Here is a 72089-nt window from a genome sequence, read left to right on the forward strand (position 1 = left end):
GAGAGACATTTCCTGCAGCCTGTGTAGACTCCAGTGCTGTGTTTTGTCCACTTTGTGGAGCCAGAAAGAATGAAAAATTGATAATAATCTGTTCTTCTGACAGCTCCTGACCCCTCAATGCTCATCTCCAACATGTCAGGTGGGAAAAGTCCACCCAGCCTATAGCCACCACGCCCACCTTCAAGAAGAGTTTCCTAAACTTCATGGGTAAGATTCACCTGCAACTCCGGTTAAAAATGTAGCTTCCCAGGTGCTGCCCCCAGAGATCATGATTCAGAAGGTCGGGGTAAAAGCTGAGAATGATTTTTTACCATGTTCTGCCATAGGATTCTTGTCATCATGGAAGTTTGGGAAACACCACTGTAAAGTCTCTTACCTGATAAAGGTATAACATAGACGCCTAGGAGGGATTTCCCTGGCCATCTGCAGTATCATCACAGAAAAAAGGTGGTTTGAAGGCCAAGAATAGTGGTTCTTGATATTGTACATACCAGCATCTCCTGGAGGGCTTGTGACAATATAGATTGCTGATTCTACTCCCAGAGTTTCTGACTCAGAAGGTCTTGATTGGGGTCTGAGAATTTGTATTTCTAACAAGTTCTCAGGTGATGCTGAAGCTGCTGGTCCTGGACCACATTTTGAGAATGACTGACCTAGAAGGAACACAATGTCCGCAGGTGTTCATGTTGGATGTCAGGCCATGGTAATTATCACTCACCTATTCTCCCAGAGGAAACCCCTCCCCCAATCGATGAACTATTAGAAAAGGACAGGAGATCCTCAATCCAGAATTACATAACCTGAGGCACCAGAGGCCAAGATTCCCCATCCCGCACAATATATCAGACAATAAAATCTAGAATCCCGATTGTGGTCATCAAGTAGACTCAGAGATGCAACCCAAATCCTAACCTTCCTGAAACTGAATAAAGTAGGAGGTTGGAGGGATATGGATGCCTGTACAGAGGCAATGTTTCTACAGTACAGCCTTGGGAGACCCATGGCAGAGTCAAAGCAAGGAAACTGATACAAAAACACCTGGGCCTTGGGACACATCCCTAGTGCGTCAGGGAGAAGACAGCTGAGAGGAAGGGGAGGGCATGCTGGGGTGGGGACTGGACACAGCTGAAAGAACCAGGCCGAAGCTCCCAGAATGACTCTGCCATACACTGGTGGGATGCCACCATGTGTAGAGCTGGACCATGGAACCCAGTGCATACAATCTACCTTTGGAGGGCTTTGTAAATGCCAGACAATGCAATGTTCTAAGAACTTTTCATGAAACAAACTCCCTTAAGACACACTAATCCCAGTGAACAGGTACTATTAACATGGCCCTTTACTGATTAAGAAAATAGGGCACAGAAAAGCCAAGGATATTGGTGGAAGTCACAAGATGAGCGCTCACTGGAGCCACATATCCAATCCAGGCCATGTGACTTCAGTGACTCTAGGCTCAACCTCAATGTGCTGCTACTTCTCCTTAACAGAAGATGTATTTTGTGATTATCTGCCACCTTTACGTTTATATTTTAGCCACTTTGGGTGGGGGTTAGAGGAGGGGGATATAAAATAAAAAAGATACTTTCCCTTCTTTGAGAAAGATTACCCTCTGGTAGGATGGACAGACATACTTACAGCTAGCAAGGCAGCTACATCCAGTTAAAGGCTGTGGGGATGCAGAAGACAGTATTGAGGGAGTAAATGGTAAATCTTGAAGACTTGGTGATAGAGGAGGCCTTTAATCTAGGCCTTAAATGTATTATAAGCCGGAAAAAAAAAAAGTCCTTGCAAGGTGGGTACTTAAGAGAGAATATCTTGGAGAAAGAAGCACGTGATTCTGAGGCCCTGACCTCATTTTTCAGATTCTCCTTTGCTTTTCATCCCTTTCTGGTTCCCACTATCACCATCCCGCTGGCCTTAGAGGATAGCAATCTTCAAATATTCTGGACCAGACAGAAAAGACCTTTCTATTAACTCCCCACTGTACAGCTGAGGCCAGGCTGGAATTAAAAATAATGGAAATCAATAAGCCTTTTACTAAATGCTCAGGAGCAGAAACAAGGAAATAAACAGTCTTAATAATATCACAACTTTGTCTAAGAGGGCTTCTCCTTCCACACTGGATCCCTGAGGAAAGGGCATCATGCCTGATGCCTTCTCTTCTTAGACCCTAGTCTCCCTTGAGATAGTGGATATCTATTTTCATCCCCACCTGTTATCTGGACTCCTCAAAGTCTAGACAGGAGATGGAGAATAGTCTTCCCTGGATCTGGTGCCTGTCCTTTCAGGTCTGGCCTTGTATGTTCTAACTCACCTCTCCTCTGAGTAATTAGAAGTGATTGACCTTCTCCTCTGGACTTTCATTTCTTTATGGGCTTTTAAAGAACACCATGGCTACCTTGTCTGAAATCAAGTCTGGACACTGCCATGAATCAACTGCATAAATTTGATCCAGGCATTTGACCTTTCTGAGGTTCTGTTTTTCTGTTGGAAAAATTAAGGGTTGGACTGAGTGGTTAGCTCTGTTCCATTTCTGATCTCTCTATTATTCTAAGGTTGTCCATGGACATGACTCAAGTTGCTCGTAGCATATGTTTTTCCTCAGCAGTAATACATTAAGGGAAATTGTCTGAACCTGAAATGTCAAGTCTATGAGGAGGCCCTGTGTCCCTAAGCTCAAAGACTGCTTTGCTTTTAAAGAACAAGGTTGGGTGAGTAGAACCTGGGCTCTTGGATTCTCTATCTCTATATCCATAGTATTTAAAGTACATTAGGTCTAAAGAAATCCAGGAGCCCTTTCTATCTCTGGTAAGCTCAATTGCATGTAAAAACAGCATGGCTGATATAAACACTAAGGCCCATTCATCAGCTTCTCTCTCAGGCTGCAGCATCCAGTCTCTGAGATAACAAGTTGGATTCAAGCACTTTCCCAGGAACTACAAGCCACGGCTGGGTCATACCAATGGGCCATCAGCATGTATATACAAATGACTCTTAGCCAGCCATTGGTACTCACAAGTTCCTTTTTATATGTGAAGATATACACAGAATTTTTAATATGATGATGATAATGATCAGGTTTATGCTCAAAGAGGAAAAGAACCCCAGTGGAAATAACAAAATGGCTTGAGGTGACCCCACTGACATCAGCAATATCTAAGATTGTATTGAAGGTCATACTACTGCCTGGAGGATTTTCACCATTAAGTGGTCTAGAACATTAGATGCTTCTCCTTTGGTGGGAGGAGGTCTGCGAGAACCAGACCAGGAAGACATAGATATAACAGAACCAAGATGGAGATTCCTCTCAATAAAAGTACAGGAGGCATCAAAACTAGGAACCCTGCTTCAGTGGAGAATCAAAGTTAAGAGACCAGAGAGCAGGAAGAAAACATTCAGACTCAGGTACAGTACCAAGGAATCCAAAGGTAGTAAAAGAGAAGAGTAGACCATTGAATGAGATGAAAGAGCAGAAGGTTCTTTGGACAAATACTAGAAAAAAATCTCTATTATCTGAGGTTGGATATTAAGGTGGCCTTTTAACATCCTGGTGGTATGGTACATGGGGCTCATCAAAGATTCTGTAAGTCAATCAACCTACCAAAAAAATGACAATGGGTGTGTGTTTTCTGGGCTTCGTGATATCCTTGGCTTCCAGCTGAATTTGGTTTCTATCACCTAAGTTCACGGTATATTAGTTACGTATCCCTGAGTAACAATTTACAAGAAACGTAGCACCTTAAAACAACACACATTTATTATATCACAGTTTCTGTGGATCAAGAGTCCAGGCTTTATTTTGTTAGGTTCTCCATTTCAGAGTCTCATTTGAAAGCTGCAATGGAGGTGCTGGCCAGGGCTGCAGTCTCACTTCAAGTTTTGACTGGGGAAAGATCCTCTTCCAGGGCCACATGACTGTTGGCAGCATCCATTTCTTACAAGCTGTAGGACAGAAGACCTCAGTTTCTAACTAACTGTCAGTTAGAAACTGCTATTCTCAGTTCCTTACTATGTGGCTTCCTCCACAGGGCAGCTCACAACATTCATGGCTTCTTCACAGCCAGTGGGGAGAGTCTCCTAGAAAGATAATATTACAATCTCATGTAATATAACAGTGTACATGCAGTCACTTACATCCCATCACCTTTGCCAAATTCTAGTGGTTTGAAGCAAATTAGAGGATGCACTTGCACTCAAGCAGAGGGAATTATGCAAAGGTGTGGCTACTAGGAGGTGGGGATCACGGGAGCCACTTTGAGTCTGTCACACATAAGTAGAGCTGCTTGTTGGTGCTGGCTCTCAATATTCTTCCATTCTCCTTGAGAAATTCAGCGAAGACACCATAGGCTTGGCAATGAACTGCCTCACATAGTTAAGTACAGACTGCTGGACCAGACAATGGGGCTCTCTAATCATTCCACAGTTGATGGGACAAGGTTGTTTCTCCTCTCTCTTGGCTAATAGCTGAGTTTCCATTCCCAGAAATCAAAACTTTCCTTTTCCCAAGTAGACAGAAACCACAAACTAAATGAAATGAGGTAAAGAATTTAACAAGGAAAAGTATTTGGGTCCCCTAAACCTACCTCACAAGTTGGGGCAGAACTTGGTCATAAAGACTCGTGAATAAGGCTTAAGGGATTTGATTGACTCAATATGAGTCAGCAGTGTGATGTGGCTGCCAAGAATAGCAAAGGCTGTGTTACATGCAGTGTAATTAGTCCAGATGGAGGATTACCCGAGAGGAGATGACCTTTTCTCACTTTGTGCTACTCTGACCACACACAGAGGCTGGTGCTGATTCCAGATCTCACGTTCTAGAGGGCACATGGGGACATCCCTGAACCTGGAAAGGAGAGCCCCCAGGAGGTTGAGGAGTTGGAAAGCATGGAAGATAACAAAACAAAAGGAACAATCTCCCGAACGGAGAATAGCACTGTTTTCAAACACTAGAGGTCTGTCTTATGGACGAGGTATCAGGTGGTTTTATGTGAGCCCAGGGGAGAGAACTGATACACTTAGTGGAAGTCCTAGAGAATCAGAGTTCTGCTCACGGTGAGAAACATTTTCCAAAAGGCATAGCTGCCATAGAAGAGGGTAGATGCTTATTGCTGGAGATCTTCATCAAGTCGTTCAGTTATTCAACAAACTTTTATTGGTTCCTACTGATGGATAAGCACCAAACTATGCAGATACCCAACAAAGAAGATGCATTCCCTGTCTTCAAGGAACGTACCTTGAATAAGACAAGTCAATAAACAGTTTCAATGACAGGAAGTAACCAATAACCTCCAAGCCTCAGACATTCAGTTCTTGCTCATGTCCCATGTAGGAGGCCACAGCTCGGCTCCTGGGGTTCCATCTGCCTGCTCATTCTAGAACCAGAATGAAGGAACTTGGGATAGGGGAAGAACAAGAGTGTTGGTGGAAACTTGTGACGCCTTTGAAAGTTTCCCCTCAGAGGAGACTAATCTGCTCACATCCCATTGGCTGAAGCATGTCACATGCTCAATGCCAATGTCCATGGACAAAATAGTACAGTCTTGCCACAGGGGGCCCTGTAAGACACAGCAACAGGCAAGTATGTATAACCCTATACAGGAAGGTGGGAGCAAATATCAGGAATAACCACACAGTTTACTATAGTACCCTCACAGTCATTCTATGGAAGTTGAGAGAACAAGATTTTGTGGGAGACGTAACCCTTTGAAGGGACTTCAAGGATGGAGAAGACTGTTTTCTTGACAGTCTTGGGCCAATCACTCTCCCTTTCCAAAAATCACTCTATATTCACACATGTACTTACTATATAGGATAATACATTTTAGTGTGAATGTTTATAACTTAGTTAACTCTGGTCTAAGTGGGATGGTTTTCTTGCCTAGGGAGAGAAGTGAAAAAATAAACACTTTCCACTCGGGAAAGAAACCTCCAGAAATTTAAATGAGGTAAATGAAATTTAACAGCTGAGAGAAATTACAACTACGAAGAACTAGGTTAATCCAGGAATGAAAGGGAGTGAATCAAGAAAAAAATATAAGAAGCTGAATTTAATTAAGGGACCTAGAAGGAAGATATTAGTAGCTGTTCTCCGTGAGGAATAATAAATGAAAGATTGTCATTTTTGGTTGTAAAGGCCTAAATTATGGTCCCCTGCACACTTCCCTCCTCAAAAAATAATTTATTTAAACTATCTGTGAAAATTTCACAAATGGAAGGAGCCAAGGCAGGCTGATTATAGTCTGTTGATTTGTTTGTTTATAAGAAATTCTATTGCCATGGCCCCTGGGAGCAATAGAGTGGAAAAGAAAAAAATATCCCTTTTTTCCTAAGTGTGGCTTGTGAACAAAGGGAAGAGGCCGGGATGGGCACTTAGCCCAAAATACTTCATTGCTCACATTGCATGTCCTTTAATTTTTAATACATTTAATTCCTGTGTTCGGGGAGTTTTTCTTTTTTTTTTTTACCCTCCTGGTGCAAAATCATTTTGTTAAAACTTTTGGAATCAACATGCCAAATGCCAACTGCACCATACAGTGGCTGTGAGATAAATGCTTCTTCAGTAATTTTCAATTAAAAAGCTACCTTGTTCTCTTCAGAGGAAAAAACAGTGCTTCTTCAGTAATTTTCAATTAAAAAGCTACCTTGTTCTCTTCAGAGGAAAAACACAATTTTAATATTTTTAAAATAGTGTGGTGATGATAATAAAATCACAACCAGCATTTTCCTCTAAAGCTACCACTGGGGCCCTGGGTGGGCCCAATTAGGGGTAACTATGGTGAGTTTCAATCTTTCTGGATGTGTAAAGTTGCTGTTGGCAAGACAATGTCTGGTGAATGGAAGTTAGAAGCTTCTTTGGAGTTCTGTGTCCACAACTTGCTAGCCATGGGAACCTGGCTGATAACAATAGGAAACACTTAGGGGGGCACTTACTGTGTGCCACATACGGTTCTAAGTGTTTACATGCATTAACTCGTATAATCCTTGTGACAGCATCATGTGAAGCAGGTATTATTATTATTACCATTTTGTAGACAAGGAAACAGAGGCATAGTAACTTGCCCCAAACATATAAAGATCTTCTACAAATCAATAACAAAAAGACAAAAACACAACAGAAAAATGGGCAAAAGACATAAATAGGCACTTCATAAAAGAGGGACAAATTAAGGGTATGGTATTAACAGATATAAACTATTATATATAAAATAGATAAGCAACAGGATTATGTTGTACAGCACCGGGAATCACACCCATTTTCATATAATAACCTGTAATCAAGTATAAGTTGCAAAAATCTGAATCCGAATCACTATGCTGTACACCTGAAACTAATATAATACTGAAAATCAACTATACTTTAATTTTTTTAAAAAAGTGAAAGTTGATATTCAATGTTATCACCACCACCCCCAAAGAAAACCAAACAAACAAACAGTAGTTATGTCAGGGAATGGAGGTGTTAACCTTACTGTGATAATCATTTTGCAATATATACATATATGAAATTATCATGTTGTACACCTTAAACTTATTTATGCTATATGTGAATAATATCTCAGTAAAACTGGGGGGGGAAAGAGGATATCCAAATAGCCACTAAACATAGAAAAAAAGCTGCTCAACTTCATTGGCAATCACAAAAGTCCAAATTAAAGCCAAAATGGCACAGCATTACATACTCAGTAGAGTTCCTGACAGTAAACAGACTGGTGCTACCAAGTGCTGGAGAAGAAGCAGAGCCATGGAAACTCACACACTATGGGTGGGGACTGAGTCAGCACACATTCTCTGGAAAACAGTTTGGTATTAACCACTCAGTTGGACTTTTGCAAGTCCTGTGATGTAGCAATCCCACTCCCAAGTGTAGAACAACATAAATGTTTGCACTTGTGCACCAAAAACACATGCACCAGGATATTCACAGATGTGTGATTTGGGAAAGTCCTAAACTGGAAACAACCTGAATGCCATCCACAGTAGGACTAAGAACATTCCGCTACTCACACGATATAATACGATTCAGCAGTAACGATGAACTTCATCTCCAAGCAATGGTGTAGATGAATTGCATAAATGATGTTGAAAGAAAGGACTGAGACACAGAAGAATACTGGATGATGGTATGTAAATAACATTCCAGTTTGCAAATTTAATCTCTAATTAAAAAGTCAGGAGAGTGGGTGCTTTGGGGAAGGAGGGAGGGTGGTGCAAAGAGGAAGAGGCATGCGAGCCTTGCGGAGGTAAACAAGACCTATCCCTACGTCTTGAACCCAGTTCTTCATTCCTGGTTCATGAATTGGGTGAAAGTGAGTTTGTTTGACTACTTACCCTTCTTCAGACTTCCATGTATCATCAGACAATATTTGTTCATTTTCTATATGACGTGAATGTTGAAGTATTACACACTAATTTGATTTTTTTAAAGCAAAGACCTGGCCCCTGTTCGTGCCTGTTCCTAAGAAATTAGAAATCCAAATATACAATAAATGTTATGCTAAATAAAGTTAAAACTAAACAACTTTAAATGCTACAGGCTTAGAAATACCCTAGTAGGACAAACTGGCAATTTCAATTTCATTTTTCATTTCAGCTATTATCTACCCAGTCTTAATCCAGGAATTGCCTTTGGGTAGTGGTGCTATTGTTTTGTTTTGTTTTTTCCTCTAATTTTCTGTGATTTTCCAAATTAGCTATAATGAACAAGTATTACTTTATAATCAAACAAATGCAAAAGTAAACTTTAAAATTTAGCTGAACCCTTAATACTGAGATGCGGAAGTTTAAAAGTAGCATGTAGTCCTTATTCATGTATCACTTGGGGCCTGTAAATGCTTCTTTCTCCTCTGACGTTTTCAGTAAATTCAGTGGAGAATTTTGCCATTTGAAACTCTTCTATAGAAACCAAGCCCATGATTCCTGGATGTGGCCCAGATCCCACCTCTTTGTGAGGCTTTCCATTCTCTGACTAGTCATTTGGAAGCAGGACCCTTGATGGTCAAGCAGGACCCTTGATGGTCAAGTTAAAATGATCTTTTTCTTTGAGTACATCAAACATTTTGAGGATTAGTTCACATGCATAGAACACAGTAGTATCGATCTCTTGAATGATTTACTAATTAAGTACCTCAAAATTTGATTCAATGGTTTTGGCTTTCTTTATTCTTATTATAACATGTAATTACAAAGGTACTGTGAAAAATTACAGGAAAAAAAATGTTATAATACATCACTTAAGGGCGCCATTTCAAAGATTGTAAGAAATAACATACTGTATTTCACTGACTTTAAGGTTTTTTTTTACATTTTAATATTTGTGAAATTGGGATTATCCCACAGTTGATGGCATCTTGCCATTGTGGTCAGCCAAGCAGTGTCATGAGGCTGATGTCGCTGCCTGCTTGTTGGTGGACTTGCTTGCTGCTGCAGTCAGTTTTGAAACTTGTCATGATCCCTGCCTCCTGAACTTCATATTTCCAGTAGCCTCATCCCCTACAGTATAGGCTAGACCTAGCTACTTATTTATAACAAATGGCTCGTGACAAATGTGACAGGATGTCTCTTCTGAGGTTAGGTTATAAAAAGATTCTGCCTTCCATCTGGGGTGTGCTTTTTGCTAACTCAGATGAAGCCCACTGCCCTATGGGGAGGCCATACAGCAGGGAACTGAGGGAAACCTCAGAATGGCCAGCAAGGAACCAGGTCCTCAGTTCAATGACCTGTGGGGAACTAAATCCTGCCAACAGCCAAGTGAGTGAGCTTAGAAGCAGATCCTCCAACTCTGAGCCTAGGCATGACTGCAGCTCAGACAGACACCTTGATTAGAACCTGAGCTACTCTGAGCCAGAGGACCCAGCTTAGCCATCCTGACCCACAGAAACCAATAGAAAAATGTGTGTTGTGTTAAGGCACTAGCATTAGGGTTAATTTGTTACACAGCAATATATAGCTGATACACCCAACTGCCATCACTTCATGTTATTATTATTTGAAGTACATGTGGTGAGTATAATTGTTTTAAAATGTCTTTTAGAAATACACTAAGAATTTTCATTGGAATGAAGTAAGTCAGAAAGAAAAAAACAAATATTGTATATTAACGTATATATGTAGAATCTGAAAAAAAATGGTATATACGATCTGATTTACAAAGCAGAAATAGAGACACAGACATAGAGAACAAATGCATGGATACCAAGGGGGAAGGGGGGGTGGAATGAATTGGGAGATTGGGATTGACATATATACACTATTGATACCATGTATAAAATAGATAACTAACGAGAACCTACTGTATAGCTCAGGGAAGTCTACTCAATGCTCTGTGATGACCTAAATGGGAAGGAAATCCAAACAAGGGGGGATATATGTATATGTATAGCTAATTCACCTTGCTGTACAGTAGAAACTATGCAACATTGTAAAGCAACTGTACTCCAATAAATTTTTTTTAAAAGATAGTATATATGCAAAGAGAACAGAAACAGGGCACTGTGGTATAAATGTGACTTCACAAAGTCAATGTCCGTATTTGTAGTAATGACCAGGAATTCTCTATTCTCTTGCAAACCAACAACAAAGTGTTTATGGAACTGTGTTCATTTTTTAGGGCTGCCGTAACTCAGCACCACACACTGGATGGCTTAAACAACAGAAACTTATTTCCTCGCAGTTCTAGAAGGTAGAAGTCCAAGATCAAGGTGTTGGAAGAGTTGGTTCCTCCTAAGGGTCTCTCTCCTTGGCTTGTAGATGACCATCTTCTCCCTGTGACCTTGTATGGTTGTCCCTCTGTGCATTTCTGTGGCCTAGTCTCCTCTTCATATAAATATACTAGTCAGATTAGGGTTCACTCTAATGACCTCATTTTCTCTTAATTCCCTCTGTAGAGACCTGATCTCCAAATACAGTCAACTTCTAAAGTCCTGGCAGTTAGGACATCAACATATGGATTTGAGAGTCAGGGTACACAACTCAACTCATAACATAAGATCATATGTTCACAGGTTCTGGGTGTTAGGATGTGGACATCTTAGGAGGCCATTATTCTGCATATATCAAGGGTGGATGATGAAAGAGAGTTTCCTTTATGCTTCAACATGCCACATGTGTGAGTGGAGTACAGCTAGCAAACTTAGAAAGATGTTCTCTGCAAAAGAAACACCTCCCATTCTCGCTTATTCAGAAGATAATGGCCCAGTTTGATTTCCCATGGGGTTGGGGTCTCTTCCTTTTGCTCTGTTCCACCCCTTCTGTGTCACTTGCCTTTCAAGTGAATGAAAGTCCACTCAGGAAGCAACATCAGCTCTGGTTAATGGCACTACTTGAAATCAGTGACAAAAGGAATATTCCTTGTATTCAGTAAAACCAAAATATATGTGCCACACAGTCAGTGGCTGTTAGCTGCATCATCTTACCTAAATCTCAAAATATTGTCTTCTAAGTACCATTGTGTTTATCTTATAGAAGAAAAACTGAGGTTCAGAGGGAAAATGTGAATAGACTTGAAAGGCAGAGAATCATACTTAGCTTTGTCTGACTCCCAAGCTTTTCTCTTTGAGAACTCTCCTTCCCTTCACTGCTATGATTTTCAAGCAGCAATGACCTCTGGAGCAGACGTTGTCAGTTCACAAGAACTGTTCCCTTAAAGGGTCTGTAATCCAGAGGCATTTAGGGTGCTTAAGAAAGTAGATGGGTTTTGTTGTACTTTTTTTAAGAAAGGCGGGACCATCTGATTTAATTCCCTTTTATAATAATGTGCTTGCATTCAGTGTGTACTGTATGCTTTACATGCAATATGAAGAGAAGGGGGCCATTTTTATTTTCACCATTTTAGAGAAGAAGAAACCGAGGCTAAATAACTTGGGTGAAGTCACAGAGCTCATTCTGCAGAGCTGGGATCTGAACCCCAGCAATCTGGTTCTGGAACCTGCCCTCCTGGGGTTTGCAATATCTCCTGAATGTTTACTTTGGAGGAGTTCACTTCATGTTCTCTTTCTAAGTATGAGTAGGGCCTAAAAGGCATAGACTATGAGCCCAATAGACATACAATAACCCCAGGAAATGACCTTGGCCATGGTAACAATTAGAGAACAGGGCAGTACATAATGAGTGCTAACTGTGGGCAAGGGATAAGTGAATTAGGACCAGGAAAGAAAGAGGGTTAATCAGTTGGGAGATTTTAAATCTACCTCCATAAGTGGCACCCCTCTTCCGTGCCTCTGCAATAAACACCAAGACAGATGAAAGCTAAATAAGTTCTTCACTACTGAGGGAAGTTATGCTGGAGAACGTACCACATGAGAGCCAAAAGGGCTGCTAGCTGAACCCCAGAACTGGGTACACTTACGTAGGGAGGAAGAGACAGCCCCAGGCCAGAAAAGACCTCTCTCCAACAGGGGAGGACCCCAGAGAAGCAGCAGAGGAGTCGAGCAGGTTGGATGCTTTCTGCAGGCATCCTGCTCCCATGAGGAAGAAGGGCAGAGCTGATGAAGCATCTGAAGTTATTCTTCTTTGCAATCTGCTCACAAATCAGTCCATCCATTTCCCTAGACAGGTAGTGTCCCCACCAACCAGAACAGCTTCCAGGAAGAAATAAATTCAGAAAGGCAGGCTGTCTCCAAATAAAGAGCAAGAGCTGGCAAGCGCATTTAATCCTCCAAAGGATGTACTGACACCTTCCTGATTTTCAGCTCTAAGACGACAGCAGGTGCTGTCTCCACTTCACCCTGTATCTCCAGGGCCCACCCCTGTGCCTGGCAGAGAGTAAGAGCTAGAAAACTACCTGATGCTGGAATAAATGAACTAGTGACCATAAGACACTAGAGCTGAGATCTGAAGCACCACATGAAATCAAGGGCCCCAATGTGAGATAAAGTTTGCAGCAAATACATCTCCATAACAGCTACTATATTAAAGGGCTGATTGTATGTGGGGTGAGAAAAACAATTACACTGAGAACTGAGCTTTTAAGTCTAGAGTGAGTTTACTGAATGCAATTACAGTATGAATATTGGATGTAAATACCTTATGGATAATTCCTAGAATGTAAGTACATTTTCTAGGCATGAAGAGAACCCTAGATCTCTTCTTCTACATTTGGAGACAGGACATAAAATCCACTGGACTCTTCTTTCTGCTTTTTTAAAGTGCATACATGCAGGTAAGAGAGGAAAGAAAAAGAAAAAAAGAGAGAGAGAGGAAAGAGAGAATTACATCATGAGACAGGAAAAAAACATAGAAGGACTTGATGTTCACCTGGCCCTAAATCCAGCATTGCTAGTTGTATGCCCTTTAAGAACGTACTTAACTTCTATATGTCCATGTGCAAAATGGGAATAAAAGGAGAATGTATTCGAATCTCCTAGCATAACGCATATCAATAAATGTCATGATTTTTATTTACCTCTACATACCTCCTCCTTATTTCCCATGTTGTCTAATATATTTTCCTAACTTTGTACAAGTTAACCATTTTTTTTAACATGGAATTCAAGCATGGTTTGATCAGGGCTCTGTCTTAATTCTTCTCTGATCCACTTGTTTTTACATCTTCTGTGTACCAGAGGTCAGATTTTGTTTCCCTGCTGAGGTCTCTCATGGTCACAGGACAGCTACAAAAAGGAATTGAGGTATCATACTTGCAGGTTAGTCATTTTTACATTTTATAATAAATATTGTTACTAATATATTGAGATGTCAGCTTGATCATTTTAAATACAAAATGTTTGTTTTTCATTTAGAGCTAAGTTGTCTGAGCTTCAAAGTGTTCTTTGAAATACATATTGCTACCATAAAGGAGAAAAAATATATAAATATAGCTAGCTCTTCTGAGTGTCACTGCAAACTCTTTATAAGAAAAGTATAGCAAAAGTCAGAAAGAGAACTTGAGCATCTTTCAAGACTCTTCTCATAGCTCTGGCTCTATTTTAAATATAGAATCAAAACAAGGCTTAGAAGTGAGAAGGCAGCCCTGCCGGTTTTCACGGACAATAGGCCACATTCTGGAGGACTTCAGCGGGGACTCGGAGAGGAGAGAGCTGCTAGAAATATCATGTGCTGCTTGAAGCTGAGAGTTCAGGGTAGGAATGTAAGGGTGTGAGAATCACAGCCCAAATGTTCCTTTGACCTTCCTAGTATACAGAGAACAGGAGCACATGAGAATCGTCAGACTGAATTGTAATTTTTCTGTTCTGCTCATCTGTGAGCCCCTTCGGGTAAGGGATTACATTTTATTCTTCTCTATAAATCTCAGCCTAGGTACGTACCACGGGGCTGCTATATAGGATGTACCCAGTAAATGTTTCCACTGAACTGATAGGGCTGAAGAGAGAGGAAAAGGTCCTTTTTTTTTTTTCCTGGAGAGTTTGAACCTCGCAGGATCCTTGAATAAGACCTAAAAGAGAGAATCAGCAAGACCTGCTCATCAAAGCATCAGTCAGCTTTGGTCCGAGCAAACCTGAAATCAAAGAGAGTGCCAAAATTTCCCATCGCCCTGAAGGCTTTCCAGCACTCAGCAGGGTCTAATAATTTGAACAAGGGGACCACTTTGGACCTGCAATATTGCAATTTTTGCAGCACTGATGTGTGTAATTTGGGGCAAAGTTTGACACAGGATCAGAAATAAAAGCAGTATGCTGTCTAGAGCTGTTTACCCAACACAACAAATGGACTATAAGGTATGAGTATGAAATTGGGTTTATCATACATTCTTCACCAGAATCAATTAAGCATTCATCCCTTGCAATATCACCATCTACACATGGCCAAGCTCTCCATTAGAAGTCATGAGAGCCCAGGGTACTTTCAGTGCTTCTCAAAAAAGTTTTAATTTCTTTTAAAATCAGAAGAAATAACAAGCTTTATATCTCAGAAAATATTTAAATAAATAAGAATAATATACTCTTCTTTACACCAATGTAGTCATGCAATATAATTTTAATTTTTAATTAATTAAGTAATTCATTTTGGTGAAGGATAGGTCCTATAAAGGCAAAAGTTAGAACTAAACCCTGTAACCACATGTGCCAAGAATACATCTGGTATCGGGAAGGGGATGAAAGTTCTGTTTTCAGAAAAACATCCAATAATCTATTAATCACAGAGGCGTGAAACGTTTTCAAGGACATATAGATAAAGTTGGGAGTTGGTCGGGCTGTTGGGGGAGGCATGGGATGGGTGTGCTGATTGGAAGGAACCACAATCCTACATGTTTTCTGGATATGACCCTCATTTTCTCTCTCACAAGCCGTCTGCTCCAGCTAATTAGCAAGTCAAAAGATATAGAAACAATTCTAGACCTCAGCACAATCAAATTAGAGGAGTTATTTGAGGATACCATTTCCACACAGTGTAATCATACTCTCTTTGTTTTGGTCAAATGAGTGAAAATTATCTTTCAAACCCAACTCCCTCTCCTCTACCCAACCAGCTCTGTGGATGGTGGCATTTCATATCTGCTTTTATCAGTTTTACATGTGATCTTTCCTATGAAGACAGGAACGCACAATCTACAATTAAACAATACCCATCAAACTTTCTATACAGCAAGGACCTTTTAAAAAATACATTAGGGGCTTCCCTGGTGGCACAGTGGTTTACAGTCCGCCTGCCGACGCAGGGGACACGGGTTCGTGCCCCCGTCCGGGAAGACCCCACATGCCGCGGAGCGGCTGGGCCCGTGAGCCATGGCCGCTGAGCCTGCGCGTCCGGAGCCTGTGCTCCGCAACGGGAGAGGCCACAGCAGTGAGAGGCCCGTGTACCGCAAAAAAAACCCCCCAAAACATTGACTTTTAAGATGATTCAGCACTGAGAGCCATTAGAGCTCTATCTAAATCAAGACTTGAAAAGTTTATTAAAATTGGATTTTTAACCTGATCCCAATTTCCTCTGCTTATAAAGAATCCCACTGGACTCCTTAATATTCATGCTATTAACCTGAAAGAGTCAAATGGCCATTAAGGGAGGAAAGGCTGAGGCTGCGCAGGGTAGCCTTACAGATAAAATCAGGTTGAGCCCAGGCAGGTAGAGTGACCGTGAGTCCTGGAGGTGCTCCAAGGAAGCAAGCTCTCTCTTTCTCTCTCTCTCCAACTCCCCTTCTCCTGACCTCTCTCTTCCATCACATATTTGGGGGAAAGTAAACAAACGAAAATACCAAAAACAAACATAAGCAAACTATTCAAGTACAGAGAGCATGGGCTAGGAGTCTAAGTTTTACTGGAAGGGTAGCTGCCTTGGATAAATCACTTCCTCCTCTGGTGCCCTCATTACTCCCACTCACTCATGTCATGACTTTAAACTTCTGTGCCTTTTTTTTTTTTTTTGTAAAATGTGGACATCATGGTTTCCAAGAAGATCGATGAAAGAACAAATGGTGAGGTTCATATCATTCACTTTGTACAGAACCTGGCACAAAAGCCTTGGATGAGTCTCAGCTGGGGGTATTCCTGATTCTTGATCCAACACACAGGCCAGTTACTTCCACTTCCATTTCTTTCCTGCAGCCTTTATCTTCTGCAGGACACAGTATGAAACTTAACTGATGCCAGTGAGTCCTGGTAAAAATGGGTTCTGTCAGTCTTGTTTCTCCTTGAGATAAGATTTTCTGCTCCCTTAGGGCAGTGGCGATGTCTTACTTTTCCATCTCTTCCTGAGTACCTGGCATAGTAGTAAACACATACCTACTGGGTGCTCTATAAAGACTTTGGTACCTTAGAATATGAGCAGCTGAGAGATCACCTACTAACACCCTCTCATTTTCTAGTTGATGACACTGAGTAAGAAGGTCTTAGGCCACCCATCTGAGAGTGACACCCACTTTTCTAGTTGACTGTTACTGTGTCTCCTATGTCCATCCATTCTTACACTGATAGCTTTGAAATGGAAAAACGGAACCACATCTGACCTAAACCCTGACTCCTTCAGGGAAGTTCAGTTTACAATCTGTTTTGAGAGTATACTATGTTTCAGACACCATGCAAGGTTCTGGAAGAGATAACTAAATTGTACTCCCCATGTTCAAAGCACTTCTAATCTAGTGGGGAAGACAGATCTCTAAGCAGATATTTTCAGTACAGTGTTTGTGTTGTTATAGCAGAGCTGAGTTCTGGTGATACATAAACACTTGGATAGAAAACCTAACTCAGGCCCAGAAGAGGTCAGGGAAGGTTGTTCAGGAGAAATGACAAATGTTTTGGCAAAGACAACAATGCTGAATAACAAAATAACCAATTAACTCTTTCTTAGTTATCTAAGCACAAGAATACTCACCATCGATCAGCGAATGTTGGCTAAAATCAAAAATTGAAAGAAGCTAAAATTCCAGTCCTTAAGCTCTTGCCAGTTGCCAGATCTGCCTTGAGTCACTTGGTACAAGTGAAGCTTGTAACAGAGACTCAAGGCTGGGGCCTGAGGTTCTAGTTCCTTTTTTGGACTTGTAGTGGGGAACTAAGCAGATCAGTTCACCCGACTTTGGCTCCCAGGGTGCAAATGGAATCACTGCCAGCCTCCCTTCACATCTTACAAATGAGTTGTGAAATTCGGACTATGGGCACAAAATCACTTTGAACTCTTAAGGAAAAGTAATCATGCCAACTTAGTACATCAAAGCCGCTCCCTATTTCGAAGAACTCATGGTCTGTGCAGGGCTTAGCCTCTGGTAGGAGCTTAAGGACACCAGTAATTGGCAAGGGTATATCTTAAACTACCACTTGACCCACACAGCCTCATATGTGATTTTACACGGCTTCATAGAATAGAGGGAAAAAGCACTTCTTTTAAAGCTAATGTAAATTTGAACGTTAAGGCTTTTCAAAGTGGGGCTTTCAACTGACTGCTTTTTCCAGTTTTACTGAGAAATAATTGACATACATCATTGTATAAGTTTGACATACATCACTGTGTAAGTTGAAGGCACACAGCCTGATGGTTTGATTTACATATATTGTGAAATGATTACGACAATAGGTTCAGCTAACATCCATTTTCTCATATACACACGATAAAAAGTAAGGAAAGAAGAAACAAATGAAAGAAAAAATTCACTTTGTGATAAGAACTCTTAGGATTTACTCTATTCGCAACTTTCCTATGTGCCATACAGCAGTGTTAATTAACTATGGTCATTATGTTGTACATTATACCTCTGGTACTTATTTATCTTATAACTGGAAGTTTGTACTTTTTGACCACCTTCCTCCAATCTCAGCCCCTAACCACAAGTCTGATTAAAGTGACTTTTTAAAACATATACATATATTTTTTTCTTTTTTCTTTTCCTCTTTTTTTTTTTTCAACCTAAAATAGGCATGTCAAAATTAGTCTGGCTCAAAGAAGTAACCAGGGTCATTAAAACCCCTAAAAGCTTATTTTCCAAAATAAGACTTGGCCTTGGCCTCCCAGATGCTACTAGCTTTATTAGACAGCAAGATAATGTTGGTCATTATCTTGTTTTCTATTGTAAAAGGGCACTGGGTAACAGTACGTGAGAAAGGGGTCAATTTCCTACAGCATTAATTACTTAGATGGGAGAGTATTTTTAATCTAAGCAAAGTTAATGAAAGATTTTTTTAAACTTAAAGGACAAATTCGAATTCTTCCAAGTATTTATCTTCCAATATTTAAGATATGGAAGAGCTGCTGAAATTTCATATAAAATAAATTACTTTGACGCTCACCTGGCATTTTTCTTTTTTTCTTTCCTTCTTTTTTCTCTTTTTCTTTTTCTTTCTTTTTTTTTTTTACGTGTTTGCTGATCTGCCTTTGAGGGTGACTTACTTTGGCTCGGCTAGGCAGGAAGCCCAGCTTCCCCAAGGAGATTCCAACTCCAGGCCCCTGGAAACCTTAAATCTGAAATTGAACTGAAGGCCGGTCTAGTTCTCACACAAAACTTCCCAGCCACAGGAACGCGGGGTAGGGGGCAGGGAGACCTGCTTAATTTCAGAGCTGACATTTGCAATCCTGGTGCACTAGCAAAGGCAGAGCTGAACGCTCTGCGCTCCCCTGGTGAACCGGCATCGGCTCGCGGACGCGAAACCGAAGCTGGAGGGCGTGTTCATGGCGACACGGAGCGCTTGGGAGCCGGCTGCTCGCGCTGATCCCGGCCCGGGGTGCCCAGCCACTGGCGTCCCGGTTGGGCTGCGGTGTGTGAGGATGGCTCACCCTACTTCCTGGGCGGCGCGGGGAGCACCGACGCCTAAAGAGGGCACCTGCCGGGAAGGAAACCGGCCGTGCTGACGCACGTGGGAGGAGTGCAGGTATCGGGGACCTTGCAAGGCTGGAAAGTGGAGGAAGAGATGGGCTCGGGGTTCGGACCTACCTTTCCCTAGCAAGAGTGACGGAGTAGACAGGACTTCCCAGGTTTGCAGCGACGGCAGAGTCACCCAACCCACAACAGACCCCTTCCTCCCGGTAGCGCTGGTCCCCTCCCCAACCCCCCAGCCTCCCGGGACTAAAACCCGAGGAACTGCCGTGTCAGGTGGGCGGGACTGACTCTTTCAATACCTATCGGCGGGAGTCCTCAGCCCAGCCCCGCCGCCGCGAGCGCTAAGTAGCTAGCCGGTCACCGAGCGTACCCGACTCGGGGCAGCACCGGCGCGGGCCGGGCAGCAGTGGGCGCTCGCGATCCTCCTCTGCCCAACGCGCTCTCCCTCAGCGCCCGCCTCCTCCGTCCCCTCCTCCCTCTCCTGCCCCTCCTCCTGCCCCTCCCCTCCTCGGGTCTGATAACCTAGCCTCGCGCCTGCAAAGTCCCCGGCTCGCGGGCAGCCACGAACCTCCGCCACTGCCTGGTCTCAGTGGGTGCCTGTGCCCGTGCCTCACCCGCCTGCCCAGGTCGTCTCGAGGCTCGCTCCGCCGGCCGCCGGTGCTCCACGGCGCTGCCCATGGCCAAGCCCGAGAGCCGACTTCGGGCGCCAGACCTGCTGGAAGGTGGCGCGGCTCAGGTGAGTGACGAGCGCGCGAGGCGAGGGCCGTCAGTCTGGGGAGTGGCAAGACGAGGGGCCGTCGAGGTGCCCTGACCTGGCAGCCCGGACTTAGGGCAAGAGCAGAGCCCAAGGTGAGTTGAGGCTGGAGCAAGTGGAGTGTACATTGGGGGAAAAAGGAAGGAGAGGCCAGAGGTTTTCCCATCCTCCTAACCTCCTGACTTGGTCCCTCAGCTGTGCAAGTCTTCAAGGACTGGTTTTTACAGGCAGGTATCCGGGTTTCTGATTTGGTGAATTGGATTCTTTTTTTTCCCTTACCCCCTAGCAGAGTCAGGAGGTTCGCTCCTGCCCGAGGCTTCTCTCTAGGACCGACCGTGAGGGATAGCAGGAGCTCAAAGCGCAGCGGAGCCCGGGTACCACTCTGGCTGAGAACTCGGGGCGCGGATACAGTCAGCAAAAAGTCAGTCTGTTGAGGGAGCATCCAGGGTGGGGAAACCTTGGTCTGGTTTGCTTTTGGAGCGGAGCAGAGATGGGGCATTTCCCGAGGGGCGGGGATGCTCGGGAGGAGAGAGATCGAGGCGACAGACAGTAAGTACCCTTTTCCCCTAATGCCAATTATGCACGGTTCTGATTTTTCGTGTTACTTTCTACTCTTTTTTTTTTTTTCCCTGCATCTGTTTCTATTTCGAGCACCTTGGGTGGTGACGGCAGATGAAGGTGAGGGGAGGAGGGGCGCCAACCTGCGGTGGGAACGCGTAGAACCCGGCTCAGAACCAGGGGCACACTCACGGAGCCTGGTGTCTCCAGGTGCGCCGTCCGAGCCAGGCGGCCGACTGCGCGCTGCTCACCCTTCTGGCCCCTGCCTGTGCCGGGAGCCGGAGGGCCGCTTCCTGAGCTGGCAAAAAAAATGGGATGGAGAAGCGAGCGGGGGCAAGAGCTGGGATGCATGGTGCGGGGTGTGAGGTGTGCTCTGCTCCGCGGACGTTTGCCGGCTCTGTGAGTCTTCCGTCTCATGCCCTCCGCCGGGCGGGAGTCCACGCTTCCTCGCACTCCCGGGCCCCTCTCTCGGGAGGGGATTTTATCCCTCTTCCTCCGCCCTCCACTTTGCAGGACCAGTTGTATCCGTTCCTTGTCTTGCGCGAGTCTCGCTCCTCCCCACAGCGTTGTCCGCCGGCTATTTTTATCCACTACTTGTACAGAGATGCTTTTGAGGGGATTCTAGGGAGGCGACTCCAAATCTACTGCCTTCTCGCTGCGCTCCCCGAAGCGGTCCCCTGCTAGCAGGGAGCAGCCAAGGGATGAGGATGGAGTGCGCCCACTTCTCCTTCTGCAGCCTGAGCTCTCGAAGCCCCGGCACCACCGGCTCGGCTGCTCCGCCCGCCGCTTGCTGCGGGAGCCGATCCCCGGAGAGTTCCTTAGGGCCTGGGCGCAGGTGCTTGACCGACTTTCGTGGCCACAGCCCTTTTACACGCAGGATCCTTTGGGTCCTACACAGGCGTTCTCGCCTTGCCTCAAAATCTTACCTTATTTTGTTGAAATGTAATTACCAACTTCCACTCAAGTGTTAATTTCAGGAATTTCATGTTTAAAAAAAAGGAAGGGGAGATAACCCAACTTCTGCCTCTCTGCATTTCTAAATGGGTTTCTAAAACGCAACGCCCCTCCTTTGGCGTTCGGAATTACTGTTGCCTTTTGCTTTCTCAGTAACGATTGGGTGCGATTCGAATAAGCGTGACCCAGTGAAATCTCAGGAGATGGACGCTTCTGCTACAAATCCCCGCGTTACTCTTTGTGTTTCCAGTGCTTAGATTTTTTTCTTTTTTCCCTCCCATAGGATTGCACAAATAATATTGAAATGGACCATTGTGTTACATAAGGTTTCTCCAGCGCTAGGCAGGGAAAGATCAGCTTCCCAAGGAGCTTTTCAGGGCTTCAGTGGGTCCTTTCTAACTCTTTCAGCCGAGTTTGACTGGGATCAGCAACTTCGTGACTAAGCACTCTTAAGTCGAAGCAGTTAATTACGGAGGTAACATCCAGTGAAGATCCCTTATGGAGGCATCTTGAGCGGTGTTTCCCGGCTAGAGATCCAGGCTGAAGCTGCGGGCTGTTCAGGGCACCGTAGCTTTAAGATGGGAAATTCTTTGCTTGGGAAACTGGTGAGAAAGTGCTACCTTGAACTTGCAAAGGGCATCAGGAAAAACCCATGGTTCTCAGCTGTGTTGTGCTTTGTGTGAAATTTCAAGTCCTCCACTTTGTAGATTTTCAGGAACCCTTGGACTCCACAATATAATTGGGGATGCACTTTTGTTGTGAAAAGAAGAAATCCTCTTACTGGAAAAGTCTGGAGTGCTCCTTGAAGGGAAACACAAAGTGGAAGCTTTTCTTATCTTGAACTAAAATTTGATGGCGAATAGAAAGGGGCTAGGGAGGTGGACTGGCTGATGTAAAATTGCTTGATGGGTAAACAGTGCCTTTCCCAGAACAGGGCATCTACCCAGGGTGACCCATACCCACAGGGAGTACAGAGTCATTTTCTCTCTATTGAGGACAGTTTGGAGAGAGGGACAGTAAAAGGTAGTGATGTCCTGATGGAACTGAGCCTGTATTCAGGGTCACAGCTGAGAATCCAGGTTCCAGGGCATGCTTCTAAGCCAGGGTCCTTGTGTGAGAGAGAGTCTTGGAGGAGTAAAGGCCTGTGTAAAGGAATAGAGGCAACTTTGGGGAGTAGCAACTTTCTAACTGCTCTGTGGGAAATGCAGTAACTTTCCAGCTGGTGTTGGAAAAGATCTGGGTTTTTCCCCATCACTTTGATGTAAGTATCTTCCTTCAACCTCACTAATGACCCAGTGCTTCTTAGCAAGGCCAACATTTTCCAGTGGGGAATGGCAAGAGTGCTAGCTGAATTTGGAGCCAGCTTCTTGCCCTAGGACCCTAAGCAAATTATTTTTTAATCTCTGAGCCTCAGATTTTACCTCTGCAAAATAGAGACTGAAAGATTAAAAGTGAGAAATGTATGTGAAGAGCATTTGGGCAGTTCTCAAACACGGGTGAAAAATGTACAAGGTTACTTAATATGCTTTTCCTGCCAATTTCATTTGGTCTATTTTAATGCTAAATTTTATTATAGTTTGTGAATGTCTGTGTGAATTACATATGCTAAACTTTAAATGAGGGAGAGGATTCCATATAATGGACCAGTATCTTCTTGTGATTATGCCACCTGAAATTCACCAGCATCAGGGCTCCTGGCTTTTGAGAACTATTAGTTTCTTGTTTGTAGAACCAGAGTTAAATTTCTGAGTGTTTTTTGGTTTTTTTAGCTTAATGCATTTCATATGTCTTCAGGAAATATATGTTTCAGGAAGGGCCCTTATATTGATTAACCAAAAAAGGAGGAACTTGCAGATGAGTGTATCAGTTTCAGGAGATGACCTGGGTTTCCCTTGTCTACCTCTGTCATCAACATAAAGTGTCTCTCTATTGCATTTTGGTGTTCAAAAGTTGTCCTCAGGACCTAGCTAAGTGGCTAATACATGCTCGATAAGTTTTTTGTTGTTGTTTTTTTTTGCGGTATGTAGGCCTCTCACTGTTGTGGCCTCCCCCGTTGTGGAGCAGAGGCTCCGGATGCGGAGCAGAGGCTCCGGATGCACGGGCTCAGCGGCCATGGCTCACGGGCCCAGACACTCTGCGGCATGGGGGATCTTCCCAGACCGGGGCATGAACCCGTGTCCCCTGCATCGGCAGGCGGACTCTTGACCACTGCGCCACCAGGGAAGCCCTGGATAAGTATTTTTGAAGTGAGTGAATGAACGATTGAACTGAATCTTCACAAACAACCCCATGCTGTACACAGGCAGATGGCATCATTTCTGTTTTAAAGATTTGGAATCTGCTGATTAGAAAAGTTAATTAATTTTCTGAGGGTACAGAGGATTCCAGATTGGAGTTCAGGTCTGTCCTCATTCCATTCCTCTGTACTGCCTGTGTTGCCCTCCCTCTCCCATCACCACTTAAAATCTCCTCCTAATCCATAGTGGACTTCTGCATTTTGGAAGGTTCCCAGCAACCAAACACCCTTCTTATTCAGGGGGTACCACCCTCCCCTCATGGAGGGACTTTTCCATGGTGGGGTGGGGCTCTTCCTCTGTGTCCACATCTCCGGGCCTTGAACTGGGGCTCAGCTGGATGATTCCACCTGAGACTTGGAATCTCGAGGGACTAACTAAGGGACAAAAGGACAATTGAGCATTTATTTATGACCGTGGGTCATGAATCAAGTGGTGTCAGCAGCAGCCTCAATGTCACAGGATGTCCCAGGGATGCCATTCCTATGTCATTATCCTGATGGTCCCTGGTGCCAGGTTGCCTCCATTCCTTTTCATTTCCAAGCCTGGCTTTTCAGCTTCTCATTAATTCCTAGAGGTAACTCATAGTCTTCAAGTAAATTCTTTCTCTGTTTGATTTAGCCAGAATTGTAACCAGCTGATGCACAGCCGTTCACAGTTTGTCTTCAGGCCTGCCTCTGGCATGAAGCATTCTCAGCTTCCTCTACCCACAGGGAATTAAGCTCATAGCTTTTTCAGGCCGTTAGAATAATATTTACTGGGCCATAGTTTGTCGGTTGTTATGTGATACCACCAGAGTTCTAGAAAAATGAATATATTATTCTTCCAAGAAATAGCGTAAACATAACGGAAATAGATCCCAGGGGACATCTTTTCTTTTCTTTCTTTCTTTTTTTTTTTTTCATGTTACATGCTTTTTGGTAACTTTCCAGCAGGGGTCGCTCACTCAAATGCCTTCAGCAGCCAGGCAAGGAATAGCCTGAGCAAAACAGGCCTGGGAACAGTCAGGGTAAGGGGGGTGGGGGGGCTGCAGCTCTGACCCAACACACAAGTTGGGACCTCAGGCCCTGTCTTGCCACATCTGTTTTTTTTTTCTTTTTTCCAAGATAGGCTGCAAGTTCACAATTTTATGTAGAATCTACTGACTTTTAAGTACCAGCCGCTAATTCAAAGCAATTCTACAGGTAGGCCTCCTCATCTATATCCCACAGGCCTCCAATTTACGGCCTCTGGGTTCTGGGAATAGAAAAGAAATTGGTTGGAATATGAGGCTAAGTAAAATCAGTTCTTGGGAGTATTGAGGCAAGGATATGTTGGGAGTGTAGTGTAGACAGTGCTCCAGTGAGTTAAATTTCATGTCTACAGAATTTGTGTTTGCGGTATTCCTTTTCCTTGTCCTGTAAGCAGTTACACCAATTGCATTTATCCCTTTAACATATGTTTATTGAGTTCCAGTCATGTACCAAGAGTTGTTCTTCTCATTGGTGACACAGTAGGGAATAAAACAGAGGGAAAGCCTTGCCCTTCTACTTGTCTTCTAGTGGAAGAGACAGGTAAAAGCAAGATGGGTAAGGACAATCTATCCTAGATTAGATCGAGATGTGCTAAGAATAAAAATAAATCAGAGGAAGTGTCAGGGTGCTGGGGTAAAACCTGCGGCAGGCGGGGCAGGAATCTCCAAGTTCAGTCTCTGACTCAGCATAACCAAAGTCAGCTTTCACTGTTGGAAATAAAAGATTTTGGGGTGTGGGAATTTGGACCCTGGATTATATTCTGGGAGTGGCTATTGTGGGTAAACCCCTAATAACAGACTGTTATCTTAATTTTAATGAAATCAACTATTGAGCCCATTCATTGAATGTCTAGCAGGTGCCAGGCACTGGATTAGGTGCTAGAATCCACTAACAGACAAAACCAATCAAGGGACAGTCCTCAAGGAAATTGTAGACCAGCATGGAAGACATGAATAAATGATAGCAAAAGAGTAGATGGCGAAAGTGAGCAAGGAGGGTGGAAAGGGTGTCATAACTATTGAGTTTTGACATTCGGAATGCTGGCATTCAGCATCTTTTTAATGGAACATCTGATATGTGTCAGGAACAGTTTAGGTCTGTGCTTCTCAACCTATTTGAATCCTGGACCCCATCATCAGTGAAAATTTTTTTAAAGCTTTTTTTACTTGGCCATGACATTTTGTGTGATTACCAAATTTCATTTTGTGTCAAGAAAACAAAGTATTTAAAAAATCTGTTCTAAGTGTGAAATGTACTTATGATTTTTGAAACTCTAGTACACCCTCTCCCCAGTCGGCCCAGCCATTGATAGTGACTGTTGTTGCCAGGGAAGTTGTGCAGAAAATTAAAGAAATAGTTCTTGTTCTTGAAGAACTGACAGTTTAGTATGGTAGTCAGATAAATTAGCAATTTTTTTTTTTTTGCATATGAGCTGAGAAATGCATCCTGTTTGAGCCTTTGCCTGTGTCATCAGGTAAGCCTGTCCTTGAGAACACCTTCTTTACAATCACCCTATTTATTTCTTTCATTGCAGTACTCGCTCCCACAGCATGGTTTTGTAGCCATAATGTTTATCTGGAGTCCTCTCATTACTTCATTGGTTCACTTGCTCACTATCTCTCACGCCCCCATCAGAATATGCACCCTGTGTGAGCAGGCATCTGGAGGTACAGGCTTGTTTCTCCCACCAGCTTCCAGAACAGTGTGTCTGGTTCCAAGTAGTTGCTCAGAAAAGAAACAAGAGGCAACCTTTCTGCCTGGGGGAATTAGGAAAGGCTTCATGGGGGAAAGAGAAAGGCTTGCAGAGAAAAGCCAAAGAACGATGATGATACAAGATAATCAAAATATGGCCCCAAGCCCTAGGTGCGATCTCATTTGTCGGTTTTAGGGATTCCTAGTGTGGTCAGCCCAGGTGAAGAGCTGACATGCTAAATACAAACCCTTCCCTGATTAGATCCTGGCAGCTCCAAAGCACTCTGGCATGAAAAGAATGAAAATGATTTAAAAAGACTGAAAAAAATGGAAAAAGAGAGAAAAGAGTGAAAATGATAATTCTTTACTTCCATCTAGTACGTTAATACCCACTGTCTCCTTTTTCTTCTGTACCCAGTACTTCAAGGCAGACAGGGAGCTCTTAGCATCTTCATTTTGTATTTAAGGAAACCAAGGTCCAGGAGTGAAGCGACTTTTCTTAGATCCTCAGAACGAAGGCGGCAGACCCTGGATCCAGGGCTGTGCTTCTCCGCCTGCAGTGAGCAGATCGCTCAAGGTGGAGACTGGTTAAATCCCTGGAGGACTGAGTTTTCTATAAGCGAAGAAATATATTTAGATTTCAAACATTCACGTCTCCTTTGATTCGTTAAGAACTTCCATTTCAGCACTTTCTGAGATGTGTTTTGTGTCTTGTTGAATTTCCCCTAGAATTCTGCAGATTAGGTACACCCTGCAATAGGGTTGCTTTATGTAAATGTCTTCACTCTTTAGTTTAGGAGAGTAAATCAGAGTCCTGCATCAGCAGTTAAAATACAGTGGGAGAAAGGTGATTGCAGATGCAGCTGAAATGAAAAGGCATGCTCTTTTAGCTGTGCTCAGAAAACTACATACTCAAGTGGCATGGAGTGAAAGCAGGCTGGCACTGTCTCTGGAAAACTCACTTGCACTTGATGTAAATTACGTCTTCAACCAGATTTTTCCCAGTGTCCCGGACAGGAAGGACAGAAAAGGTGTCAATTACAGATTTCTGGGATTAGATTTCGGAGTTATTCTTGAGGTGGAAACAGCATGGCTTTTGAAGTCATGTCTGTTGGCATTTCTGATTCCCCTCCTTACTGATTGTATCACCCTGAGAAAAAGACAGTTTTTCTGGGTCTCAGATTTTTCAACATTCTAATGAGGATTAAAAGAGATTGCCCATATCAAATGCCTAGTGTAATGCTCAAGAAAACTTATATTCATCTTGTGCAGAGTTGCCCGATTTAACAAATAAAAATACAGGACACCCAGTTAAATTTTAATTTCAGATAAATAGCATATACTGTTTTAGTATAGGTATATCCCAGATACTCAATATTAAGACATGATTGATTGTTTTTTCTGAAATTTAAATTTAACCGGAAGTCCTATATTTTATTAAGCATCTCTATTCTTGCAGTGACAGTTCTGGATAATGCCTTTGGTGAAAGTTCCAGAGCTGTAGACAGTTACAGAGGGGGGAATACAGTAATTTGGAGGTGAAATGACTTAGCCAGAGTTCCAAGGAGAGCAGGAAGGGCTGTTTTCTATGATGAAGGGCTGTTTTCTCTGATGAGCTTAGCAACAGATTAAACCAAGGCAAGCTTACTTGTTTGCTAAAAGAAGCAGAAGAATTGTGGACAAGTCAGATCTCTGAGTGCATTTAATAAGTTAGTCAGATATCTCCCATGCGTGCACCAGATTATTCCCAATACCCTTTGGGAAGAAGGTATTTTAATCCCGTGAGGCTACCAGGGGAGCATTCAGTCCGCTAACGCAGCACATGATTCAACAATATTGCTCCGAGCTCATTTACCGCACAGGGCTGGAGCTGGAACTACGAGGCACACACAAGGGTTCCACTGAGTACACTGAAGGAATACTTTGTGCTTTGAAAACTCACACCTGCAATGTCTCCCTCGTCTGATGAATCCAAAGCTCATAAAATAGTGAGAGGGCCTTTCAGACCCGCTCCTCCCAAGTAGATGAACTCAGGTTATGAATTGAGTCTGAGATCTCCCCAGGACTGCTAGAATATGTTGTTCTGAGGATGGCCATGAAAATGTGTTTCCATTTCAAGTAATAACCTGCTGGGGAATTCAATAAGCAAGACTTTGGCTGCCGGTAGACTTTTCCCAAGCAGAATTTAATGCTTTCTTCTATAGTGAGATACTGCTCATGCCAAAATAATCAGTTTCTGTTGCAGCTTATATTACTAACTCCTCATTTAACCTGAGCTGCTTACTAGCATTATGTTTATATGGAATATGGACCAGAAAGAAGGCAAAGCGGCATGGTGGTGAGGATGCAGCCTTAATCAGCCAGAGAGATCTGGTTAGATCTACTTTGCTACTTCTCAGCCATGAAGTAGGAGGTGTTACTTCCCCTCCCTAAGCCTCAGTCTCCACATCTTCAAATTGGGCACAATTAAAATTATAGCAGAGGATTGCTTAGTGCGCATTAAACCAAATAAGTAGTGTCAAACATTTACATGGTGCCTGGCTCATAGTCATCTTTTTAAAAAATGTTATTAATAAGACGACAAAAGAAAGCAGTGTAGACCTTGAGATTGCAAACTCAATGTCATGTCACAGAGACCATGGACTGAATCTCATGCATCATACTCATGGGAAACTCTCTGAGTCTTTTGCCCTTTGTTTCTTTAGTCTTTATTTATATAATCCGTACAGATCTTATTATTTCATTTTCTGGGCCAATAGCTTAGAAGCAGTAATGTAGAAAAGGTTTTACTGTTAGGGGAAGAAACAAAGTACAGAGAGTGAAAGGGAGGGAGGAAGAACCTGGGGAAGAGGGAGGGAAGAGAAGAGAAGGGAGAGAAGCAGGGCAGAAAAGGAATGTAAGAAGACAGAGGATTTGAAGCCCAGGGAAGTGCAGTGACATCTTGTAACAATAAGTCCCTGGTTAAATCCCATCCCGATGCAGTCATTTAAGTAAATGCCACTCCCTCTCCCTCTCCCAAGGCTTCTCAGGACCCCAGCTTAATACTTATGACCTTGAGGGAAGGACTGCAAGAACTGTAATAGTGAAACTGGAAAGAGTGTGGAACGTGATGGAAATAGAGAAACTGGAACCTTTCCCCTGCTCTGTAACAGCATAAAGTCCTAGATGACAACTGAACACAAGGGAACCCAGTGACATTGTGTGGAGGACACAGCCACCGTGCCCATCTTGGTCCTCCTCTTGCTGCGAGAGGTGGGTCTGTTATTTTGGGTTTAGTTTTACATTTCCCTTCATTAAACAGGGACTCTTATTAGAGAGAGTTTCAGTGTGGCATCTCTCCTGCCCCTATTTCTCCCTGTGAAATGGTTCCCTCCCTTCTGATCTTTAAGCACTTTCCACACCACACATCAGAGGAACTGACCTTTTCTGGGGGGACAGGTCGGTCCTCCTCAGTTGTTCAGCAAGCTGGGAGCATCCTCAGGGCCAGAGCACTTTGGAGGTCACGAAAAAGAACTGCCCCTGCTCCAAAACGTAGTGTATTATCTGAGGTGTTTGACATTGGGAAAAATGTTTTTGTTTTTCCCAACCTTGGTTGCCTTGTTAAATGGAATTACACTTCATGGACCTTTTGCTGCTAGAATCACATTTAATAACATATGTGAAACATTGATTTGAGAGTCTGGACCAAGGAAGTGTGTATAATGCCGCACTTAGTAGTGATCATTAGCTTTCCTTGCTGGTAAGCCTGATTTTGTGTGAAAAGCAGATCAAGAATGTTATTAAGACTCTAGCTGTGTATTGCCTTCCAGGTCACCTCCCACTTCCGCTGATCTCTGTCTAGGTGGTGAGAAGCCCATGGTGGCCCCAGCAGCCTCCCTCATCCCTTTGCTCTAACATAGGAAGGGAGCAAGTTTGGGGAACTCTTTTAATTGGGGAAGGAAACCTTTCTCAAAAGCCTGCAGAAGATTCCCCGGTAGGTCCCATTAGCCAAAAATTTGCCCACAGGCTAGAATTACAGAAGGAGAAACTAAGGCACAGACATTTGAAACTGTGGAAGAGGCCAATTAATCGAATATGGTCATCCCGAATTGATCCCTCTTGCCTTTGAGCAACTGTTACATTTATATTTGTATCTTGCAATGGGCAATGGACCCTGCTCTGCTTCATAACATCTTTTATTTCTGTCTTCAGCTGAAATACAAATCTTGTATTCTCCTGGTTATGCTTTTCTTTCCCTCCCCAGCTCCATAACTTTTACAACCATTTGCATCTGCAGTATTTCTCTATGTTATTTCTCCAGCCCTGACCCGAACAATCTTTGCAAAACACAACTATAATCAGGTCCCTGCCCTGTCCCTTGATGAATAATGTCCCATGGATCCCCGTGATTTACAGTATTAGTGTTTGAGTGCAGGACACTTAAACATAGATGAGATCTCGGCTCAGCCATGTTGCTACATCACAATATCCCTCTGGGCAAGGTCATCGTCTCTCTAAACCTCACATATTCTGTGATTTTTAATTATGGATTTTTTCATACACTTATTTAATGCTTAATCTGTTCCAGTAGATTAAATCATAGGAGGATGGAGGCTACAACCCTGGAACAATTCTGAACCAATGCCTGGTAGGCAGTTGGCACCCAGGAAATAACTGTTGACTAAAAAAACCTAAGAACCCAATATATTCTGTTTTTAATTCTGATTTGTCAGGATTAAATGTGGTGGTGCATAGGGAACATTTAATGCCCAGAGTGGGTGCTCAAAACCTAGTTTTTCTTTTGCTGTTTTGTTTTTTTTTTTAAATATAATTATAAGTAATGATGCAATTCAAATCCTGCAGCATGGCATTCACATTCTAATCTTTCAAGCCTCGTCCCTCACCGTCCTCTGTTCTGACACACACCTTGTGTTCTGACCACAGGACTGCCCATTGTTTCCCCAGATAAATCAGGAATGTGGACATTCCACCCTTTGCCCATGCTGTTCCCTCTGACAGCCTCCCCCCCTTTTTTAAAAATTAATTAATTTATTTATTTATTTTTGGCTGTGTTGGGTCTTCGTTGCTGCGCACGTTGCTGCTGCTTTCTGGGCTTTCTCTAGTTGTGGCGAGCGGGGGCTACTCTTGGTTGCGGTGCACGGGCTTCTCTTTGCGGTGGCTTCTCTTGTTGTGGAGCATGATCTCTAGGCACGTGGGCTTTAGTAGTTGTGGCACATGTGCTCAGTAGTTGTGGCTTGCGGGCTCTAGAGCGCAGGCTCAGTAGTAGTGGCACATGGGCTTAGTTGCTCCGTGGCATGTGGGATCTTCCCGGACCGGGGCTCGAACCCATGTCCCCTGCATTGGCAGGCGGATTCTTAACCACCGTGCCAGCAGGGAAGCCCTTCCCCCTGTTTGATTAGCTCCAGACTGTCCTTCCCTTAGGTCTGTCCTGGATGCTCTCCAACCACCACACCCCCCCAGCTCCATCCATAATAAATAACGTGCATGTGGCAGTTGCATGTGGCAGCTCTGCGGCTCTCTCTCTTCCAGGCACAGAGTAGGGTTGCATTTTTCCTATTGAAGATTAGATGGCCTTGTGACTTGCTGTGGGCAGTGAAAGCAAGAGGAAGTGAAGTGTCACTTCCTGGAGCTTGAAGGGCCAGCTGAGGTTCTGTGCATTTTCTCCCCACTCTGGCGTGATGGCCTGCACTGTCTTTCTAGGTCTCTGAGAGCCTCAAGGCAGAGTCCTGCCACCGACCTGAGTGGGACAAGCTGCCGAGGGAGGAGGCACTGAGATGTGGGGTCGATTCTCAGTTCTCCTGGCTCCTTCTGGCGCCGTGACGTTGCTGTGATTGCTGTGGGCTTCACCGCATCCCTCAGGAAACAGCTGCCCCCAGAGAGCAGGATAAACCACTGCTCTTAGAGCTTTGCACCCGCTCCCACCTGCTCCCTGATCTCAGTGCAGGATTGCTCAACAGAATCTACCACTGGGAAGTGAAAGTACCGTTATCGTAAACAGAAACATCAGTCTTTGAGAGAAGCCTGATGTTTTAGTTCAGATTTTTTGAGCTCACGTGGGCAGCTGTCCTTAGTGACCCACCAAGGAATGAAAGTGACCCCAGAAAATGTCCTCTGGGTAAAGTCAGTGCCACCGGCTCTCTGTCCTTTCCCGAGCCCTCTCACTGCAGGCAGCCCTGTGTGCATAAGCCTTCCCCTAGCCTGGGAGGCCCCTGTCCCAGGGAAGGCTCTACACTGTTTACTCTTGAAAGTGGAGCCGGCCTTGGCCTTGCTCTGATCCCAGCCACGCTTCCTCCATCACACAAATTCCAGCAGATGCAGCAGAAGGGCTCGGGGTTGGCATGGAGCCATTAGCGAGGATTCTGATTACACAAGCCACCGGGCCCTGCTGATTTAAACAATCGCGTGTGTTCAGAATTGCCTTCACCTGCCGCCTTTTCTTACTTAAATAGTTCTTTACGGTCCTCTGCAAAGATGGTTCAAAGGGTAATTATCTCATAATTGTTGTCCTTTAAAAACATTAGATTGAGCCACTTGGTGCTTTTCATTCTGCTGTTTTCTTTGCCATCTATCTCTCTCTGCATAGCTCTCAATACTCAAAATTTTCCACTTTTTCTGAAGAATGCTTTTCCTTGTCAATTTTTGGAATGTTGCAATTCCTTTCTTACGACAATTATTTAGCAGCCTAGTTGTTATAAAAATCTGAATTTTAATTGCTATTATTGTCCTTTTATTTTTCTCTTCAAGCTAATTCATCATACGACTGTTGATTGAACTAATTTTATTGAACTCCTATGTATTGAGGGTCTAACCCTGTGTCAGGTGGACTGAGATATTTTTCTGCAATATCTCATTTAATTCTTACAGCCACTCAACATGGTAGGAAGCATACCCTATCTTTGGATGGGAAATAGTAAGACCCAGGGAGGCATGTAGTTTTTCCGTGATCAAATAACTAAGCCAGGATTTAAACTCCGGCAGATATCAACTCACTTGCTTTGATCTTCCCACACCGTTCTATTTATTTCTCTATTTTTCTGTTTATATACTTTACCCTGGATGTCAGTTAAAAGCGTTGAGCTTGGTTTTTGTCCTCATCAGACCTCTGAATGTTTCTTAGGTATTTTTTCATGAAGCATGTCACAAACTTCCTCTTCCTGGCCTCCTTTAAGTTGCTAAAATTGTGTCTACCACAGAGCTTCTTCCATCTCATTGAGCTGTAAGTATATATTTCCACATCCATCTTTCCCCTTCCACAGTGGTCTCCTGGAGGCTGAGGGGGGACCTGTCTCCTTCCTGTATCCCTGGCCAATGCCGGGAAGGGACCTGCCCTCAGGAGACCTGGTGTCTGTGTCCTGAGCAAATCACATAGACTCCTGGGTGGTGTCTGAGGGAAGAAGGAGAGTAATATATGCAAGAAGAAATCTTCTTGAAATCTAATTTAGTGACTCACACTAAATGTCTTTCTTCCTATGACTCTAAACATTTGAAGGAGACTTGTGGAAAGCCAAACTATGAATTTCAGCACAATCTTCAAAACCTCATTTAATTTGAACCCTTGTGCTTTGGCCAAGCCCCTCCTTTTCCCTGGCCTGTTGGACACCAATGCTAGTTTGAGTTTGGTCCTAATCTGGGGTACAAAGCCAGGCCTGCACGTTCCTACCAGCTGATGGGGGAATGAAGGTAGTTGTGAAAGTGGGAAAGCAAAATGTGGCTCAATGATCAAGGGGGACACAGTCATATTTTTTCTTTGAGAACTTTGGAAACTCATTGTCATGGAAGCATCACATGGGCAGGAGCTCAAGACACGTGTTAGCTTCATTAGTGCATTGATGGCCTTGAGAGGGTGTGAAAGTTGCAGGAAGTCTTGAAAACTTAGTTCATCATTGGAGCTATCTCTCTCTCTCTCTCTCTCTCTCTCTCTCTCTCTCTCTCACACACACACACACACACAATTTTATATAGCAAATTCCTTTCAGAAGGAACTGGAATGGAGAATCCCGTGGATGAGCCCTACTGAAGTTCCATCAAATCTAATCAACACCAAAAAACAAAGAGCAATGTAGAAAATCACATGTAGACTCCCTCTTCCAATGCCTTTGCTTTTTCCTTCTTGTTCACTAAGAATTGGAGAAATACAGTTATTGGGACATGATAACTCATTCCCACGCCATTTTCCATCTTTGATTTTGAAACACAAAACAAGCTATTTCTAAATGTAACTCTGTTACAATTCTTCTCGTCTCTTGACACATTAATAAGACCAAAACAATTTGATGTGTGATGTATGTCTACCCATTATTCTGTTGTCTATGAATCTTTCTGCTAATAAGCAGCATATCTGTAGCCATCTCTCAGCCCTAACCTTAGTGCAGTCATCACATATTTTGCCCCGTCTCCCTCCATTTGCCTCCCAGTACACCCTACACCCCTGCGTGTACCTGAGTCATTTGAGGGAAGGAACAGGATGCAAGCTGTATCTCCAATTCCCCAGTGCCTGATACACAGCTAGTCTATTTAGGGCTTGTCTGAATTGTGGCTACGCTGAGCAGGCTGATAATTGGGTTTTTGCACGTCCTACTATTCTTCAAAGGTTGCATCTTCATTTATTTAGGGAGAGACTGAGTGTTATGTGTGGTCAGAAAAAAGAAAATGGACGCCTGTGGCAGCCCTCAGCCCTTTTCTGTTGTCTTAGGCAATTTTGCTCACTCCCAAACTTACATCCCTCTCTTACACAAGCAAAAGCCCTAGAGTCCACTGCTTCTAGCCAGCCTAGAAGGTCCTGAAGCTGACCCTTTGGAGTTGGGTGTGGGGAAGGCTTATCTCAGCACACACAACCCCTCAGCCCCTACCCCAGCCTGAAGGGCTTGGTTTAAATGTATATCTTCTTATCACTGAGAAGCCTTTTATATAATGCTATTTTTCTGCATCTTGTTTTGTTCTAGTGGTGACTAAGCATCCTTTGGAGATGGTTCTCTAATCTAGCTGATCCACCTCTTAATCAGGTGCTACGTTCAATTAATATTTGTTGAATGAATGCTGGATACGATCTGAATAGAACCAGAGCAGCAGGTAGTTTGGGAGACCCTACCCAAGGGGACAGTCTTTCCTGCTAGAAGCTGTATTATTTTCCCTTATATCAAAGGACTTTGGCAGTGTAGAAATTCAAGACATGTTGCTACCTTTAACCCATGAAATGTTAGACTGATGCCAAGTGACAAAGCTTTATGATTTATTTTTAACAGTAATTGTTTTGTTTGGAATTTTGGATAATAGTATCTTGCTTTGATAGTCAAGAATGTTTCTTAATTCTCTAAAGCCTTTGCGTTGTAGATAGATATAAGAGGGCGGATGTTCTTAGCATTTGTGGTCCGATTGCTTCCTTTTGTAAAAGAGGCTTAGAGTATTTCTTTGTCTTGGCCAAGGTCACACAGAAGTCAGGACAGAACTTGGGACTAGACCCCAGCTCCTGACCCCAGCTAGCACCATGCTCACTCTTGTGCACTGGTCCTTTCAAGCAAAGGTGACTTTGTGGAGATGCATTTTATGTGCCTGAAATGATCGGTGTTAGCAATATTGACTACCTGAATAAGACCTTTATCAGCCACTACAGTGGAAAACAGAGTCCTGCCAGGGCTGATGATGACATTTGATGAGGGTTTTCTATATGCCAGGCCCTCTTCTTAGCACTCATGTAGTAAATATCTCCTTTAAGCCTCATGACAATCCTACAAAATTAATACTGTAACCATCCCTACATTTCAGGTAAAAAACAAACGAAGCACACAGAGAACACATAACTTGCTCTTGGTCACACAGAGGGAGTAAGGGATGGAGATGGGATTCAAACCCACACTCTTAACCACCAGCCTGCCCCCTCTGAGCTCTTGTAATTCATCTTAGGATTCCTGAATGTCTCCCTCAGATGCCAGATCGTTTCAAATACGTTATTTAAGTAATAGTAAATTGAAAATATTTTAAAAGAAGAAACCATAAATCACTCTGCAGCAACATTCAGAAAGAATAAATGACCAGGCTGATGATGATTGAACTTATTGTAGAGTGTTATATTTAATCTGAAGATACTGAAATTATAACAAGAGATAACAAGAGATCACAGGGAAGCTTGTGTCAAGTGCAAGATCTTTTCGATAGATTAAATGGCATTTAAAGATTTCAAGATGACTGAGATAATAAGGTAGGTGTTTCCTGTTTAAAGTAAATTCATTATAGATAAGTTCAAGCTCAAATCAGAGGCACATGAGACACTAATTCATTTTTTAAAACCTGAAGCTTAAGAATAAAGGAATATTTAACTTGAATAGTGGTTTTAAAAAATTTTTAAGTAAGGGATGAACAGAAATCACAACCCTATGTGTATGTGGGAGGGATGGAGGAAAAAGCCATGCACCACCATTGCTGTATTCAGTGCTGTTACAGGAACAGCAGCAATTTAATTCAAAAAATGAAAGAAAAACTACAGACAATGTAAAATCAAAACCAGCCATGGTACCATGCTTTAATTCTGTCCATGCCTGTTTCCCCCTCAGCGACTTGCAGGCAGGGATGTCAGTCGTCACTGCAACCCCAGTGTGTTTCAAGGTCAGTACTAAGCTGTCACTTAAATGTCTGCCTTTAAATGATCATGTTTAAACCAAGAACATGCATATCCAAAGCAAAGACAAAATCAAGCTCTTGGACCAAAAGTGAGCAGTAGTTTCCAAGATTTTCCATTAACTTGCCCCATCTTGGAGTCTGTGAGTGGCATTGCTGGGATTCAAGCTCAGCACCTTTTGCTTTGTTCCATTGCCATGGCTCTTTTCCCTCCACTGTGTTTCCGAATCTCAAGTCGTGGCCCCTGCCGGCTCCTGCAGCCTCATATCTGTCACCCTCCCCCATAGACTGTACCTCCACAGCCAACCCCAGCACAGGCCAAGTCCCCGCAACCTGCCCTGCCCTGCCCTGATTCTGCTACAAACTCCATTTGGAATGATTGTCCCTGGGGGACTGCCTGCTGAGCAGACCCCAAGCCTCCTCCCGGGTTATACCCGGCCATTGATCACCTTTTGGTAGAATGGCACCAGGCCCTCCCTGGTCTTCTACCTGTGTGGCCTCTCTCCCCTGGGCTCTGATGCAACTGTACCTGATCCCTGCCCACACTGAACACGGTAATAGGTCTCCTTCCACCTGTATCTTCTACTTTACAGGGTGCTCTGAGGACGGTGACTGGGTTATTTCTGTGTCCCCGGGAACTCAGTACAATCTTAGCAACATCATAGGTGCCTTGTAAAAGTTTGGGGGGAGGGGCACCTGTGAGCAAAGTATAGACCTGAGGCATCAGTCTTTGCAGACTTGCTTTCTAATCTTTTCTTTTTTTCATCTTCACCTGTCTTGGCAACTGATAGCCATTTGTTACATTCATAACTAATAATAATCATGAGTTTTCACATAAATATCCATAGTTCAATCTTGAAAACTCCAAAGATCAGCCCACACGGGTCTCTTGTCTCCAACCACATCTGCCAGAGTTGGCAGCAGCTGGCTCCCTAGACAGACCACGTACACACGTGGCTGCCTGCTGCAGTCCCCACTGGCCAGCAGCCTTCCTAGGTGGATGTCACTTGCCTGATCCAGGAGACTGCTGTGTGCTACCCCTGGGAAAACTTACACGGTGGAAGCAGTCCCGAGCAGACTCTTTTTCTTTACTATTTCTTCTAAGGGCTATGTATGAGTCTGCTCAGGTAGCTGGAACAAAATGCCATAAACCGGGTGGCTTAAACAACAACAAAAATGTATTTTTCCCAGCTGTCCAGTCTGGGCAGTCCAAGACCAAGATGCCAACAGATTCAGCTCCTGGTGAGAGCTCTGTCCTGGATGCAGATGGTTGCTGTCTCCTAGTGTGCTCAAGTGGCAGACAGAGTACCAATCTCTCTTCCTCTTTTCATAAGGACACTCATCCCACTGTGGGTCTTATCCTCAGGACTCCATCTAAATTTAATTACCTCCCAAAGGCCCCATCTCCAAATATCCACCACACTGGGGATAAGGGCTTCAACCTCTGAATTTTGGGGGGAAACAAAATTCTCTCTGTACAGTCTGGCTCAAGAAATGAGACAAATCCGCCCTCTACCTTTGCCCACCCAGGGGAAGAATTTACTTTGGCTTGTATATATGTATTTTCAGCTGCAAAAGGATTCTAATGTTCCCTGTCCCAACATAAAAGAAACACAGATTCCCATGTGTTTGGGCCCTGGTGGCATGGGAATCAGAACACCTTGCTTTCTGATTCATTTCAGCCCCTACACACTTGACCTTGGGATTCCCGTTCTGTGCCCACCTGTTTCCTCATCAACAGGGATACGGACAGGACAAGATGACAGCACAGGGTTCTTTGGCCTCTGATGCTCTGTGTGTCTTTCCTTGCCATTTCTGGGGAAATGTATGGTTTTCATAGGTGCTGGCCATCTGTGGGGTGATGATGACCGTCCACCTCAGCCAGGGAGGCTCCCACAGTCAGATGGTACCTGTTGGGAGGTTGGGTCACAGCTGGAGCAGGGATCGAGCCATGCATATCCAAGTGCACTGAGGCAGCCCAGCTCCTGTCTCCTGTCTGCTAGCACGGCCCTCTTTTCCACTCAGCCGCACTGAGTAATAAGAGAGGCCCTGTCCGCCCTCCTGTCACAGAACTCTGCCTGTGCCAGTGTGTTTCTGCTTCTAATGAAGGATTTATTTAGGTCACTGCTGCCTTCTGTGCACAGCACCGCAGATTAAACATGTTGAGGAGAAGTAGCCCCTCCTCAGCCCTCCTGGGGGCCTCCCCACTGCACACATATGGCTGCCCATCACTCAGGCAGGGGGGACCCTCTGTGTGCCCCCTCCCCAGATAGAGAGCCTGGATTGCTTCTGTGTGTCACTGTCCTTTCTTCTGCAAGCCTCTGTCTGGTTGAGTCACTGCAGTACTTTGGATCATGAACAAATGCGTTTGACTAATTATCATCCTTGATTCCCATTTATACCACACAGCCTTCTTTTTTAGGGACAGAAATAGCTACCACGATTGAAGGGCTTGCCTTGGGCCAGGCAATATGGCAACTTCGTAAGCACCACACAGACTGTTCTATTTAATCCTCAAAATCGGTATATATTGGGCCAAGGCATTCAATCTAAGGCTCTGAGATTTCAATCCTGTCTTGTGGATTTTAAGTTATACAGCTGAGGTTTGAGCCTGGGTTTTTGGCTCTAATCCTCTGAATTCCAACATCTCCCCTCTGCCCGCCTCCACAGATAACACCACCTCTGTGACGGGACTGATCCCTCTCTATTTTGTCTACTGCAGGTGGTTCCAAACCTGGATTTAAAAACAAACTGCCCCAACAATCATAAGAAACAAAAACCAAAGGCACATTAGCCTTCACAGCCCAAGGCCAAGGGCATCAGGATCTGAATGTGAATGAACACAGTTGTTCCAAGCTCACTGAGTTCTTGCCATTCCGAGGGCTATGGGTGGGCAGACCGGTTCTCCTGGGAGCTTATTGAAACACAGACTCCCAGGCCTCTCCCCAGAACTCTTGGATCAGAATCTGCATTTTGAACTACCTCTCTAGCGGATCGGTGTGCACGTATAAGTTTTCAAAGCACTGTTGCTGGTGATTGTCATGGGGCAGACAGAGCTCCTGGGGGGATGCTTTAGTCACCTCCCACTTGCAACTCCTTTCTAGATGCTTCAACCCTAATCTCTCACTAATTTGGAAAACAACTTTGCATGGGTTGACTGCAGACTACCTATGGGACAGTTTTCCTTTATCATCCTCATAGTATCATGGAATTCTCAGAAGCTCGGCAAAACACTGTGACTGAAATCTTCTGGCCCTAAAGCCTTGCCCCACCATGCTGCCCTCCCTGGTTGGCCCAGGTCCCTCCTTCCTTCAATCCTGAAGAATTACATTCATTATGCAGGCAACCTTATGTATATATGGAACCTCCCAGCCGTGCCATGGAAGCAACAGAGCATAGAAAGTCTGGAAGAGGGAGTGTTGGAAGAGTCCTGATCTTTTTCAAGGGGAAAACAGGGCCAATTACTCCTCCTTTTCCCAGATAGCCAATGTGACCCAGAGAAACTTATTAACATTATGTGGACTGACCTGGGGTCTTTTCTACCCTGGACTCTTTCCACCCCATCCTACCTCACAGCAATTACCATAAGTAAACCCAAACAGAAGTGAATGTCAACACTGGATGACAAGTGTCATGTGTAGGCAATTTCAAGAAAATAAATATTAATGCAAGTCTTGAGATCTCACTGTCCTTCTGTAGACTGACAGGCATGAGCTAAATCTGTTTCCTCTTTCTTGGTTTCCAAGATGATCTGCCAAGGATAGAAATCTGACAGCTCTGCCATGCACTCTTAAGTTAGCAGTGCAAAGGTAAAAGAGAAGACATTTTTTTCTCCTAAAGATGAACAAAAAATCGTATACTGTTGATTGCTCAGAAGTTTGGTTGGATATGGAAATGACAGTTCTGATCAAACTGTCTTGGCTCAGGCATCAGTGCATTCCAGAAAATTAAATCACTCAATACTCGGGGACGCTTGGAGAGAAACAACTCTTGTAGAGCAGCACAAGAGCTCTTATCCTTCCTGCTATGTTATCCTCATTCTTTGGAGTAAGCTCTCCCCTCTGCCGGGAATGCACTTGCCGCTGCCCACAGAAGGCATCTCCATTCAAAGGCAAAGCAGCACAATGGGCTTTACAGATGGCCTGCGGAATTTTAGTCATCACACTTCCTGGTTCTGTGACCTTGAGAAGGTCATTTAACCTTAATAGCATGTTTCCATGTCTGCCTTGGGGAGAGAGACAGGCCATTAACATTCGTTGAATGCCCACCGAGTGCCAGGCACTGCACTATCTCTTTGGCGTGGGTAATCTTACTGAGGCACGATGGCATCCCTATGAAGTAGATTTTAGCCCATTTTGCAGAACGGCACATTGAGCCCCGGGGAGGTGAGAAACTTAGCTGAGGTCAGTTAGGTATAAGAATTCTAGCCTGGTTCTGTCCAATTACAAAAGCCTCTTTGCTTTTCTACTACTGCACACTGCCTTTTCATTGCTTAAAAAATATATAAAATAAAAGGAGACTAACCACCTCTTACTATCGTTACAAGTATTAGAGGAGATAATTTATACACGAGTGCCTACTGCCTGATACACAGAGGGCACCCAGGGAGGAATCTATTTCTTTTCAACGCTTTTGTCAGATCCCTTAGACGACTTGGGTCCCCATGTTTTGATCGTCCCTGTTATCCAAGGAGGTTCTCACCTGTGCCAGCTGGGTCACTGTCTTTTGTTGAGAGGCTGGGAAGTTTTTCCTGCAGACACAGGGACCGCAGGCGTCACTGTTCCCGATGCACTGAATTTCCCTCCTGTTAAATATTCTAGTTATTTCATTTTATCCACGAATATACTCCAGTGGTGGGACTGAGAGCAAATATATTGTATTAGTTACATTTGAAATCTGGGTCATGATGTGAATTATGTAGTAAGAAGACTTAAGGAGAAAATTAAAATATTTTTGAAGGGTGATTTCACTGCTTCCCCTCCTTTTGTAATGAAAATATGTTTTAGACTCTCAGTGATCTTGTCCAATCGCCATGAGAAATTTTGAGTCCCCCTCTTAACATCTGGTTTCTGCTTAACCCTCTAGGGAGGGAAAACTCACTACTTTTTGACACAGACATTTTCATAAAGGGACAGACTGTTAAGTTTCTCTTTCTGCTGAATTAAAAGCCTTTCTCAGTGCCTTCAATCATTTGCCTGACTTTCCACAACATTCAATGTATTCATTCAGCAAATAGCATCTCTAGTACCCACTGTGTACTAGCAATCATGCCAGCCCCAGAGGATGCAGCAAAGAGAGACAGGACATCGATAAGGAAGCTCTGAATTAACATTGTTGGGTGGAGAGGCAGGCAGTAAACAAGCAAACAATTTTGGATAGTATATGAGGAATATAAAACAAGATGATGTCAAAGAAAGTGATTAAAGGAGAGTGGGGGCGCTAACATTGCGGGAAAGCCAACATTTGAAATAAAATCTGAATGACAAGAGAGAGCCAGCCTAGCAAAGCCTGGGGCTAGCATCCTGGAAAGAGGGAGCATTAAATGCCAAGGCTCAGAGCTGGTGTGAGCTTGGTGTGTTCAAATGAACAGAAAAATCAGGGCTTGGCTTAAAGGAGGCGGGAGGGGCAGGCAGGTCCCATCCTAGGTTCCTCCCTGACCTGAAGAGGAGTGTTGAGTTAATTTTCTTTTTTTACTTTTCTTTTTTTTTTTTTTTTTTTTTGCGGTACTCGCGCCTCTCACTGTTGTGGCCTCTCCCGTTGCGGAGCACAGGCTCCGGACCCGCAGGCTCAGCGGCCATGGCTCACGGGCCCAGCCGCTCCGCGGCATGTGGGATCTTCCCGGGCCGGGGCACGAACCCGCATCCCCTGCATCGGCAGGCGAACTCTCAACCACTGCGCCACCAGGGGAGCCCTCGATTTAATTTTTAATGCAAGGAAATCTCCATCTGGAAAATCCTGTGTCCTCTCCCATGTGTTCCCAATGCCTGGTGTGTGGTCAGCATCTTCATGGTGGGGCCCAAGGACACCTAGTGCTGCTGATGGGAAAGACTCTTGTCTTTGGAATTCTTGAAACTCCGGGCTTGGTTTATCACTGCAGGATGAAGCAAACAGCCTCCCGGATAAAAGGGAGTGAACAGGGAGTGGGCTGGATCTCTTTTGGGGACCTTTTAACTCATCTACAAAGGGAAGGATGGGGTTCATTTTATGCTCGTTCTAGCAAGACTGGGCCATTCCAAGGAATCCTGTTCTTCATCAAAGAATCAGTGGCTGGCATGATGGTTCAACAAGACCAAAGACAAACCAAGGAGCCCAGTAACTACTTATACACTAACTCTGGGTGTTGCCACCTAGTGTGAGGGATGGTGAGGTTCCTGGCTTTGCCTGCTCAGACTGAGTTTGAGTCCTAGTACTGCCTCTAACTTTCCAGACAAACCACTCTGTTTCTCTGAGCCTCACTTTCTTATAATGATATCAGTTCTATCGAGAATGCAGTGAGCATCACAGGGGTCCTGTGTGCAAAGTTGCCAGCCTAGTGTCCGCTTAGTAGCGAGGGCTGCAGATGGCAGCTGCCACCATTGCTTTCGGGAGGAATGTGGCTCGGGTTCCAGGTTCTGTTGAACAGTCTTTGTCTGTGCCTGTGCCAGCTCAGGGCTCCAGACTTTCAGAAGATTCCTTTGATAGTACCTAGTTTACTTCCGGAGGGAGAATAATCAACTTACCTTTGTGCTGCTTGCCTTCCTGGTCCTTTTCCTGTTTGGGAAGCTCCTAATTTGTGAATGGGGTAGAGTATCTTACTTATTAAGAAAGCACTTTCCACAATTAAAGGGATTTCCGAGTAAGAACTGCAACACTGCTCAGTGTTCTAATATCTCTCTGCTGTCCACCTCAGTTGCCAGTAGCCACATGTGGCCTTGAGATGTCCTGTAAGAGTAAATGTATACACACTGGATTTTGAAATCAAAAAAAATGCAAAATATCTCCTTAATTTTGTATAGTGATTATGTGTTGGAGTGATAACATTTTGGAAATACTGGCTTACATAGAAGATGCCTTTTTAAAAAGGGGCTCCTGGAAAATGTACAAGTGCATATGTGGGTCATTTTAACACCTATAATAAAAGTAACAATAAGACATGATCTGTCTTAGGGCAAGATATGACTAAGTGTCAGGGACATAAATAAATAGTGGCTGCTATCACCTTTGAGGGGAGTTGCTGTTACTTTCCTGAGCATCTCTAGATCACCTAAGGAGATTTGAGTTTTTTCTCCGAATGTAGTAAAACTGTTACACTTTTTATTTACACAACTCATCTGCTGCATAACTCCTATGGGGAAAGCATCGTGGTTGGCATAATGGAGGGGAGAAAGTATTGGTGAAAGTGGGGAATTCATCTCATAGCGTAGCTAAAATGCTAGCTATGTAGCATGAATTCAATAAATACTTGTTTGATAATTGGAAAAAAAAGTGCATATGTGCTTCACGTTACATTTCTATAGGACAGTGCTGATAACCCATCTCACTTCAGTCCCAAAGTAGCCATTTGAGGCAAGTGGAATTATTACCACTTTACAGATGAGAAAACTGAGGCTAAGAGAGGTTACGGCACTTGGACCAAAGTCAAAACTGGAGACAGGATTCCTGACTCCATAGCCTGTGTGATTCCTTTAACTCTTCTACTGAGTAGAACAAATGAATGAGTTTCACCCACGTGCTATATGTATATCCCCTGTGTACCAGCTGATTCTGGAGTTGGCAGCCAGGTCTTGTCACTGCTAGGTAGGTTTTTTCAGGGGGCTTTCTTCTTTAGGATCCCCTAAACACTGCCATTGTTTTAAGACCACATGCTAGGGAGATAGCAATAATAGTAGAGAGTACAGAACTGGAACTCAGGATCCACAAGTCCTAGGCTCTGATTTTCTACCTGATCTTGGGCCTGTCACCTCAGGGCCTCCTCACCCATAAAATGAAAAAAAGGGACTTAATGACATGATGCTCTGATGCTCATAATTCCATTGTCAAGACCAGCTGGCCCAGATGTCCTGGCTTACAGGTTCACCTGAGCTTGGGGATCTTTCCTTTTCTGAGAATGTTACTAAAAGGCACAAAAATTCTATCTGTACCACTGAGAAATTCACATTATCAAACTACAACAGGAAGAACTTGGCTCTCGATGGCCACTGTGTGTGTGTAACTACATTTTATATATATTTAGATGTACAAATATATGCGTGTATATATACATAATATATATGTGTGTATAATATATACATAAAACTTAGCTAAAGTTTCATACACACACACACACACACACACACACACACACACACGTGTACATATGAGACTTTAGCTAAGATTTTTTTTTCCATATACCTCAAGTACTTTTGGAATGTAATGTAGATGGCTTAGAATAAGTAAATATACATTTTAGAAACTATTACATTATAAATGAGGAGCTTTTAAACTACAAAGTGCCCAGTTTTTTGGTTGTTTGGGAGGGTTTTTGTTTTTTGCTTTGTTTTTGTAAAGGACAAACTATATTTAGTTTCTTGTTTCTGCTGTCTGCTGGTAACTTCCCTTTAGGAAAAAGATCTCAGATGTGCACTGTGCTAATCAAGATGCCTCATAACAGAATGGAAAGAGCATAAATAGTCAGATAATATGAATCTCAGATCTGGGCTCTGACTCTAACCCTTAGATGTTGCAGGATCAGGTTGTTTCCTAAGTCTGGATGCAGAGCTGTATGATGGGGATGACAATACCCACCACAGAGAGTATAGCAGTTTAGTGTGGAGAAGCTACTCTCTCCATCACTTCACCCACCCCACCCCCTGCACACGCACGCACACACACATACATGTGCATACCCACGTACACACGTGTACACACATACATACATAAACACACAAAAGCATACACTTGCACTGGCACACACATACCCCAAACATGTAAAAAGCAAGCACAACTGGTCCCTTTGGTCAACCCACATGGGCAGTTGAGAAGGAAATAGAATTTCACTGAAACATACTAAAACGTTCATTTGACTGAAGCAAATGGCCCATTAAATTGGGCTCATCCAATCAGTAAGACCAGCCTTGAGCCCCATCTTGTTTGGCCATCCCTCCTTAAATTTTTCTCTTTCTTTTTCCTAAATATGTATGTCAGGTGATTTGGCAAGTCCCTTTTCTAGTGTTCTGTGATTTTCTAAAGGTTTCAGCTTTTTAATTGCTTGATCTTTAATATACATTTTACAAAGTGGCTATTACAGTTAATATCTGAGGGAGGTAGATCAATTGATCTGATCATAAACACGGAAGTCCTGCCTGTTGTTCTTTGTTTACACATTCTAGACAAGTTTTAAGCTAATAAAGTGAATTTTAAACCTGGCATAAAGAAGATGATGGGCCCTCTTGATAGAAAACATTTTTCTGGCTCTGTAAATCCCATAGTCCCCAAACTGGGCCTCTGTGCAACTCTTCCTGAGCTGTGTTTAGACAGAGATTACTTAAAAGAGAGTTTCCAGGACTTCCCTGGTGGTGCAGTGGTTAAGAATCCGCCTGCCAATGCAGAGGACACGGGTTCGAGCCCTGGTCTGGGAAGATCCCACATTTCGCAGAGCAACTAAGCCCCGTGCACCACAACTACTGAGCCTGCGCTCTAGAGCCCGCGAGCCACAACTACTGAAGCCCGCACACCTAGAACCCGTGTTCCACAAAAAGAAAAGCCACTGCATTGAGAAGCCCGCACACCACAACGAAGAGGATCTCCCACTCGCCGCAACTAGAGAAAGCCCGCGCGCAGCAATGAAGACCCAACGCAGCCAAAAATAAATAAATAAATATAAATAAACTTTAAAAAAAAAAAAGAGAGTTTCCAATCTGCTCTTTCCGGGAGAGGGTCGAACACGGATTGCTGCTTATCAGCCTCCTAAAAACAACCACCATAGCTCGGGTGTCTTTGGGAACTCCATGCCATGTAGCCCAGCAGTGCCCGTGTTCCTGAGGGACTTTAATGCCCAAATGTGATAAGTCTCAGTTAAAGAGAAAAAGCTATAAAGCAGGCAGTTCACAGGAAGAGCCCTGAATTCCGAATTTTAAATTTGCACCGTGAATTTTGAAGTGGACTAAATTTTTGTGTCCTTGTGTTTCTGTAACTGTCCTGCGTTTCTACCTTACACTGTAGTGTTAAAATGACAATCCACTGAGCAGACTGCAAGACCTGTTCTTTATAAATAGTAAACCTTTGCATGCATGAAGGTTTTTTGCTCTTTCCAATAACCTCACTTGTTTATCCCTCTAGGCCCACTTCAAACATTTGCTTTACTTGGAAGACATCCCTAATCATTTCAGGCAAAATGAATGAACATAGGCCCTCACAGTACTCTCCCTAAATTATAATTGTAACATATATCCACTGATGCTTGCAGTCCGGTTCTATCAATTAACCTTTGCCAAATTGGTGCTGTAATACAAACCACCCCAAAATTCACTGGCTTAAAACCACAAGCATGCCTTCTCACTCCTGAGGGAGATGGCTGGGCTGCACACAGGGGGCTGATGGGGCAGCTCTACTGCAGGTGTCTCTCGTCTTCCTCCTGGGACCAGCAGCTGGCTGGCCAGGGCATGTTCTTCTCGTGGCAAATAAAAAAAAAAAAAAAAATCAAATTGCTAGGAAGTACACTCCCCCTACAAAGAGGCTATAGCAAGAATTGGATTCAGGGAAGAGTAAAGAATTGTAGTTAATCATTCAGTCTTTCAAACAGGTTCACCTGCCCTGTTAGATCAGGAGCCCCTAGTGGGTTGGAAACAATGCCTGCTTCCATATCGCTTGCCCCTCTGCCTGGGGCTGGCAGCTGGTAGATATTCTCTGATGTTTGCCAAGGTCCAAAAGTCCTTCCCAACCTTTTCCTTTATAGCAGATGTTGGCAAACTATGACTGCAGGCCAAAGCTTGGCCTGGTTTTAGTGCCAACAGAGCAGTAAAAATACAAATGTTTGAAAAAAACTAAAAGAAGAATATTTAATGACCCATGAAAATTATATGAAATTCAAATGTCAGTGTCCATAAATAAAGTTTTATTGGTACACAACCACACCCATTTCTCTGTGTATCATCTATGGGTGCTTTAGAGCAAAATAGCATAGTTGGAGTTGCCATAGAGACTATATGTCCCCAAAAGCCTAAAACATTTACTCTCTTGCCTGTACAGAAACCATTGGCCGCCCCTGCTTCATAGGATAAAGGAACCAAGAAAGCCCCAGGAGGTGAATGTCGTGCCCAAGACGACAGAGTTGTCAGCTTGATTAAGCCCAGTATTTATGTGGGGTTAATACTTCTCCCCTTTGTTTCCTAGTAATCGGAAACCTGCGACACCCATGTGTCACTGATCTGGAGGCATCCCTCGCGGCAGCGCTTCATGACCCAGCGGCGCCCCGCCCAGTGAAGCCACCGTGGTGTCCAGCATGGCCGCGCTGCTCCTGGGCGCGGTGATGCTGGTGGTCCAGCTCCAGCTAGTGCCTTCCCGCCCCGCTGTGCCCGGGGCCGAGCTGGGCCAGCCGGAGCTTGTGAGGAAAGCGGCGACCTTGCAGGACGAGATCCGGGAAGGCGCGGCCCCCAACGGCTCCGCCCAGCAGCTGCCGCAGACCATCATCATCGGTGTGCGCAAGGGCGGCACACGCGCGCTACTGGAGATGCTCAGCCTGCATCCCGACGTGGCGGCCGCAGAGAACGAGGTGCACTTCTTCGATTGGGAGGAGCATTACAGCCAAGGCCTGGGCTGGTACCTCAGCCAGATGCCCTTCTCCTCCCCGCACCAGCTCACAGTGGAAAAGACCCCCGCGTACTTCACGTCGCCCAAAGTGCCTGAGCGGGTCCACAGCATGAACCCGTCCATCCGGCTGCTGCTCATCCTGCGGGACCCGTCAGAGCGCGTGCTGTCCGACTACACCCAAGTGTTCTACAACCACATGCAGAAGCACAAGCCCTACCCGTCCATCGAGGAGTTCCTGGTGCGTGATGGCCGGCTCAACGTGGACTACAAGGCTCTCAACCGCAGCCTGTATCACGTGCACATGCAGAACTGGCTTCGCTTCTTCTCGCTGCGCCGCATCCACATCGTGGACGGCGACCGCCTCATCAGGGACCCCTTCCCCGAGATCCAAAAGGTCGAGAGGTTCCTGAGGCTGTCGCCGCAGATCAATGCCTCGAACTTCTACTTTAACAAAACCAAGGGCTTTTACTGCCTGCGGGACAGCGGCCGGGACCGCTGCTTACACGAGTCCAAAGGCCGGGCGCACCCGCAAGTCGACCCCAAGCTCCTCAATAAACTGCATGAATATTTTCACGAGCCAAATAAGAAATTCTTCGAGCTTGTCGGCAGAACATTTGACTGGCACTGATTTGCGATAAGCTAGGCTCGGAACCTTTCCTATTGTAAGTTCTAGTGTACATCTAGGGGGGAAAGAGAATTTTAAAAGGGCATTTAAGCTATAATTTATTTGTAAAATCCATAAATTACTTCTGTACAGTATTAGATTCACAATTGCCATATATACTAGTTATATTTTTCTACTTGTTAAATTGAGGGCATTTTGTATTGTTTTTCATGGTTGTTAACATGTGTAATATGTCTCTATATGAAGGAACTAAAATATTTCACTGCAAAAAAAAAAAAAAATTCTGGACACGCTGTCTTTTTTGAATGTAATTAACTTGCCCCCAACTCAAGATAGCTGTCTGTGTTCACTCACTGCACATATTCCTTTATTACTTACTTAAAAAAAAAAATGTTTTTCATAGCTGTTATACTCCTCTCCCATTCTCTCCCTTCTTCATTACCTTTTAAAAATTTTAATGGCTCGCTGTGGTCATCAGATTTATTTTTTTACTTGCATGGTGAGATTTCTCTTCATTGAGATCCCCTATTATTTTTGGAGGTGATAGTCTCACCCATTCGCAACTAAAGCAAGTACCTGAATGTGGATTTTAACCCCATGTAAACTCCAAGTGGACAAAGAAATTAAGCTGGAGAAGTAGTTACTAACCAGCAAGAGGCTTGCCTCCGAGAGTGCTTGCACTTACTTCTGACTGCAGCAATATGTGAAACTACAATAAAGGGAATTAAACCATTGGTCTTCAGAACGATCTTGGGGCTGTGTACTTTGCCCCAGGTGGCAGTGGGTCTCTGGAAAGCCACTTAGAATAGAAAAGAGGAATTGCAAAACCTATGCATGTCCCCATTTGTAAAAAGCTGACTAAAGTGGTAACTGTTTCCCTGAGTTGGGAGTCTATTAATCTGTTTCCTTAAATATAAATATTATACTCCATATACTTTGAGACATAGGTGTATGTATGTTTAAAAATCAACTCTGGAGTCCTGAAGGTGAAAGGAAATTTAAACTCCCAAGGGTTGCAATTGAAAAGAGAAAAGTGCAAAGCAAATGGTGAAAGGTAAAGAATCCCTTGCACCTGCCTTGATAGGCCAGAGGCCCAATTTCAGTTTCACTTCTGCCCCGAACAACTGGGTTGTTAGAAGTGATAGAATAAGCCCTTCTGTGCCTCAGTTTTCTCATGCGTTCTTCATTCAGTCAGCCTTTTACAGAATTAAATAAATTGGATATTTTTTCTTATTATGAATGAAATAGACATTATATATAGGAACTCATTGAAATTCCCCCCAAGCAACCCCAGGAAGAAGGAATTATTACAGCAAGTTCAAAGAGGAAGAAATAGGCATGAAGAAGATAAGGAACTCGCGCAAGTTCACACTGGCTATAAGCCAGAGCTCAGAGTCCACTTAAAGCCAAAGCACAGGGTTTTTGGGTTGGTTTTTTTTTTTTTTTCCTACACAATTTTTTCTAAATTCAAATGGAAAGGCCCAGGCTCAGAGACAGTTCTTCATGACATATTCCTTCCCTGGTGCCAAATGTCTTCCACCCCAAGAGGTGAGCCTGAGCCAGAGGAAGAGGGCAAGAATGAGCCTGAAGTTCTCTCAGCAGTGCTATCAGGGAAATGAGTCACCTTGGTTGTGCTTTGCAGCTGCACCCTGGCTTGACCTTAGCATGGCCCATGCCCCAGCCTGGGCCTTGCACAGACAGCAGAGAATGTCATCTCTCCTCCTTTATTAAGGTTGTCATTAAACAAACAACTCCCCAGAGGGTGTGGCAGAAATATAGCAGGTTTCCTGTTGACATGGTACTTTGCCATTTGCAGAGTGTTTCTCTCTGTAGCACATCATTGGATCTTACTTTTATCACACTCGTTCAAGACTGAAAAAGTGAGAGGCTGGGCTTCCCTGGTGGTGCAGTGGTTGAGAGTCCGCCTGCCGATGCAGGGGACACAGGTTTGCGCCCCAATCTAGGAAGATCCCACATGCCACGGAGCGGCTAGGCCCGTGAGCCATGGCCGCTGAGCCTGCACGTCCGGAGCCTGTGCTCCGCAACGGGAGAGGCCATAACAGTGAGAGGCCCGCGTACCACAAAAAAAAAAAAAAGAGAGAGACCAACAAAGGTGAAATTGAGTTATCAAGTTCGCCCAGGAATTGGCTGACAGAGTGGAGACTCCAGGGTGTGTTTTCTGACTCCTAAGAGGGTGCTCTTTGCAAAATACTTATGCATGTCTGTTCCCTGATAAGGATGGTGTGCGTAAAGCCTGCACTGGTGGGGCAAAAGGTGGTGGGTGGGGCTGGAGGAGGGGAAGACCAAGCACTGGAGACACATCTACCTGCTGTGGCTCACCCAGCTGATGGTAAGGGATGATCCAGTTTAAAATGATCAGAGGGTATAAATTCAATAATTGTTGGTTTGGAGGTATGAGTCTTGACTAAAAATGCATTCATGGGGTCCACCATGGGCAAGGGGTCAAGGGTCAGATGAATATTTCTATTCATCTATTTATGGTACAACCCGAGCCAGCCATTTGGAAGAGATAAGCAGTAGGAGCCTGTCGCTCCAGACCTAGCCCAAGCACTTAGATCTCATCTGAGCTCTGTCAAATTCAGAGGAGGTCCTGCAGTAGACCACCTGCACAGAGAGACAAATGCAATGACTCGGGAGCCAGATGGGCACCTGACCCCTCTCCAAACACACCTAATACTAAGTCTGTTAACAAAGAGAGAGATGCTGAGGGAGTGAGGTTGCTGCCTGGACTGATCCAGGCTCAGGGGCAGCCTGGGGGCCTCTGGATGACAGCCTCCCAGAGGTGGCTGAGGGCAGTTGAGCAGGGCCTCAGCTATTATATTTGGAATAGTCACTTCACTTGATGCTTCTGAGTCAGGACAGCCCCCTCCCATCCTCCAGGAACTGGATAGTGCTGAAACCCTGGTAACACTTTGGTTATCAGCTCACAGCCTGAAAATTTGCCATTTTAGCAAAAATGATTATGTGCCTCTGAGCAGAGTGCCTTGCCCTTTCTATCCTGGGAGGCTGTACTCAGCAGAAGGGAGGTGTGAAGCAGAAGAGGCCATTGCTCAGGGTGCCTGCTGAGCAATGAGGTGGAACCAGAGATCACTGCCAAGAGTTCAGGTATTCATTAAAATTGTATTTTTCTTTCGAGCCCCTACTACGTGCTTAGCATGGTATTAAGATCTCAGGAGTAGGAAAATGTTAATGCAAGAACGAATAGACATTAACTGTTCTGTGTTTAAATTAAAAACGACAACAGCAATATGGAAGGGCTAGGAAGGCTGTTCTGTGTTTAAATTAAAAACAAAACAAAACAAACAAAAAGACACACATGGAAAGGATGGAAAGGCTAGAAAGGCAGGTAGTATTAACTGTGTGTAGACTGACCAGTGCAGTCATTCTCATTGAATTCAAGAACATCCCTGGGAGAAATCAACTAGCCCTGTGATAGAGAAGACTAAACTGGGCATAAGAAATGGACCTGCACTCATTGTTTTAGAATAAATAGAGGAATACTACTCACGGTAGGGGGATGGTTGCCCCAGAGATGGGGAATGTTGGAATTAAGGATCATACACAGAAAGTGAGAGATGACAGAGACATGTTTCATTACTCAGGAGTAGCAAGAGATGGGAAATCTTCCCGAAGGCTGCACGGCCAAGCTGTGAACCAGATCACTTACCTTGTGGGCCACAGGACCCTGTTCTTTCCACAGGAAGTCTTGGTGAAATTGCCATAGAGCTGGAGTACAGGAAGCAAAGGACATAACCAGAGCAGGGCATTCTGAACAAGGGCAGCTTGAGGAATCACGACAGTGGTGATAAAGAGGGGGAAGGAAGTAGAGAGATGCAGGCAAGAGACTGTCTACTGGTCATGGGAGTGAGTTAAGCACACTGGGAACTCACTCTGTGGCCTTGACATCTGCTTTCCAAGTGGTGGAAGCTTGCTTAGAAGGCACCCATGTGTCTCTGTCTCCTGTGCAGGTGTATCTATCATATAAAAATAACTACCATTTTTTGCATACCTGCTATGTGCTTGGCATTTGAAATAGGTTGCTTCTAATCCATGTGACAATTCTGAGAAGCAGGAAATGGCATAGTACTAATTGTACAAAGGAGGAAACTCAAACTCAGACACTAAAGGGCTTGCCCACGATGCCAGAGCCATTGATTGCCACAACTGGAATTTAGGGTCTCATGTCCACGCTCTGCTGCTTTGCAGTCTATGCAATTGTGGGACAGGGGAGGAAGAAATAAAGCATAGGCATCTGTCTATTAGGCAGAGCCTGGAAGAATGATGGGCATCCAGAATGCCAGGATGCACAGAGAGAGTTATATCAGATCACCTTCAAGCCAGGAGTGGCTGGGACCTGATACAAGGGACACATGATAAAGCATGTTCCTTACCGGCAGATATTCATTTAGAAAGTTTAAGCTTGAGCTAGAGACCAATGCAACACAATGGAGCTCTCCAAATGGCAAGCAAGGGGTGAGGACCAAAGCTATAGACTGTCCCTGATTGAGATGCTTGACTGAAGTAATTTGATGTAAGAAATGGCCTTGGTTCTTCAGTTCACCCTGATATCAATATCTTTACTCCATTTTCCTCAAGTTTCCCAGTTAGGTGACCTGAGAGAAAAATCAAGTAGAGCCGGGGGACCTGGATGTGAATCCCACCTCTACAATTTTTAGGTTCGAATTCTCAGAAGCCCAATTTCTTTCTCAATGTAAATGCGCTTAACTCTGTTTGGGGGAGAATTCAATGAGATAAGTAAAAACTGTAAAATCTGTGGGTATGTGGCTTAGTGGTTAAGAGCATTTAGAACTTTGGGAAGTAGACCAAAACTGGTTTTGAAACAGTCAGCAGGCACACACTGCCTTGGTTTCTCCATCCATTTCCCAGCTTCGGGACTGTAACCTTTGCTGTTGGTGCACCATCCAGAGCCCATTTACCAGGGAAGTGTCCCCATTCCCCACCATCAGAAGTAAAAAGCTCACCCTGTACTGTGTTCTGGAGCATTTCTCTCAGTTGTCAGCTGCTGCCTTCCCTGGAGGTACCTCGGAAGTTATGCCCACCCTTCTTTTCTACTCTCCTTGGGGTTGCCTGTGAGTAACACTTGATTGATGTGGGATGTGGAGTGGGGTCTTGGGGAAGCAGCCCAGATTCCTGGTCTCTGGGCAGGGCAACCTCTATGGTACAACTTATGCTCCAGAACTCCTCCTGGGATCAGGCTGAGGCTAGACTTCTGAAACCACACTTTTGCTTAGTTTCTTCTACTTTATCCTGTGCCCCTTGTTACCCATTTCTTCTGTAATCCCATTCTTAGTAAATGACTTGCCCAAGAATACAGGAATCCCCATCTCAGGTTTGCCTCTAGGGCATACAATCTAAGATAGTAAACTTGCATACATGTCTTATTCTCTCTATATTTCATATGAGTAATATGACCAGCCCACAGGGTTATTATAATTTTTCCAGTTAAATAACAGACAATAAGGAATGAGTCTGTTTTATCCTCTGACACATAAAAGAGCTAAATACAATAATAGACACAATTGTTACCAAGTATAATAGTTGTCTCTTCTTTGGCTTATCAGACTATCAACATAGTGTTCATGCATCAACATCAAACTTTAACTTCATGAAAGATTTCTGGTTCTCACAAATATAAGGGCATCACGCTATCTTATGTTACAGGATATTGTATCTCTATTGTTTGATAAGTATTTCATTTCGAGCTTGTGCATGAATGTTTTCTGCTCTTGGTTGCAACAACTTGGCACCTAGCACAGTGCCTGGCACATGGTAGACAGAAAGTACTTGTTTGTGAATTGAATTGTAATTCTAGCCCAGTTGTCAATCTGATGTGAAAATCCCCTCTACTATATCCCAGCTTCATGATCTGACCTCCTGGGAACACCTTCTGTGGGCCAGGCACTGCTAGCACTTCACAATATACTGCTTTATTTACTCCTTAGAAAACCCTAGGGAAATAATCAATCCAAGCTCATTGTTTTTTCCTTACCATCATATCCCCAGCAAATAGAACAATGCTTGACATAGGAGTTGCAGATATTTATTAACTAAATGAATCATTCTAATGCCCAAGCTCTCTCCACCATGCAGTACTATACAACCACACTTCCTGAATATAGCACTAGTGGAGAATCCAGTATTCTCTAAGGCAACCCATTACATCTCTAAATTGGCTACTAAAATTCACACTTCCTGTAACTAAATCTCTATTCCCGTAGCTTCCTCCAATAGAAATGAGTTTACCACAGGGCGTCATGGAGAACAAGTCTCATTCCACTTTTCCGTATTGGCACACTGGATGAAACACTGGCCTTGGGTTCTGAAGTCCTGAACTTAGAGATTTTTCATAGCTATGTGACTTTGGGCAATTTCCCTAGCTTCTCTGAAATTCTGGTAACTTTCTGCAAAACAGGATAAATCATGCCTTCTTCACAGAGGTTCTATGAGTATTGCATGGTTAGTGACCAATGTATAAATATAAGAGATCATAATTCTATAAAAATTCATCTAATATTGAAAAGTAATTCAGATCTTATGACTGGTGTCATCCCTTATAGAGGCTAATGGGATAATTACTGAGTATTAATGAAAGCTGGGTGTGTATTATCTCACTTTATCTTTAGGTCAACCTCTGAGACAGATATTACTATTAACTTCATTCTATGGATGGGGAATCCAAAGCACAGAGATATTAAGTAATTTTCCCAAAGTCACATAGCTAGTAAATAGCAGTGTCAGATCTGTTCCCTGGGCTGTCTGTCTTCATGGCTAGCATACTTAACCTCCTGGCTACCCTACCTTTCAGTGCAAAAGAGAACCCTTTCTCCAACATATCTGCCCATGAAAAAGGCTAGAGCACAAAGAAGAAAAAAATAGAGATTAGGAACTTAAGATAAAAATCAGCAAAAAGACATAGTAGGCAGAATTCAAGAATGTCTTCCCAAGATTTCTAGCCCCTGGTGTACACACTCCATGTAATCTTCTCCTCTTCAATGTGAGCAGGACTTGTAAATAAGATGGGATGTATACCCTCTTGATTAGGTTATATTAATGGGATAATGGATAAGGATAATTAATAAGGATAATGGGATGTGACCTATCAGGTTATCTAAGACTCCAACTTAGCAGACTGGGGAGGGAGAGAGATTCTCCTACTAGTTTTGAAGAAGTTACCTGCTATGGGAGAGGGCTAGCAAGGGATTGCAGTGGCCAGCAATACTGAAAGTGTCCCTTAGCCAGCATCCAGCAAGGAAACAAAAGCCGTAGTCCTACAGTTGCAAAGTGTTCCAGCAAGCTGTGAGCTTGGAAGAGGGCCCCAAGTTCCAGATGAAAACACTTCTGGCTGAGACCTTGACTGTTGCCCAGTGAGGGCCTGCTTGGACTCCTGTTTTATGGAAACTGAGATAGTAGAAGTATGTTGGTTTAAGCTGCTGAGTTTGTAGTAATTTTTTATGTAATAGGAAACTAATACAAAGACTTAAATCTACTTTTTAGCCATCTTCTCAGTTTATACTCACTTTTCTATACTCTCTCTTGAAAACAAACAAAATGCATGACTTTTTGCTACCCAAGGAATACATGTCCATTATACGAAAATCAGCTTCTTCAAGTAAGATTATTCAGAAAAAAACACTGTCAACATTTTGATTTGTATAGTTTCAGATTTTTCCAACACATGAATGTGTGTGTGTGTATTAAAAAATAAATTACATCTTTTTGATAACTCAGCAACCTGAGAGTAAACATCAGCTGATACCTATCCATTGATAGAGTTGAAATGGATCTTAGAAGTCATTTAAGCTAATCTTCTTGTTTTATGGAAGAAGGAGGTGAGGTTTGGAGGAGTCAAGTCACTGTTCATGCTGAATCTATATGAGAACTCAGAGCTACTTCCTAATACCTTCCACACTGTATGTTTGATGTCTAATCACTTGTCTAACTCCCCACCAGAGAGTTTGCTCCCCAGGTGAAGGCCTGCACTTCCTATGAAACCAGTGCCTCACAGTGTTTTGCAGGAAGCTGATATCTAGGTGAGAGTGGCTGATTAAAGTTTTCATTTAGCAGTGCTTTTAGTGCAATGGGAAAAACAATAAAAGCTACATAGACGTGGTATTACAGTTACCTGTGGCTGTGTAGGAAACTACTCTAAAACTCAGTGGCCTAATGCAACAATTTATTATCACTCACAGTTCTGTGGGTGGCCAGTTCTTCTTTGGGTGCTCACCCAGTTGTAGTCAGATGGTGGCTAGGACTGAAGTTGCCTGAAGGCTGGACTGTGTTGGAGGTCCAAGATGGCTGCTTTCATTACATGTTTGATGCCTCAGCTGGAATGACTAAAATGCCTGGGTGCTGGCTGGGCATCCTCCCCCCACCCACACACACACCATGTGGCCAACTTGGGCTTCCTTATAGCATGATAGACTTAAGGTCATTGGTGGAATGTTTTATATGGTACCTGACTTTCCCATGAGAGTGATTGTTCTAGAAGAACGAAGTAAAAGTTGCAAGTGTTACATAATGAAACTACTGCTACATTGTGTTGTTCCAATGGGGCCAGCCCAGATTCTGTAGGAAAGTACTACATAAGGAGCTGAATAACAGGAGGTGTAGTTCACTGGGGGGACTGGCTCTCATGCTTGTTTGTTCCTTGACAATAAAATGGACAGAACACCTACTTAATGGATTTTTGGTCATATTTAAAAGGGAGATTAATATAGGTATGAGCTTTCATGAACCTTAGAGTCCATTATACAAATGTAAGCTATCATTATTACAAGTCCTTGGGCCTACTATGTAATTTCAGCAATTTTGACCTAAAGCATTTGCCTATTTTCAGTCCAATCCTTTGATCACATGTGATGGTGTTAAGTGATTTTGCATGAATCATTTGTTCCATGTTGCTTATACTGTATTTTTATTATAGCCCAATGAAACCACATGAGAAAAAGATATACTTAGAACAAATTGTGGACTCTGGTCAGCAGGGAAAATTTTGTCCTCTAATGTAGGCAAACCTACAGAACATCTTAGAAAATCTGTCAAACACAAAAGAAAGTTGCTGAAAAAAAAAAAGAAAGAAAGTTGCTGAGACATTTAACACTGCATATTAGAAACTGTGTATAACATTCAGAAAAGAATGCATGGCAGAGTCCATTTCTACTTTCTTTAATTTGGAAGTTCTATTTTTAGTAACAATTTACATTTTCCACACAATTAAGGACTCCACCTCAGCTGTGATTTACAATTTTTTCCACTCTGTTTACCTGCTTCCCAGTAAGAAAACTAGGTTTTAAATCTTGACTTTAGTTGTGAGTAATACTAGACAAATTTGATTAGCTATTTTAGAGGCTCAGTTTGCTCATATGTTAAATGGGAATAAGATTTTATTTAGGGAATTCTTAAGTAAAAGGCCAAGAGCACAGTCTTTTATTTACTTGTCTTAAAGGCCAAGAGCACAGCCAGGTGCATAGTAGGCATTCAACACATTCATTGTTCTTTTAACGAATGTTTTTTTTTAATTTATTTTATTTTATTATTTTTTATTTATTTATTTTTTATGTGGTACACAGGCCTCTCACTGTTGTGGCCTCTCCCGTTGCGGAGCACAGGCTCCAGACGTGCAGGCTCAGCGGCCATGGCTCATGGGCCCAGCTGCTCCGCGGCATGTGGAATCTTCCCAGACTGGGGCATGAACCCGTGTCCCCTGCACCAGCAGGTGGACTCTCAACCACTGCGCCACCAGGGAAGCCCCATTGTTCTTTTAATACCTTCTTTGTGGACCCCTCCAAAGGGTCTTCGATAAAGAACTGGCTTTTGGAATAGAACAGCCCTTAGGGTATCACTGCCCATTATGAACATCAAGGGCAACACATCCAAAATCAGTGAGATCTTGTTGTGCCTCTAAACATAAACATTCACATAAATCCAGGCCATTGACAAGCAAACACAGCTTTTGAGACAATTATCTGAATAATAAAAGTCTATTTGTTTTCCTGAAATATTCAAATAATGAAGAAGATAAGTTTGAATGACCTCTTTGTTCCTTTCTTTTCTATACATGACAGATGCAGATTAAAGGTAATTTAGAAAGAAAATATAGTCCACTAAATAGTTTGTAAATTTACCTGTTTTGATAAAGAAGGCTCCTAACTATTTGCCAAGGACATAAAATGACTGTTTTTCAATTAACTGTCATTTCTCTCATCTGTACCAAAATCATTCCTTTAAAATCCAGTTTCTCCCATCTCCCAATGTACAGTGTCCTGCTTAGTTCCCCCCCTCCCCCCTGACCCAGGGGGTATGGCAAATTTGAAAAGGAAACTGGAAAGGGTTTTAAATTTCAAGGGATATTTTAGCCATGACCATCTATTTATTAAAGTCCAGTCTTACTCTCGTTCACAATCACCAAATGGTAGAAACAACTCAAGTGTCCATAAACAGATTACTGGATAAATGAATGTGGTCTATCCATACAATGAAAATTTATTCAGCCATGGAAACAAATGAATCCTGATGAATGCTACAACATGGATGAACCTTGAAAGCTTTATGCTGACTGAAATAAACCAGACACAAAAGAACAAATATTGTATGATTCCAATTATATGAAATAACTAGAATGGCCAAATTCAGAGAGACAGAAAGTAAATTAGAGGTGATCAGGGGCTGAAGAGAGAGGGGGAAATGAAGAATTGTTATTTAATAAACATAAAATTTCCAATGGGGTAATGACGAAGTTTTGGAAATAGACAGTGGTGGCTGATGTACATTTTGAATTTAATTAAAGCTCCTGAATTGTATACTTAAGACGGTTAAAATTTATGTTTTGTTATATTTCTTACCATATATATATATATATATATACAGATATAGATAGATATAGATATAGATACATATAGAAAAGGACACAAATCCAACCTTAGGTTCTATATTAACTTTTTACTTAATTGCAAGCAAGTCAGCTATGTTCCTAATTCATCTGCAGTTTATGCAGAAGGACCTTCATAAAGTGTTAACTTCACGCGTCACCAACAATTGCATGACAATTCTAGTTTCCAATTACTGCATTATTTATCAGTTTATAGATGGAAAATAAACATGATACTTAATGTAAAGCAGACCTAATTACCCCCACTTTTCATGTACCTAACTTATGACTTATCTTCAGACAAAATAAACTATTTACAGTTCTAATTTAAGCTACTGTACACAGTTTTCAATTCCTCCTATCCTGAGAAGTACATTACTGCCTCTAAAATGTATTGTTCCCATCCTGAGAAGTACATTACTGCCTCTCTAAATTGTATTGTTCCCAATCTACCTGTGAAATGTTCAACATCACAAACTTGGGGTCTCAGCATCATCAGTCAGGTCTTTCCAGAGTGAAAATTAGCCCATGACGCTGTCAGCTCTGTTTGACAAAAATTTCCCATCATGAGTTGAGCCTAACTGACCAAACAGTTGGAAATAAATGATAAAAAAAAAAAAAGCTCCTTAGCAAGCAAAAGCAGATGATGTATGTAATCAGAGTGTCTGCCTTGTATAGGAACGGGTTGTTCACCTACATGTGGATTTAGGTCAAGCCAGAAGACCCATCAAGGTGCTTATATTTGCTTCCTATGGAAGGATATAACAAATTCCTTCCTATGGAAGGAATAACAAATTCCTTCCTATGGAAGGAATAACAAATTAGTGTAAACTTAATTAATTGTTTAAGACAATGTGTATTTATTATCTCAAAGTTCTGGAACTCAGAAGTCCAAAATCAGTCTCAGTGAGCTAGAATCAAACTGTGGTCAAGGACCCATTCCTTCTGAAGGTTTGAGGGGAAAATCCATTTAATTTTCTTTTCTAGCTTGTAGAGACTGACCTCATTCCCTGACGAGCAGGCCCATATCACCTCACCTTTTATTCAGGTGATCTCTGCTTCCTTCTTACAAGGGTCCTTGTGATGACATTGGGTCCACCCAGATAATGGGTCCACCCAGATAACCCAGGATAATCTCCTCATCTCAAGATTTTTAACTTAATCACATCCACAAAGTCACTTTGCTGTGGAAGGTGACATATTCACAGACTCTGGAGGATTAGGGTGTGGACAACGTTGGGGGTCATTATTCAGCTTACCACAGGGCTCTAGAGGTCTGTCACAGAACTGATCATTACTGGAGATGATATACATTTATTTGTAGGTTAAATATATATATTTTACTCATCTCTCTTATTTCAGTTTTCTTGTGCCAAATGTAATTTGTTCAGTTATTCCATGGATATTAGCTGAGCACCTAGTGGGCCAGGCACTGTTCACAGGACAGGGAATGCCACAGTAGATAAAAAGTAAAGTTTCTTCCATCATGAAGCTTTCTTTTGGTGTTGGTTTACCGCCCTCCCCTGCTAGAATCTCAGCGCCATGAGAGTAGGGACTTTGCATCTTTTGTTTATTCCTGAACCCTCAGAGCCAGAACAGTGCCTGAGCCCTACTGTTAACACTTAGTGAATGAATGAACAAATGATCTTTCAAATCTGTCACATAGAAATTTACCCCAGGGAGAAAAGGGGGACAAATTTTGAAAATCTCTCACAGGTAGAGAATGAAGGGATGGAATGCATCTCATACTTCACCCTCATGATTTCCTGTGGTCTGTGTTTGTCCCTATGGTCAGCTGTGGAAAGTGGGAATCAGAGACATCCAATCACTTCCTCAATGACACACAGCTAGACTGGGACAGAGTCTATTTGACCCCCAGTTCCATGCTCTATATACTGTATCTGTTCAGGGCAGCACAAGCTTACTGATTAGTAACTAGAAGAAGAGTGAAGGATTGGCAAAGACCTCAGTTACACACACAGTTTCTCTACACTCTACCACCATACATTCTATGTAAAGTAGATGTCTAAAGAGCTAAGGTTTAGATACATGAAAGTATAAGTCACCTCAGTGTTTATGAAAGAAAGAGAAAAAGAAGAAGAAGAAGGAGGAGGAGGAAGGTAGGGAAGAGATGGAGGAGGTGGAAGAAGAGAAGGAAGAACAAAGAGAGTAACAAAGTAAGGCTTTTAATTGACTATTTGCTCACATCGGTATTTCATCCTGGCCTACAATTCTGCACTTGATGTTGTTTACCATCCTAAAGGGATTTCTCAATAGTTTCTTGTGCAGGATTCCTACACACTCCTCAGTAGAGAGCCAAGATTCTCCTCCCAGCTGGGCGCCTCCCTCCCATTCACTGCAGTCCCATGATGCCTGTCCAGAGCCCAGCTCCTCTGGCGGGTGGCCAGGAGCTCAAACAAGCGCTGTTCTCCGAGCATAAAAATAAAGTACCATTATACAAATGGGAGGCTGGATTCTGCAATTCAAATTTGGGCCAGAAAATCACCTCTTACCTAAGCTGTTGTTTATCTAGGCAACAGGGGACTGTGGAAATTGCTGTACAAAATTTCAGTTCATCCATTCACTGGTTCTGTGGTTTTAGATACATATCTTCATCTCTCTGAGCCTCAGATTTCCTTCTTTGCAAAAGGTCACAGAACTAGATGATCTTTATGTTCCTGACAAGTTCTAGAATGCTATAATTTCTCCTAGGTAAGAAAAAGAAGAAAGGGTTGTCTTCTCACCCTCCCTTCCTTCCTTCATTTCCCTTTCTTTCTTTTTCCTTTTTCTGTCTTTTCTTCTTCTTCTTTGTGCCAAGATTTTAAGTAACAGGCTGCTCTGGCTGAAATTAGTACCTTAAATTTTTGAAATTGTCCTGGGTAGAAGCCAGAAAAATAATCACTTAAAAGCCATAACCATTTTGTTATGCTCTTAGAGGAGGAAACTGGAGGACAACTTTGTTGCCTCTGTCCTGAGAGCATCTGTTTACAAATCTTATTTCTTGAAAAGTCACCCCTCCATCCTGATAGGATTTAGAGACAGGATTTCAGCATGGGTTTAGAAATGCAGATCCATTTTCTATTTCACATGTTATCTTGGTCAGTCACTGGTGAGATGTGAGTGGCTAAGTTAGGCTGTCTTGGTCTAGAGTTGGAGCCTGGCAAGGGACTAGTGAGAGGAAATGGATTTAGAATGTTCTGCAAACCATACCTTATCATTGGAGAGATGGAGGTGGTGTTTGAAAGTTTGTTTTCTGAGACTTGCGTGCAGGAGAGGAGACATGGAAGAGGGTAGATGAAGGAGTTGATTTTATGGGAGATTATTTGGAATTCTGGGTGGAGCAAGGTTTTCTTAGGATCCAGTGAAAACGTGACTCTGAATGGGGGGGAGGCCAGTGTCCACATCCCAGCCCTTTCCTCCCCAGCCATACAGACAGTGGGTGTCAAGCCCTTGAGATTCAGGGGTGTCGTTATTGTAGAAACCTTACATTATATGATACAACCTAAGCTTAACCAGACAAACAACCCACCAGGCTGTGGTAACTAGTTGATAACTGTGAGTGTATGATATACTCCTTTTGGGGATCCAATAAAGAATTGGAAGATGCTGATGAGAGGAAATGAGACCCTGTAATCAAGTCAGTAGTGTTCATGACACCATGGTTTTAGATTGCATGTAAATGAGATCTTGCTTGGATTCAGCATTAATATCTTTGATATATTCTGTCCCCTTGAACCTTGACAATGATTCCTTAGAGGAGAGGACACTGAGGCTGGGGTTTGAGCCAGGACTGTCTCACCCTGCAGCCAACTCTCCCCATCATACAGCACTAAGTCTGTCTTCCCTTTTGCTCTGCTCTCATCCCTGTCCTGCACATGCATCATTTTAAAGTGTGCATAATCATATCACATTATGTATTTTACTATCACTACACTAGAGACAATGGACCTTTCCTGTTGAAGACCTTGACATATTCATAGTGTAAAAAAAAAGACAACAGCAGCTAATGTTTGAAATACTTCATGCTTGGTTCCTCTTCCTATGAAACATGCTTGGAGTTTGAAAACCCTTAAGCTCTTGTTCCAACACCATGGGGGCAGATAGAATTGGGAAGCTTTCAAATGTAAAGGAATTTGTTGTTTCCTTGGCAATGTCATAATTCAAATGACTTCAGGTTTTCAAATGTCACAATTGTGATATACTATAAACAGTCATTAATAAACACAAATGTGTTTTTGAGGTTTAGATAAAAGTCAGTAAATAAAGGGATGGGAACCTCTATGCAAAAAGCAAGTGGATGGTGTTGGGAGCTCCATTTCTGTAGCTGGCTGGCATTTGCATGGAGTTCAAGTTATCTATGTTGACTGTGATCTTTGGAGGGGTATTAATTATTTCCCACTCACAAACCTTGATGGCTGCCCATTGATGGCAGGTAAGCTTGCTTTTTGCTTTTTAAATGTGGCATTTAAAGCCTTTTGCAAGATTGGTCCACCTTTACCTTCTTGTCTTCTTTCTCTACCTGTCTACTTTCTTGGCCACATTTTAAGACACAAGAGTACCAGACACCCTAGCCTAGATTCCCAAACAGGCCACAATTTTTCATGCCTCTATGCCTTGTTCAAAACATGTTCCTCCCTTTGCTACCCAGCAGTGGCCTCCATGGCTTTCAGAGCCCTGCTAATATGTCACCTCTTGGATTTAACTTTCCCTGGTCCTCACTGGTGGAAGGACTTAGCACCTCCATGGCATCCTCAAAGCACTTTCTAAGAATATCGTCTGTGGGGCAGGCCTGACCATTCAGTGTCATGGTCAGTTCTGGGCCCAAGTCCCTGACCAGGTACAAAATCCATCAATATTCCTGTGTCACCTTGTCTCCATTGCACCTCACACAGCAATGACCTCATAGCAGAAGTGCTAAAAAAAAGGTTTGGTGAAAGAATATCTGAATAGTTAATAGATAGTTCATAGATACTGGTGTTCTTCTACCTGCCTTCATTTAATATTTTCTTTCTCCACTTTGAGAGAAGGACCTGCTTTTGAAACCATGGGCATCCCAAGCCCACAATGGGCTACACTTCAAAACTTGATACCCTGAACCTCTGGGTCAGTAACCATTTGTGTAAGTGAACAAGCATTAGCCAAAACCACAAACAGCACCAGAGAGGGAGGAATTAGAATATTAGCAAGCCATGCATTGATAACCACCAGCCAGCTGGACATTCTCCTTCTGGGGCTCCTATGCTATTTGTTCTCTTCATTTTGAAAAGTGAGAAACTGAGGGGCTGTGTAGCCAAATTTAAGAAATGTATATGTAGAGTAAGGAGACTTTCTATCAAGGTCCACCTATAATTCCAGGAGCAGGAGGGAAAAATGTATACTCCCTAGAGGTAAAATACTTACTAAACAAAGATATAGATAATTGCTCCAACACTCCAGGGATAATTTTTAAATTAATTGTAATAAAAGTGAATGACGATTTCACCCACCAAATTATTAAATATTTAAATATATATGTGCATATATAATTTACATGTGTGTAATATTTAACACTGATAAAGATCTATGGATAGATTAGGACATGCTCATATAATCTCAAGTTCAAATGGTGAAAACATTCCAGAAAGCAACTGAACAATATATATCAAGGTCCTTAATAATGAGTAGAGTCCTCTGCTCACTAATTCTGCTGCAATAAATCTCTGTTAAGAAAATAGCAATACCTGAAGCAAAGACTTATGAACAAAGATTGCATTGAAGTGATATTGTAATACAGATATTGTAAAAGTTATATTGAAAGCGACTGAGTGTATCTATTAAGACACACATGTGCTATATATCAATCTAAAATGTATTTATTACAAAATATATAAAATGAGAGATCTTGCTTGAATATTTTACAAACATCAGCCCACCTGGCATAAGGTCTGAATAAATCCTGATTTGAAGAAAACACTCTCTAACCATTAATTTTTCAAGCCTCTGGGTCAGTAATCATTTGTGTAATTGATTCAGTATTAGCTAAGACCACAACAATTCCAGAAATGTTGGAAATGAAACACTAGCAGAGTTTGCATTGATAGCAACATCTTGCTGGCCAAGATGTGGTTGTACAGAAATTCTTACACATTCCAGGGAGAGATGGATGTTTGGTTAAACATTTTGGTACTTAGGGTTAATCCTGAGAATGAAACCTGAGGAAGAAAACTAAAATCAAGGGCAACAACAACGGAAAGTCTTACTTACAAAAATATTTATTGTAACAAATATTATAATACTTAAAGCTTCTAAAAAGTCAAATAAGAACAACCTACCTATCAAATGATGGGATATGGTCAAGTAACTTGTGACCTAGACATGCAATGGTGTATTATGTTGTCTTCAAGCAGCTTTTCAGAAAGCTACATGAAAATATGGGAAAATGCTTGTCAAGTTAAATAGAAAATGCAGGCTAAAAATAAATATATGGTTACTATACATTCAGAGGACTATAAATTATTCAGGAAACTATTAACTGGGTGGTTTGAATAGTGAGGTTGTAGATTTCTGTCTTTCTTCTTTTTTTTTTTTTCCATTTTCTCCTTTTCTCCCCACCCCCGATTTTTACTGGTCTCTTAAAATGAAAACATATAATAACATTAAAGATGTAGAATTTGTCTTCAGGGGAAGCTTTTGCATAGTCAACTGAGGGCAAATTAAAGGCTATAATACTTTATTCAACACAGAGGAAGCATCTAGCATCACAAAAGAATGAGCAAAGGGAAAGTGTTTTCCTAAGATGTGAAGACTGGAAATATAAGTAGACTATTAAAAGTCTTAGACATTTTTTGAATGGAAGGTGTACAAAGGATTGTTAAGCTCAGCAGGATATTTAAGGAAAGCACTTAGCTTCAAATTTGATTTTTCCTGAAATGCTTTCGAAATCTTTATCACAAAAGCCTCAGACTGAACATGTCCAGATTTTTAGGTTTCTATTAAGATCTGCCTTGTGGACTTGAAGAACTTTTATTTGGAAAGATACATGGGACTCTTTCTGCCTGACTCCAAGGAATGGAACAAGGGGTCCTATCACCTTGGTAAGGGAGACCTTTCTATTAGTTAGGAACAGTCTGTGGTAGTCAGGGTACCAATGAGAAACAGATGGCAAATTCAAACTGGGGTTGTTTGAAATGGGTTTATAAATGGAGCTGACTACAAAGGTATGGGAGAACCACGAAGGATAATGTGAAAACCACGGCTAGTAAAAGAGCACGATGAGATGGCTATCAGCACCCACTAGCTCGAGAGGAGTGGTGACTTCAATCAGGGACTCGCTTGTCCTACATCACCCTTAGGACAGGACCCAAGGAGAGAAGTAGCCTGACTCCTCTCCTCTCACCCACCAATATCCTGCTGGTTGTTGGCTAAACCTATTGGCTCAATCTAACTGGAAATGAGAATACGGTCCCTAGAGACCATCCTTATGGAGAAAAGCATGTCAAAAAAGGAATATCCAACCATATAAAAGAGTATGTTTTTCATCATTGCTGTTGGTGAAGAGAGGCTGAAGGATCATTTCTTTGGGAAATCCAAGCAGAGCATGGTGTTTGGACCAGATGGCTTAAAATTTTCCATTTAATTCTGAGATTTTGTAATTCTAAGGTACCTCCACTGAACTAGAAACATATAAATAACCAATGCAGCTGCAATTGTGTATTATGATCACCAGCCTCAAGTCAGGAAAATTGAGCTCTTTATTCCTTTTACAGTGCAATAACAATTTTCAGCATTCACACTGATTATCTTTGGAAGATTTTTACAAAGCAATAAAACCAATGATATATTTAATTGAAGTGTGGGTGTTGATGATCAACAAACACAACCTGGGATGAATATGTAATTGGCCCTCTTTACATTTGTCACCCAAAGACCAGGGTGGATGAGAAGCTCATTTTAATAAGAGCTGATGAATATTAAACGGCCACCAGGCATTGAGCCATGTACTTTATATTAACTCATTTCATCCTGCCAAGTGTTGTTTGAACTATGCACTATGGTTAGTATCTTCCAATCTGTGCCCAGAAGCAGCCAAGGAAATGTACCACTAAGATTTCTTCTGTAAGAGCACAGTTTGCTGATAGTCCCAGCTGCTGCCCCTTTGCTTTCATTACCATGTGTGCCAAAAGCACACTTCCCTTGGGCTACTCCCAGCCCAATGACAGGACACTCTACTGCATAGTGAGATGCAAGACTCCTCCAGAGAGTGACTATCTGAAGAACACCTATTAGAGCTACCATATGATCCAGCAATCCCACACCTGGGAGAAAATCATCTGGAGATTATCTGGAGAAAATCATAATTCAAAAAGATACATGCACCCCAATGTTCATAGCTGCACTATTTACAATAGCCAGGACATGGAAGCAACCTATATGTCCATCAACAGATGAATGGATAAAGAAGATGTGGCACATATATACAATGGAATACTATTCAGCAATAAGAAAGAATGAAATAATGCTATTTGCAGCAACATGGATGGTCATGGAGATTATCATACTAAGTGAAGTAAGTTAGACCGAGAAAGACAAATATCGTATGATACCACTTATATGTAGAATCTAAAAAAAAAAGGACACAAATGAACGTATTTATAAAACAGAAACAGGCTCACAGACTTAGAAAACAAACTTACGGTTACCAAAGGGGAAAAGTTGGTGGGGGGAGGGATAAATTAGGGGTTAGGTATTAACATATACACACTATTATATCGATATATAAAATAGATAATCAACAAGGACCTAGTATATAGCACAGGGAACTCTGCTCAATATTTTCTAATAACTTAAATGGGAAAAGAATCTGAAAAAGAATAGATATATGTATAGGTATAACTGAATCACTTTGCTGTACACCTGAAACTAACACACCATTGTAAATCAATTATACTCCAATATAAAATAAAAAGAAATTTAAAAATGGTATATATGTGAGGTGGTGAATGTACGAATTAACGTAATGGGGGCACTGTCACAATGTCTATGAATGTCAAATCATCACATTGTATACTTTAGACATCTTACAGTTTTATATGTCAATTTTAACTCAATAAAGCTAAAAAAAGAACAAAAAAATACTTATTAGCCTGGCCTAACCTTTCTTGAAAGTGGGCTGCAGTAAAAGATCCTTCCTACTCAAATCTTCCTCCCTTTTCTTCTTTCACAGATATCAGATCCACATAGGGGGAAGGCTCTGCCTACTTTCTGCTCCCTCCATGCTATGGACTGTGTTATATCCCCTTCCCCTGTTCCTAATCTCTCTCTCTCTCGCTCTCTCTCCCATGTGAGGACACATCCAGAAGGTGGCCATCTGAAAGCCAGGAAGCAAGCTCTCACTAGAAACCCAGTTGCCCAGCCCCTTGATCTTAGACTTCCCAGCCTCCAGAACTGTGAGAAAATAAATTTCTGTTGTTTAAGTCACCCAGTCTATGGTATTTTGTTATGGCAGCCTGTGCTGATACTAATCCACTCCTCCAATAAATGTCTTAACACCTACAATCCCATCTTGACATCTGGTTCTCTGTGGACCCAAACTAATGCATGCGCCATTGGGAGTTTCAGGTGTTTGCTTAAGTTCACAGACCTAGGCTGGGGCTCAAACCCAGGCAGTTGGACTCAACTATCTGTTTACTACTCTGCCTCTTGTGTTACTGACTAGCTTAACTTGCCTAGGAACACCTTTTTGGAACCCCTTCTATCCTCATTTAACCAAAGCATCCCTGCTTTCTTTATCTATTTCGCCTGACTTGAAGTCAGACATCTCTTGTATCTGATCCAAGACTTCTGCTCTTCAGGAAAGCACCTCTGGTACTTTCTTTCATTCCTCATGATGGAGCAGTGTTCAGATGCCTCTTCACTCTCATTCTCCTGAGGCAACTTAGACAGATGTGAATGTAACCAGTTCTAACATTTCCCAGCTGTGAAACCTCAGACACACTGACTGCCCTGAGGCTTTGTTTAATTATATGAAAAAAAAAAAAATGAGAATCTCCATTCCCAACTCATGGGTTCCTTGGAGGATTCAGTGAACATTTAAGGGTCTAGGACACTAGCTGATCCACAAAGCCATTTATAAATAATACGGTTCTCCCCTATTTGGACCCACTTTTTGATTTATTTAAATTGATTCTCTTGAATCTATTGTCCACAAGTGCATAAGATATTATCATTTGCAATACTCCTCCCCTCATGAAATTGCCAATGAATATACTCAGGACACCCTACTCAGAAGCTCTGTCTAGATTTGACATTTTCCCTTATATTCCTGGGATTCAAGAGAATTCATTTTGATTTCCCAACTTGTTTATCTCATTCCCAGAATATCTTATGAACTTGATAATCAAGTTCATACAAGCACTTGAGTTACAGTCCCAGCTTATGGCAGAAGTTGCTTTTTCTAAGGGAAAAAAGTGAATCCTGGAGGTAATTTTTTCTCATTATGATCTGATCTTCAACAAAGTACTGTACTTTCAACTATTTCTAATCATTCATTACTTGAATCCATCTTAAAAAGTTAAAAAACAAACAAACGTGCTTTGTGACAGCCTGGAGGGGTGGGATGGGGAGGGTGGGAGGGAGGGAGACGCAACAGGGAAGACATATGGGAACATATGTTTATGTATGACTGATTCACTTTGTTATAAAGCAGAAACTAACACACCATTGTAAAGCAATTATACCCCAATAAAGATGTTAAAAAAAACAAACAAACAAACAAACAATTTTTAGGCCATTTTGAAAATTGAAAATGAGAAGCAGTGTGCTATCCTGGGGGCTGGAATGACCTTTAGAGTAACATAGGTGAGAATTTGGCTGTACTGATAATGAGCTGTGTTACCTTAGACAGTTTCCTTAACTTCTCTGTGTTTGTTTCCTGCCACTAGAGAAGGATAATAACGTTCCCTTTCTTGGGATTTCTTCTTGGGAGGAGTAAATGAAATTATGAATGAAGTGCCTCCTTGCTGACAAGCAGAAGAACCTAAGTAAATTGTTGGTATTGTCCATGATATTTTCATTAATTTGGTACCCATTTCTTCTCTTTCCACATTGTTAAGTGTTCAAAGCTCTTCAGGGTTTTCAAGAACTTCTAACAAAGAATTTCCACTGTTTTAATTTCCAAGAAAGTCTAGGATGGCCTGTTAGAACTTGGAAGTTCCACTCGTGTCTTATATAATTAATGGACTGTTATAGGTTTTTGTTCCTTTGGTTATTTTAAATTAAAATAATTATTAATTATCTCCATCAAATATAGGTTTTGTTGAGAAATCAAATTTTAGGTCCCACACAGCACTCCTTTGGATGTGTTCATTTCTTTGCTTACCTGGTCTTTAAAGGGCTCCTTTGGAATATACTAGAACACCTGGAAAGTCCCACTGGATGGTCCCTCAGGTATTACCTGCATTGTGAAATACAGACAGCAGGTACTCGTTCCTGTTCCTATAAGTTCTGGAAGAATTATACTATTCTCTGAAGAACAATGCATCTTACTGAATTATCTTCTTAAAAGGGATTTTGTTGAATATGTCATGATTTCTAAAAACCTTAAAAATGTTTTTTGTTCTCTAGCTTACTTCTTAATGTATCTCTCTGCATGACAAGCTCTGATGTTGACAAGCATAGGTTTATGCACGTGATGTGCCATGATTCCTTCATAATGCTAAGTGTATGGGAATTTTTGGC

The 72089-nt window shown here is 42.8% G+C and overlaps 1 protein-coding gene and 1 long non-coding RNA gene across 3 annotated transcripts; one reads left to right on the plus strand and one right to left on the minus strand.

The window, feature by feature from the left end:
* Positions 1–3738: 3738 nt before the first annotated feature.
* LOC113618944 (uncharacterized) lies at positions 3739–19306 on the minus strand. The gene is made up of 2 exons (XR_003432215.1): positions 18672–19306; positions 3739–4080 (listed from the first exon to the last, which is right to left on the minus strand). It is a non-coding gene; the product is annotated as an uncharacterized LOC113618944 (long non-coding RNA).
* Positions 19307–19311: 5 nt separating this feature from the next.
* HS3ST1 (heparan sulfate-glucosamine 3-sulfotransferase 1) lies at positions 19312–49796 on the plus strand. Of its 2 annotated transcripts, none has more exons than XM_027103351.1 (2): positions 19312–19934; positions 48424–49796. In XM_027103351.1, exon 2 carries the CDS (start codon positions 48533–48535, stop codon positions 49466–49468), a length of 936 nt encoding a protein of 311 aa, XP_026959152.1. In that variant the 5' UTR covers positions 19312–19934; positions 48424–48532; the 3' UTR covers positions 49469–49796. The 2 variants fall into 2 exon arrangements, with proteins under 2 accessions (XP_026959152.1, XP_026959153.1); XM_027103352.1 differs by lacking the exon at positions 19312–19934 and adding an exon at positions 29324–29715 and having other exon boundaries at positions 48424–49791.
* The last annotated feature ends 22293 nt before the right edge of the window (positions 49797–72089 follow it).

This window comes from Aethalodelphis obliquidens, unplaced genomic scaffold (genome assembly GCF_003676395.1).
Source record: "Aethalodelphis obliquidens isolate GAN/ISIS:26980383/991018 unplaced genomic scaffold, ASM367639v1 scaffold6, whole genome shotgun sequence".
NCBI classification, from domain to species: domain Eukaryota; kingdom Metazoa; phylum Chordata; class Mammalia; order Artiodactyla; family Delphinidae; genus Aethalodelphis; species Aethalodelphis obliquidens.

Bases quoted from the DNA above. Each gene is read 5' to 3' on its own strand.
- HS3ST1 (XM_027103351.1), top strand. From the start codon at position 48,533: ATGGCCGCGCTGCTCCTGGGCGCGGTGATGCTGGTGGTCCAGCTCCAG.